Below are 72,089 nucleotides of genomic sequence, written 5' to 3'. Positions count from 1 at the left end.
GCTTTATCATTTTCAAGAGCCAGCATAAAATTAAAACTATCATAACTTATAAATCAAGCTTGCAATTCTTAGTACCAATAATGGCCACCAGAGGGAGCTATAGGATTACTTTTAAATAATTATTGGAGAAACGAGTATGATTTAAATAATTTATAGAAATCTTTCAAATAAAATAATATGTATTTTAGGAATTTTACTGATAAAATTACCCTCACTTAATTAGAATAACAAGCTGAAGTATTGTGAACTGTATATTAAGAATAATTCTTAATAGGCTTTATGGACAGATACGTTTTAAGTGTCTCTTGAAGGTTCAGCACCACATCCTCTTTTACCACTGTTTAAAGAATTAATCTTACAGAACAGGTGTGAATGAATTTTGGATAGCTTGAATGGTTTTGTCGTGGTGATTTTTTGAAATAATAGTAAAAAAGGAACCAGTAAAAAAAAGTGCAGCTTCTAAACACTTCAAAAAAATGTACACATAGAAGACAAGTCATTCTGAGGAAATATGCATAGTTTCATGACTATACAACATTATATGGATGACAGAAAATTAAAAAACATACATCTGATGTCACTCTGTCCCTCTGTCACTGTGTGTGTGTGTTTTAAGTGAATTAGGTGTGAAACTATCAGTGAGCATTTAGTCTCCAGCGCCAACATTTTACAGAACTGCCACTTTCCTGGAGTCTCAGAATTACAATGTGTCAGGTTCTGAGAGATCTAAGATTCCAAAAAAATATTTAATTAGAATACCATGAAGTATTGTGAAATACTATATATTAAGACTTTATATATAGGCTTAATGAACAGATTAGACGGACTCGTGAAGGAACAGCACCACCTCCTCTTGTTTGATGGTTTGAGGAATATATCTTCCAGAATCCGGGATTAAGATTTAGGAGCTCATTTTTATTCCACCTCCTTTCCTGAAAGTCTGTCTTGCAGAATTGACTAAAAATTAATCTTCACATTAATTCCTAATTCTTTTGCAATTCTTTTGTCAGTTCTTCTTGACCTGTTTTTCTCTTCCAGCTTTCCTGGACTATTGTATAGCACTCATAAATGATTAAATAAAAAATAATGGTAGTTATTAAGATTGATATGGTTTGGAATTGGTAAAATGTGCTTGGAAAAAAATCACAATAAAACAATGTTTTAATGTTTAAGTTTGGAATATTAACTGACATGAATGAATGCTATATAAATATTGTTCATGTTAACATAATGTTTATAAATGAAATCTTATTGTAAAGTGTTACTAAAGTTATATATATATATATATATTGTTCTGTGAATGTGATTTTAAAGTCTAGATGATTCGGATTAACCCTTTAACTGCCATATCAAGTTCAAGTTCAAGTTCAAGTTCAATTTATTTGTATAGCGCATTTACAACAGCCTCCTGGCTGACCAAAGTGCTTTAACATAAGAGCAAGAATATTACACATACATAAAAATAGACCAGACAAAAAATTTAAAACCACCCATTTCAAAATGTAGCATAACACAGTAGTCAGTACACTAAGGAAAATAAAAAAGTTTTTAGCAAAGATTTAAAAATAGACAAGGAAGGGGCCAGTCTGATCTCTAAAGGCAGGGTATTCCAGAGTCGTGGCCCAGCCACTGCAAATGCACGCTCCCCTCTACGCTCCCCTCTATCCTTTAAAACCTCACTGCCAGAGGGATATTGTGAATGCATGTGCCCGCTGGGCACAGTTTACCTGATGCCACCGGGGTGGTGATGGCATTGGTGGCTTGAGCCCGCCATCGCTGCTTGCAGCTATATTTATTATTATTTTTCTTCAAGGTTTCGGGGGCTTTTGGGGCCCTTAACATGCTTAAAAAGTCTTGAAAATTGGCACACACATTGGAACCTGCGGCCATTAGGGCCGGGCAGAGACTGATACACGGGCGTGGCACAGGGGCTCTACAGCGCCCCCTGGAATACTGAGGGCCATATATCATACATACTTGCACGTAGACACACGAAACTCGGTACACATGTAGATCTCATCAAACCAAACAACTTTTGTACTGCATGTCATAGGCTCCGCCCAACAGGAAGTTGGATATTTAGGGTTTAGTATTCATATTTTTCGTCAAAGTTGTGGGGGCTTTTGGGGTCCTTAACATACTCAAAAACTCTTGAAAATTTGCGCACACTTTGTAATCTGTGGCCTTTAGGAGCCTGCAGAGGCTGGGACCCGGGCGTGGCACAGGGGCTCTATGGCGCCCCCTGGAACACAGTCATAAATGTTGATGTATAGCTCACACATACTTGCTCGTATTAATATGAAACTCAGTACACATATAGATCTCATCGTGCTGAACAACTTTCGTACTGCATGTCATTCGGCTCCGCCCAACAGGAAGTCAGCTATTTAGAGTTATGTAAAAAGCGCATGCTCTGGAATTTGAAATACTTGTCATAGGTTTTTTTGCCGATTGCCACCAAATTCGGTCAACATGATCTCAAGACATTGGGGATGAAAAATTGCCAGGGGATTTTTGATATCTCGAACGGTTTGCTCGTGGCGAGGTGTTGAAATTATGGCGAGAAATGAGAAACAGGAAGTGTCTAATACCATCCACATACATTTCCTGATTTTAATCAAACTGCATCAGATTATTCGTTGTATGATGTCGATCGCATATATGTGACTATTAGGAGTCAAAGTTATAGCGCCACCAACTGGCAGCAGGAAGTGTGTCATTTTCAAAATGATTTGAATTCAGCATCTTATTTTTACTCGATTTGCTTCAAACTTCATCAGAATAATGTTAAAACACAGCCGATATAAATCTGCTGGGGGGATATTGATATCTAAAAATATTGTTGCCGTGGCAACATGTTAAACTGGAATACTTCTCAGGTGATTTTGAGGCATATAACATGCTTAGAATTTCATCAAACTCAGAACACATATCAGTATTTATGATAACTAGACACTGGCAAAAGTTCATAAGAGGGCGTGGAAGAGGCACTCTATAGCGCCACCTTTTGTCAAAAGTGGCGGGGTTAGTTTTAGCTACAGACACCAAACTCGGTACAAAAATTTTTCTTATCAAGACGGACAACTTTCTAATTCACAGTCATCAGCTACGATCAACAGGAAGTCAGCTATTTTGATTTGAATGTGGATTTTTTTTTACATTTAGCTGTGAATTAATGCATACTGCTCAGAGGAGAGTAACACTATACACACCAAACTTTGTCTACATGATGCCAAAACATTTTAAACAACTTAAATTGCCAATGGATTTTGGATAGCTTAAACGGTTTTGTCGTTGTGATTTTTTTAAATGACAGTAAAAATGGAATTATTAATTTTCCTGCATTTTTAAATTCCAAACACTTCAAAACCTTTTTTCGTACAGAAAAAAAGTCATTCTGAGTAAATATGGATAGTTTCACGACTTTACAACACTGTATGGATAACAGAAAATTAAAATACTGTCAGACATCTCATCTCACTCTGTCCCTCTGTTTGAGTATATGTGCTTCAGACTTCCATTGTCTGAGAGAAATAGCGCCCCTACAGGTTCAATTCCCGGACTTTTACTTTCACTTTTAAATCGGTTAAAAATACAAATAAATACTTAGATTTAATTCACACTGACAAGCTAAACCAACATATCTGATTATTACCGGTTCAGGGCTCATGGATAAATTATTTCTGGCCAGAGATACGTGAGAAATAGGAGAGATGAATCACCGCTGTGATCACAAGCGTCTGGAGTAAAGAGCTCAGAGAAAACGAATTTATTCCTGTTTTAAAGCTTTTAAAAATAAATTATTACAGCGATATCACACAATCAACCAATTAGAACACACCAAGAGCTAAATTCAGATGTTTTTGAACTGTTTGTGTGAAAATGAAATATTTGTGGCTGCCTATCTGAAATCACCGCCTCCGATCAGCGCGTACAGTGTCGAGCTCAAAACAAACGAATTTATTCTTGTTTAAGAGCTTTTTTAAATAAAATATTACCACAAATGCACACAATAAACCCATTGTAACACTACAAGAGCTAAATGCAGGTGTTTGTGACCCGTTTAAGTGTGAAAGACTATTTGAAAGCGCGACTGGCAGAATAACATATATCTCTCGAGCTGCAGGTTTCTGTCTTTCGTCGTATGAACGAACACATCACGGACAAGATTATTTCAAAATACATAATAGCTTGGCGACTATAAACGAAAACAGCCACGTGAACATAAACTGTTGAGAAATAAATCTAAAATGGATCTACTGGATTTGAATATTAAGTGACCGCATATACCAGCTGCTTCTGTCTTCAATTTTAATCTATATAAAAAATGAAACTCATTCATCTTGGCTGCTTTTTTTAATGTGTGTACATATTTATTTATTTATTTATTTATTTATTTATTTATTTATTATTTTGCTCTAACAAGAATTAATCTATATTGAATTAAATCAATTACATTTTATTTTACATTTGATTTGTCCATTTCTGCATCTAAACGCCTAAAAACCTAAAACATGCTCTATTATACTATTGTTAGCAATTTCTTTATCGTCCAATTTATCTGGTGTACACTTTTATTTTCATAATAAACTTGTTTGTTAGATTATACACAGTTACAGTGGTCTATAATAAATATTGACAGGTTTTATTCAAGCTGTTTAGAATGATTGCAGTAGGCAAATTTTTTGAAATGTAAATAAAATAAAAAAAATTTAAATAAATAAATAAATAAAAAACATTGGAAAAGAATAACTGTTGTACATTTTTATACATTTTGTATAATTTCATAGTTTATGCATTATAGTTATAAAAACAAATACATTTAGCCACTCACATAAAATCTTATAGGCCTTATCCTTTTCTGACAGTTTTAGGGATTTTTAAAAATCCTAAAAAACCTTATTTGTGCTGCAAATAATAATTTCAAACTCAAACAGTAAATATTCAGTTCATGCTTTATAAAGCCTTGTCCCAATATTAATAGTCAGTAGTAAGCAGTTTATAAATACAGCTATAAAAAGCTTGTTCTTGGTTTATAAGCACATTTATTAAAAAGGAGAGTAAAGGGTCAGTTATCTTCCTATGAAAAAAAAAAAAAAAAAAAAAAAAAAAACAACAACACAGATTGATACAGAACTCAGAAATTTTATTGTGGATTTATGATAAAATCAGCCTGTAAATGAATTCATACTCCTCCAAGAAGACACAAGTTCACAGCAAACTTTTTTAACATGAAGCTAATATACTGAAGATGTTAAATTGCGAATGGGTTTAGGATAGCTTAAATGGTGTGGCCATAGCGATTTATTAAAGTAACATAAAAAAATACAATCGTTATTTTAGTATATCTTTAAAATTTTTCATTCCAACTCTTCATAATTTTTTATATACGTAGAAGTCATCATTTGAAGGAAGCACAGTAAGTTTCATAGCTTTATCATTTTCAAGAGCCAGCATAAAATTAAAACTATCATAACTTATAAATCAAGCTTGCAATTCTTAGTTCCAATAATGACCACCAGATGGAGCTATAGGATTACTTTTAAATAATTATTGTAAAACAAGTATGATTTAAATCATTTATAGAAATCTTTCAAAGAAAAATAATATGTATTTTATGTATTTTACTGATAAAATGACCCTCACTTAATTAGAATAACAAGCTGAAGTATTGTGAACTGTATATTAAGAATAATTCTTTATAAGCTTTATGGACAGATACGTTTTGAGTGACTCTTGAAGGTTCAGCACCACATCCTCTTTTACCACTGTTTAAAGAATTTATCTTACAGAACAGGTGTGAATGAATTTTGGATAGCTTGAATGATTTTGCGTGGTGATTTTTTGAAATAACAGTAAAAAAGTAACCAGTAAATGTCTTTTATTTTTTTAAAGTGCAGCTTCTAAACACTTCAAAAAAATGTACACATAGCAGACAAGTCATTCTGAGGAAATATGCATAGTTTCATGACTATACAACATTATATGGATGATAGAAAATTAAAAAACTATCATACATCTGATGTCACTCTGTCCCTCTGTCACTGTGGTTAATGTGTGTGTGTGTGTGTGTGTGTTTGTGTGTGTGTTAAGTGAATTAGGTGTGAAACTATCAGGGAGCATTTAGTCTCCAGCGCCAACATTTTACAGAACTGACACTTTCCTTGAGTCTCAGAATTACAATGTGTCAGGTTCTGAGAGATCTAAGATTCCAAAAAATTATTTAATTAGAATACTATGAAGTATTGTGAAATACTATATATTAAGACTTTATATATAGGCTTAATTAACAGATTAGAGTGACTCGTGAAGGACCAGCACCACCTCCTCTTGTCCGATGGTTTGAGGAATATATCTTCCAGAATCCGGGATTAAGATTTAGGAGCTCATTTTTATTCCACCTCCTTTCCTGAAAGTCTGTCTTGCAGAATTGACAAAAAATTAATCTTCACATTAATTCCTAATTATTTTGCAATTCTTTTTGTCAGTTCTTCTTGACCTGTTTTTCTCTTCCAGCTTTCCTGGACTATTGTATAGCACTCATAAATGATTAAATAAAAAATAATGGTAGTTATTAAGATTGATATGGTTTGGAGTTGGTAAAATGTGCTTGGAAAAAAATCACAATAAAACAATGTTTTAATGTTTAATTTGGAATATTAACTGACATGAATGAATGTTATATAAATATTGTTCATGTTAACATAATGTTTATAAATGAAATCTTATTGTAAAGTGTTACTAAAGTTATATATATATATATATATATATATATATATATTGTTCTGTGAATGTGATTTTAAAGTCTAGATGATTCGGATTAACCCTTTAACTGCCATATCATTTAAAACTTCACTGCCAGAGGGATATTGTGAATGCATGTGCCCGCTGGGCACAGTTTACCTGATGCCACCGGGGTGGCGATGGCATTGGTGGCTTGAGCCCGCCATCGCTGCTTGCAGCTATATTTATTATTATTCTTATTCTTCCGCTTCTCCAAAATGAATCGCATTTTTGAGGGCTTAAACATGCTCAAAAAGTCATGAAACTTTGCACACGCGTAAAACCAGGTGAAAATTTTTGTCTGATATAGGATTCAGAAGAGGGTGTGTCAAAATGGCTCGACAGCGCCACCTATACGAAGAAAATCAACAGCCTTCGAGCTATGTTTCACGTACATGCACGAAAATTGGCACACATATGTAACACACCAATACCTACAAAAAAGACTCTTGGAGCAAAATTCTAAAACCAACAGGAAGTCGGTTATTTGTAATATTATGAGCAAATTTTGTGTAATTTTGGTCATTTCCATATGTTGTATTTTAACGAACTCCTCCTAGAGATTTCTTCAAATCAACACCAAATTTGGTATGCCTAATCTAAAGGCCTTTGCGATGTTAAATTGCGAAGATCTTGAGTTTTCGTTGAAGGGCGTGTCTGTGGCGGCCTGGCGAATTTCGATGATTCGCCATGAAAAATGAAGTTGCTATAACTCAGACATACAATGTCCAATCTGCCCCAAACTTCACATGTTTGATGATACTCCGACCCTGAACAGATTGACATGCCCATATTCAGTTTTAGTCATAGCGCCACCTATTGGCAACAGGAAGTGACATATTTTACACTGTGATAGACTATTTCTAGAAATTTTATGACATCAATGTATTTGTTGTGGTCAATCTAATCTAAAGGCCTGTGCGATGTTCAGTTGTGAAGATCTTGAGTTTTCGTTAAAAGGCGTGTCCATGGCGCCGTGACGAAGTTCGATGTCTCGCCATGGGAATAAAAGATGTTATAACTCAGGCATAAAGTGTCGGATCTTGCCCAAACTTCACATGTGTGATAAGGGTCCTGGCCTGAACAGATATGAAGGCCAAAATTCCACCGGGTGTGGCAGAATGGCTCGATAGCGCCACCTATACACTTTCAACGGAGTGTGCCTCGAGCTATGTTTCACGTACATGTACAAAAATTGGTACACACATGTAACTCACCAATATCTACAAAAAAGTCTCTTGGTACGAAATCGGAATCCCAACAGGAAGTCGGTTATTTTGAATTTTCCCTGCAAAATTGGTGTTGTTTTTGCCATTTTCAGGGGTTGTACTTTAACGAACTCCTCCTAGAGATTTATTCAGATCAACACCAAACGTGGTCAGTGTAATCTAAAGCCATTTGCGATGTTAAATTGCGAAGGACTTGAGGTTTCGTTAAAGGGCGTGTCCATGGCGGCCTGACAAATTTCGATGTTTCGCCATGAAAAAGGAAGTTGCTGTAACTCAGACATACAATGTCCAATCTGCCCCAAACTTCACATGTTGGATAAGACTCTTGACCTGAACAGATCTACATGCCCATATTCAGTTATAGTCATAGCGCCACCTATTGGCAACAGGAAGTGACATATTTTACACTGTGACAGACTACTCCTAGAAATGTTATGACATCAATGTCTTTTTTATGGTCAGTCTAATCTAAAGACCTGTGTGATGTTTAGCTGTGAAGATCTTGAGTTTTTGTTAAAAGGCGTGTCCATGGCGCCGTGATGAAGTTCAATGTCTCGCCATGGGAATAAAAGATGTTATAACTCAGGCATAAAATGTCCGATCTTGCCCAAACTTCACATGTGTGATAAGGGTCCTGGCCTAAGCAGATCTTAAGGCCAATATTCCATAGAGTGTGGCAAAATGGCTCGATAGCGCCACCTATACACTTTCAACGGAGTGCGTATACACTTTAAACGGAGTGCGCCTCGAGCTATGTTTCACGTACATGTACAAAAAACGGTACACACATGTAACACACCAATATCTACGAAAAAGTCTCTTGGTACGAAATCCGAATCCCAAAAGGAAGTCAGTTATTTAGAATTTTCTCTGCAAAATTAGTGTTGTTTTGGCCATTTTCAGGGGTTGGACTTTAACAAACTCCTCCTAGAGATTTATTCAGATCAACACCAAACTTGGTCAGTGTAATCTAAAGCCTTTTGCGATCTCAAATTGCGAAGATCTTGAGGTTTCGTTAAAGGGCGTGTCCATGGCGGCCTGACAAATTTCGATGTTTTGACATGAAATAGGATGTTGTTGTAACTGAGGCATAAAATGTCTAATCCTCCCCAAACCTCACATGTTCCATAAAAGTCCTGCCCTGAACACATCTGAAGGCCAATATTCCATTATAATGATAGCGCCACCTGCTGGCAACAGGAAGATTGGCACATATATGGAATAAACATTGATATATTCTACTTATATTTATGAGTTTAAACGCATATTTCTCACCGTTCACCTATTAACTAAAGCCACTCGCTGCCGGTGAGCCCGGGTGCGAGGGCCCGTTCATCGCTGCTTGCAGCTTTAATTAGGGCCCGAGCACCGATGGTGTGAGGACCCTCTTGGAATTGCTCCGTTTATTATTATTATTAGGGCTCAAGCCTGGAGGGCGAGAGCCCTATTGTTTTCCTTAGGATTATTTTTTTTTTTTTTTTTTTTTTTTTTTATTCTTCTAATTTTTTTCTAAGGTTTCGGGGGCTTTTGGGGTCCTTAACATGCTCAAAAACTCTTGAAAATTGGCACACACCTTGGAACCTGCGGCCATTAGGGCCGGGCAGAGTCTGAAACACGGGCGTGGCACAGGGGCTCTACAGCGCCCCCTGTAGTACCGAGGGCCATATATCATGCATACTTGCACGTATACATATGAAACTTGGTACATATATATAACTCATCAAACCAAACAACTTTCACACTGCATGTCATAAGCTCCGCCCAACAGGAAGTTGGCTATTTAGGGTTTTATGAAAAACACATGCTCTGGAATTTGATATACTCCTCTGAGGAACTCCACCCGTTCACCACCAAACTCGGTGAACACGATCTCAAGACATTGGGGATGCTAAATTGCGAAGAGATTATTGATATCTCGAACGGTTTGCCCGTGGCGAGGCGTTGAAATTATGGCGAGAAATGAGAAACAGGAAATGTATAATAACATCCACATACATTTGCCGAATTTGATTAAACTTAATTGGTTTGTTCGTTGTATGATACCGATCGTATATATGTGACTTTTAGGAGTCAAAGTTATAGCGCCACCAACTGGCAGCAGGAAGTGAATCATTTTCAGAACGCTTTGAATTCAGCATCTTATTTTTACTTGATTTGCTTCAAACTTCATCAGAATAATGACAAAACATGGCCGAAGACAATCTGTCGTGGGGATATTTATATCTAATATAGTGTTGCCATGGCAACGTGTCAAACTTGAATGTTCTGTTCTGGTGATTTTTAGGCAGATAACTAGCTCAGATTTACATGAAACTCGAAACAGATATCAGTATTAAAGATAGCTAGACCATGGCAAAAGCTTTTAAAAGGGCGTGGAAGAGGCACTCTATAGCGCCACCTTTTGTCAAAAGTGGGGGGATTAGTTTTAGCTACAGACACCAAACTTGGTACATAAATTGTTCTTATCAAGACGGACAACTTTCTAATTCGCAGTCATAAGCTACGACCAACAGGAAGTTGGCTATTTTGACTTGAATATGGAGTTTTGGGAATTTTCTTTTGTGAATTAATGCATACTCCTCCCAGGGGAAGTACACTATACACACCAAACTTTGTCTACATTAAGAAAAACCATTGAGGAACTTAAATTGCGAACGGATTTTGGTTAGCTTGAACGGTTTTGTCGTGGTGAATTTTTGAAATGACAGTAAAAAGGGAAACATTAATTGTCTTGTATGTTTAAATTGCAGCTTCAAAGCATTTTTTCATACAAAGATCAAATCATTCTGAGGAAATATGCATAGTTTCACGACTTTACAACACTGTATGGATAAAAGAAAATTAAAAAACTGTCAGACTTCTCAACTTACATGATCTCACTCTGGCCACCCTGTCTGTGTGAGGGAAGGGAGGGGGAGAGGGAGGGGGAGTGTGAGTGTGAGGGGGTTGGTGACTGTGACAGTGTGTGTGGACTGTAGGGAGGGGCTGTCTGGCAGAGAGAGAGAGAGAGAGAGAGAGAGAGACCTAATCATCCCTTTAATAATCAGAAGAAAAAAAAAATCTGTATTTTAAATTGTTATTGTTTTTGTTGTTGCTAATGGTGGTGTTTTTTCCTTTCATTACAGGTTAAGAAATCTCTTAGGCCTATCCTTTTCTGACAGTTTTAGGGATTTAAAAACATCCTAAGAACCCTAATTTGTGCTGCAAATAATAATTTCAAACTCATTTGATACTGACCTATGACAACCTGTGACGTGACATGACATTTATTAATCTCATGGATGTAACAGTAAAACTCTTCAACTGACAGATAAAGCTGCAATGCAAGCAAAACTATTTCACAAATGCTTATAGGTCATTAAAATCATTACAAAACACTAATACATTATTTAAGGATTTGGTAACACTGTAAAATAATGTCTAATTTGTTAACATTAGTATATGCAATGGTAACACTTTATAATAATTGCACTCATTAGCTAAGCATTAGTAAATAGTTCATGATTATAAAGCCTTTTCCCTTAATAATAGTCATTATTAAGCAGTAATACATCTATAAATAAATTGTTCTTGGTTTAAAAGCACATATATTACAAAGGAGATTAAAGTCTCAGTTGTCTTATAAAATAAATAAATAAACACAACCCAGTTTGATTCAGAATTCAGAAATATTTATTTCAAGGTGCAATAAAAGGAAACTGTACACTTGAATAGCTTTTATGCGATTCTTGAAGGATTAGCATCACCTCCTCTTGTAAGATGGTTTGAGGAATATATCTTCGAGATTGTACCGCCGCTCCCTATATGCATAGTATGCAGTCTTCGTAGGGCACCAACTCCCAGAGGGGGCACCATCCCAGTTGCTCAAAAAAACAAAAAAAAACATGCGCCATTCTCCCATCCGCGCTCGCGACCGCTCACACCTCATGTTTGCGGCTGAATGTTCGTAATTGATGGATGGACATCTATGCCTGGGTATAGGACATCAGCAATCCGGCACAGAGAAAAGAAAACTAAAGAAAATAAAACAGGCATAAAGTTGTCTTGACATTTGGACTTTCTAGAGTCTCAAATTTAGGGCCGGTCTCTAAAGTTACATGTGATATTGTTATACACTTTTCTAACGTCAGTAGCATTTGAAGAGAATGACTTACAGTCATAAAAACAACTGTAATTGTTCATCTAGGTGACAGCTATAATGCACAATTAAATTGAATGTTTGATATTTATTACAACAAACTGTAAGTCATATGTAAATTATGCTACTTTTTCACATGGGCTCAAATGCAAATTTGAAGCTCAATAGCATTTGAGAAGAAAGACTTGCAGTCATAAAACAATTGTAATGTGTTCATATAGTTGTCAGCTACAATGCACACCTTATACATTTTTTATAAATATTAAAATAAAGTGTTACTAAAGTTATATATATTGTTCTGTGTATGTGATTTCAAAGTCTAGATTGGTCGGATTAACCCTTTAACTGCCGCATCCCTTAAAACTTGATTGTCAGAGGGTTACTGTAAATGCTTATGCCCGCTGGGCACAGTTATCCTGATGCCACCGGGGTGGCGTTGCACTGATGGCTTGAGCCCGACATCGCTGCTTGCAGCTATATTTATTATTATTCTTCTTCTCTAAGATGAATCGCATTTTTGAGGGCCTAAACATGCTCGAAAAGTCATGAAACTTTGCACACACCTCAGAACTGGCGAAAATTTACGTCTGATATGGGTTTCAGAAGTGGGTGTGGCAAAATGGCTCAACAGCGCCACCTATACACGTTCAACGGTGTGCGCCTCGAGCTACGTTTCATGTACATGTATGAAAATCGGTATACACATGTAACTCTCCAATACCTACAAAAAAGTCTCTTGGAGCAAAATCCGAAACCCAACAGGAAGTCGGTTATTTCTAATATTATGAGCAAATTTTGTGTCATTTTTGTCATTTCCATGCGTTGTATTTTAACGAACTCCTCCTAGAGATTAATTCAGATCAACACCAAATTTGGTATGCCTAATCTAAAGGCCTTTGCGATGTTAAATTGCGAAGCTTTTGAGTTTTCGTTGAAGGGCCTGTGTGTGGCGGCCTGGCGAATTTCGATGATTCGCCATGAAACAGGAAGTTGCTATAACTCAGACATACAATGACCAATCTGCCCCAAACTTCACATGTTTGATGAGACTCCTGTCCTGAACAGTTTGACATGACCATATTCAGTTATAGTCATAGCGCCACCTATTGGCAACAGGAAGTGACATATTTTACGCTGCGACAAACTACTCCTAGAAATTTTTGACATCAATGTCTTTTTTGTCGTCAGTCTAATCTAAAGGCCTGTACGATGTTAAATTGAGAAGATCTTGAGTTTTCGTTAAAGGGCGTGTCCATGGCGCCATGTCAAAGTTCGATGTCTCGCCATGGGAGTAGAAGTTGTTGTAACTCAGTCATAAAATATCAGATCTTGCCCAAACTTCAAATGTTTGATAAGAGTACTGACCTGAACACATCTGTAGGCTAATATTCCATTGGGTGTGGCAAAATGGCTCGATAGCGCCACCTATAAATTTTGAATGGAGTGCGCCTCGAGCTACATGTCATATACATGTACGAAAATCGGTAAACATATGTAACACACCAATAGCTACAAAAAAGTCTCTTGGTACGAAACCCGAATCCCAACAGGAAGTCGGTTATTTTTAATTTTCCCTGCAAAATTGGTGTTGTTTTTGTCATTTTCAGGGGTTGTATTTTAACGAACTCCTCCTAGAGATTTATTCAGATCAACACCAAACTTGGTCAGTGTAATCTAAAGCCCTTTGCCATGTTAAATTGCGAAGGAATTGAGGTTTCGTTAAAGGGCGTGTCCATGGCGGCCTGACAAATTTCGATGATTCGCCATGAAAAATGATGGTGCTATAACTCACACATACAATGTCCAATCCGCCCCAAACTTCACATTTTTGATAAGACTCTACACCTGAACAGATCTACATGCCAATATTCAGTTATAGTCATAGCGCCACCTATTGGCAACTGGAAGTGACATATTTTACACTGTGACAAACTACTCCTAGAAATTTTATGACATCAATGTCTTTTTTGTGGTCAGTCTAATCTAAAGACCTGTGTGATGTTCAGTTGTGAAGATCTTGAGTTTTTGTTAAAAGGCATGTCCATGTCGCCATGACGAAGTTCGATGTCTCGCCATGGGAATAAAAGATGTTATTACTCAGGCATAAAATGTCCGATCTTGCCCAAACTTCACATGTGTGATAAGGGTCCTGGCTTGAACACATCTGAAGGCCAATATTCCATTATAACGATAGCGCCACCTGCTGGCAACAGGAAGATTGGCACACATATGGAATAAACTTTGATATATTGCACTTATATTTATGAGTTTAAATGCATATTTCTCAATGTTCACCTTTTTACTAAAGCCACACGATGGCGGTGAGCCCGGGTGCGAGGGCCCGTTCATCGCTGCTTGCAGCTTTAATTATTATTATTATTCTTCTTCTCTAAGATGAATCGCATTTTTGAGGGCCTAAACATGCTCGAAAAGTCATGAAACTTTGCACACACCTCAGAACTGGCGAAAATTTACGTCTGATATGGGTTTCAGAAGTGGGTGTGGCAAAATGGCTCAACAGCGCCACCTATACACGTTCAACGGTGTGCGCCTCGAGCTACGTTTCATGTACATGTATGAAAATCGGTATACACATGTAACTCTCCAATACCTACAAAAAAGTCTCTTGGAGCAAAATCCGAAACCCAACAGGAAGTCAGTTATTACTAATATTATGAGCAAATTTTGTGTCATTTTTGTCATTTCCATGCGTTGTATTTTAACGAACTCCTCCTAGAGATTAATTCAGATCAACACCAAATTTGGTATGCCTAATCTAAAGGCCTTTGCGATGTTAAATTGCGAAGCTTTTGAGTTTTCGTTAAAGGGCCTGTGTGTGGCGGCCTGGCGAATTTCGATGATTCGCCATGAAACAGGAAGTTGCTATAACTCAGACATACAATGACCAATCTGCCCCAAACTTCACATGTTTGATGAGACTCCTGTCCTGAACAGTTTGACATGACCATATTCAGTTATAGTCATAGCGCCACCTATTGGCAACAGGAAGTGACATATTTTACGCTGCGACAAACTACTCCTAGAAATTTTTGACATCAATGTCTTTTTTGTCGTCAGTCTAATCTAAAGGCCTGTACGATGTTAAATTGAGAAGATCTTGAGTTTTCGTTAAAGGGCGTGTCCATGGCGCCATGTCAAAGTTCGATGTCTCGCCATGGGAGTAGAAGTTGTTGTAACTCAGTCATAAAATATCAGATCTTGCCCAAACTTCAAATGTTTGATAAGAGTACTGACCTGAACACATCTGGAGGCTAATATTCCATTGGGTGTGGCAAAATGGCTCGATAGCGCCACCTATACATATTCAATGGAGTGCGCCTCGAGCTACATGTCATATACATGTACGAAAATCGGTAAACATATGTAACACACCAATAGCTACAAAAAAGTCTCTTGGTACGAAACCCGAATCCCAACAGGAAGTCGGTTATTTTTAATTTTCCCTGCAAAATTGGTGTTGTTTTTGTCATTTTCAGGGGTTGTATTTTAACGAACTCCTCCTAGAGATTTATTCAGATCAACACCAAACTTGGTCAGTGTAATCTAAAGCCCTTTGCCATGTTAAATTGCGAAGGAATTGAGGTTTCGTTAAAGGGCGTGTCCATGGCGGCCTGACAAATTTCGATGATTCGCCATGAAAAATGATGGTGCTATAACTCACACATACAATGTCCAATCCGCCCCAAACTTCACATTTTTGATAAGACTCTTCACCTGAACAGATCTACATGCCAATATTCAGTTATAGTCATAGCGCCACCTATTGGCAACTGGAAGTGACATATTTTACACTGTGACAAACTACTCCTAGAAATTTTATGACATCAATGTCTTTTTTGTGGTCAGTCTAATCTAAAGACCTGTGTGATGTTTACTTGTGAAGATCTTGAGTTTTTGTTAAAAGGCATGTCCATGTCGCCATGACGAAGTTTGATGTCTCGCCATGGGAATAAAAGATGTTATAACTCAGGCATAAAATGTCAGATCTTGCCCAAACTTCACATGTGTGATAAGGGTCCTGGCTTGAACACATCTGAAGGCCAATATTCCATTATAACGATAGCGCCACCTGCTGGCAACAGGAAGATTGGCACACATATGGAATAAACTTTGATATATTGCACTTATATTTATGAGTTTAAATGCATATTTCTCAACGTACACCTTTTTACTAAAGCCACACGATGGCGGTGAGCCCGGGTGCGAGGGCCCGTTCATCGCTGCTTGCAGCTTTAATTATTATTATTCTTCTTCTTCTTCTTCTTCTCCCGAATGAATCGCATTTTTGAGGGCTTTAACATGCTCAAAAAGTCATGAAACTTTGCACACTCGTCAAACCTGGTGAAAATTTTCGTCTGATATAGGATTCAGAAGAGGGTGTGGCAAAATGGCTCGACAGCGCCACCTATACCAAGAAAATCAACAGCCTTCCAGCTATGTTTCACGTACATGCACGAAAATTGGCACACATATGTAACACACCAATACCTACAAAAAAGACTCTTGGAGCGAAATTCTAAACCCAACAGGAAGTCGGTTATTTTTAATATTATGAGCATATTTTGTGTAATTTTGGTCATTTCCATGTGTTGTATTTTAACGAACTCCTCCTAGAGAGTTCTTCAAATCAACACCAAATTTGGTATGCCTAATCTAAAGGCCTTTGCGATGTTAAATTGCGAAGATCCTGACTTTTCGTTGAAGGGCGTGTCCGTGGCGGCCTGGCGAATTTCGATGATTCGCCATGAAAAATGAAGTTGCTATAACTCACACATACAATGAACAATCTGCCCCAAACTTCACATGTTTGATGAGACTCCGAACCTGAACAGATTGACATGCCCATATTCAGTTATAGTCATAGCGCCACCTATTGGCAACAGGAAGTGACATATTTTACGCTGCGACGAACTACTCCTAGAAATTTTATGACATCAATGTCTTTTTTGTGGTCAGTCTAATCTAAAGGCCTGTGCGATGTTCAGTTGTGAAGATCTTGAGTTTTCGTTAAAAGGCTTGTTCATGGCGCCGCGACGAAGTTCGATGTCTCGCCATGCGAATAAAAGATGTTATAACTCAGGCATAAGATGTCCGGTCTTCCCCAAACTTCACATGTGTGATAAGAGTCCTGGCCTGAACAGATCTTCAGGCCAATATTCCACCGGGTGTGGCAGAATGGCTCTATAGCGCCACCTATACACTTTCAACGGAGTGCGCCTCGAGCTATGTTTCACGTACATTTACAAAAATTGGTACACACATGTAACACTCCAATACCTACAAAAAAGTCTCTTGGTACGAAATCCGGATCCCAACAGGAAGTCGGTTATTTTGAATTTTCCCTTCAAAATTGCTGTTGTTTTTGCCATTTTCAGGGGTTGTACTTTAACGAACTCCTCCTAGAGATTTATTCAGATCAATACCAAACTTGGTCAGTGTAATCTAAAGCCCTTTGCAATAATAAATTGCGAAGGACTTGAGGTTTCGTTAAAGGGCGGGTCCATGGCGGCCTGACAAATTTCGATGTTTCGCCATGAAAAAGGAAGTTGCTGTAACTCAGACATACAATGTCCAATCTGCCCCAAACTTCAAATGTTGGATAAGACTCTTGACCTGAACAGATCTACATGCCAATATTCAGTTATAGTCATAGCGCCACCTATTGGCAACAGGAAGTTAAATATTTTACACTGCGACAAACTACTCCTAGAAATGTTATGACATCAATGTCTTTTTTGTGGTCAGTCTAATCTAAAGACCTGTGTGATGTTTAGTTGTGAAGATCTTGAATTTTTGTTAAAAGGCGTGTCCATGGCGCCGTGATGAAGTTCAATGTCTCGCCACGGGAATAAAAGATGTTATAACTCAGGCATAAAATGTCCGTTCTTGCCCAAACTTCACATGTGTGATAAGGGTCCTTGCCTAAACAGATCTGAAGGCCAATATTCCATCGAGCGTGGCAAAATGGCTCGATAGCGCCACCTATACACTTTCAACGGAGTGCGTATACACTTTAAACGGAGTGCGCCTCGAGCTATGTTTCACGTACATGTACAAAAATCGGTACACACATGTAACACACCAATATCTACGAAAAAGTCTCTTGGTACAAAATCCGAATCCCAACAGGAAGTCAGTTATTTAGAATTTTCTCTGCAAAATTAGTGTTGTTTTGGCCATTTTCAGGGGTTGGACTTTAACAAACTCCTCCTAGAAATTTATTCAGATCAACACCAAACTTGGTCAGTGTAATCTAAAGCCTTTTGCGATCTCAAATTGCGAAGATCTTGAGGTTTCGTTAAAGGGCGTGTCCATGGCGGCCTGACAAATTTCGATGTTTCGACATGAAACAGGATGTTGTTGTAACTCAGGCATAAAATGTCCAATCCTCCCCAAACCTCACATGTTCGATAAAAGTCCTGCCCTGAACACATCTGAAGGCCAATATTCCATTATAATGATAGCGCCACCTGCTGGCAACAGGAAGATTGGCACATATATGGAATAATCATTGATATATTCTACTTATATTTATGAGTTTAAACGCATATTTCTCACCGTTCACCTATTAACTAAAGCCACTCGCTGCCGGTGAGCCCGGGTGCGAGGGCCCGTTCATCGCTGCTTGCAGCTTTAATTATTATTATTATTCTTCTTCTCCAAAATGAATCGCATTTTTGAGGGCCTAAACATGCTCGAAAAGTCATGAAACTTTGCACACACCTCAGAACTGGCGAAAATTTACGTCTGATATGGGTTTCAGAAGTGGGTGTGGCAAAATGGCTCAACAGCGCCACCTATACACGTTCAACGGTGTGCGCCTCGAGCTACGTTTCATGTACATGTATGAAAATCGGTATACACATGTAACTCTCCAATACCTACAAAAAAGTCTCTTGGAGCAAAATCCGAAACCCAACAGGAAGTCGGTTATTACTAATATTATGAGCAAATTTTGTGTCATTTTTGTCATTTCCATGCGTTGTATTTTAACGAACTCCTCCTAGAGATTCATTCAGATCAACACCAAATTTGGTATGCCTAATCTGAAGGCCTTTGCGATGTTAAATTGCGAAGCTTTTGAGTTTTCGTTACTGGGCGTGTCCTTGGCGGCCTGGCGAATTTCGATGATTCGCCATGAAACAGGAAGTTGCTATAACTCAGACATACAATGACCAATCTGCCCCAAACTTCACATGTTTGATGAGACTCCTGACCTGAACAGATTGACATGCCCATATTCAGTTATAGTCATAGCGCCACCTATTGGCAACAGGAAGTGAAATATTTTACACTGCGATGAACTACTCCTAGAAATTTTATGACATCAATGTATTTTTTGTGGTCAGTCTAATCTAAAGCCCTGTGCGATGTTAAGTTGTGAAGATCTTGAGTTTTCGTTAAAAGGCGTGTCCATGGCGCCGTCACGAAGTTCGATGTCTCGCCATAGGAATAAAAGATGTTATAACTCAGGCATAAAATGTCCGATCTACCCCAAACTTCACATGTGTGATAAGAGTCCTGGCCTGAACACATCTGAAGGCCAAAATTCCATCAGGTGTGGCAAAATGGCTCGATAGCGCCACCTATACACTTTCAACAGAGTGCGCCTCGAGCTATGTTTCACGTACATGTACAAAAATCGGTATACACATGTAACACACCAATACCTACAAAAAAGTCTCTTGGTACGAAATCCGAATCCCAACAGGAAGTCGGTTATTTAGAATTTTCTCTGCAAAATTGGCGTTGTTTTGGTCATTTTCAGGGGTTGTACTTTAACGAACTCCTCCTAGAGATTTATTCAGATCAACACCAAACCTGGTCAGTGTAATCTTAAGCTCTTTGCGATGTTAAATTGCGAAGATCTTTAGATTTCGTTAAAGGGCGTGTCCATGGTGGCCTGACAAATTTCGATGTTTCGCCATGAAAAAGGAAGTTGCTGTAACTCAGACATACAATGTCCAATCTGCCCCAAACTTCACATGTTAGATAAAACTTCTGCCCTTAACAGATCTACATGCCCACATTCAGTTATAGTCATAGCGCCACCTATTGGCAACAGGAAGTGACATGTTTTACGCTGCGACAAACTACTCCTATAATTTTTTTGAGATTAACATATATTTTGTGGTCAGTCTAATCTAAAGGCCTGTGCAATGTTAACTTTTGGAGATCTTGAGTTTTTGTTAAAGGGCGTTTCCATGGCGCCATGACAAAATTTGATGTCTTGCCACAGCAAGAGAAGTTGTTGTAACTCAAGCATAAAATGTTCAATCTTCCCCAAACTTCACATGTTCGATAAGAGTCCTGGCCTGAACACATCTGAAGGCCAATATTCCATTATAATGATAGCGCCACCTGCTGGCAACGGTAAGATTGGCACATATATTTAGGACATTAAATGCATATTTCTCAACGTTCACCTTTTTACTAAAGCAACACGATGGCGGTGAGCCCGGGTGCGAGGGCCCGTTCATCGCTGCTTGCAGCTTTAATTATTATTATTAGGGCCCGAGCACCGATGGTGTGAGGACCCTCTTGGAATTGCTCCGTTTATTATTATTATTATTATTATTATTATTATTATTATTATTCTTCTTCTCCAAAATGAATCGCATTTTTGAGGGCCTAAACATGCTCGAAAAGTCATGAAACTTTGCACACACCTCAGAACTGGCGAAAATTTACGTCTGATATGGGTTTCAGAAGTGGGTGTGGCAAAATGGCTCAACAGCGCCACCTATACACGTTCAACGGTGTGCGCCTCGAGCTACGTTTCATGTACATGTATGAAAATTGGTATACACATGTAACTCTCCAATACCTACAAAAAAGTCTCTTGGAGCAAAATCCGAAACCCAAAAGAAAGTCGATTATTACTAATATTATGAGCAAATTTTGTGTCATTTTTGTCATTTCCATGCGTTGTATTTTAACGAACTCCTCCTAGAGATTCATTCAGATCAACACCAAATTTGGTATGCCTAATCTGAAGGCCTTTGCGATGTTAAATTGCGAAGCTTTTGAGTTTTCATTAATGGGCGTGTCCGTGGTGGCCTGGCCAATTTCGATGATTCGCCATGAAACAGGAAGTTGCTATAACTCAGACATACAATGACCAATCTGCCCCAAACTTCACATGTTTGATGAGACTCCTGACCTGAACAGATTGACATGCCCATATTCAGTTATAGTCATAGCGCCACCTATTGGCAACAGGAAGTGACATATTTTACACTGCGATGAACTACTCCTAGATATTTTATGAAATCAATGTATTTTTTGTGGTCAGTCTAATCTAAAGGCCTGTGCGATGTTAAGTTGTGAAGATCTTGAGTTTTCGTTAAAAGGCGTGTCCATGGCACCGTCACGAAGTTCGATGTCTCGCCATGGGAATAAAATATGTTATAACTCAGGCATAAAATGTCCGATCTTCCCCAAACTGCACATGTGTGATAAGAGTCCTGGCCTGAACACATCTGAAGGCCAAAATTCCAACAGGTGTGGCAAAATGGCTCGATAGCGCCACCTATACACTTTCAACAGAGTGCGCCTCGAGCTATGTTTCACGTACATGTACAAAAATCGGTATACACATGTAACACACCAATACCTACAAAAAAGTCTCTTGGTACGAAATCCGAATCCCAACAGGAAGTTGGTTATTTAGAATTTTCTCTGCAAAATTGGCGTTGTTTTTGCCATTTTCAGGGGTTGTACTTTAACGAACTCCTCCTAGAGATTTATTCAGATCAACACCAAACCTGGTCAGTGTAATCTTAAGCCATTTGCGATGTTAAATTGCGAAGATCTTTAGATTTCGTTAAAGGGCGTGTCCATGGCGGCCTGACAAATTTCGATGTTTCGCCATGAAAAAGGAAGTTGCTGTAACTCAGACATACAATGTCCAATCTGCCCCAAACTTCACATGTTAGATAAAACTTCTGCCCTTAACAGATCTCCATGCCCACATTCAGTTATAGTCATAGCGCCACCTATTGGCAACAGGAAGTGACATGTTTTACGCTGCGACAAACTACTCCTATAATTTTTTTGAGATTAACATATATTTTGTGGTCAGTGTAATCTAAAGGCCTGTGCAATGTTAACTTTTGGAGATCTTGAGTTTTTGTTAAAGGGCGTTTCCATGGCGCCATGACAAAATTTGATGTCTTGCCACAGCAAGATAAGTTGTTGTAACTCAAGCATAAAATGTTCAATCTTCCCCAAACTCCACATGTTTGATAAGAGTCCTGGCCTGAACACATCTGAAGGCCAATATTCCATTATAATGATAGCGCCACCTGCTGGCAACGGTAAGATTGGCACATATATGGGATATACTTTGATATATTCCACTTATATTTAGGACATTAAATGCATATTTCTCAACGTTCGCCTTTTTACTAAAGCCACACGATGGCGGTGAGCCCGGGTGCGAGGGCCCGTTCATCGCTGCTTGCAGCTTTAATTATTATTATTATTCTTCTTCTCCAAAATGAATCGCATTTTTGAGGGCCTAAACATGCTCGAAAAGTCATGAAACTTTGCACACACGTCAGAACTGGCGAAAATTTACGTCTGATATGGGTTTCAGAAGTGGGTGTGGCAAAATGGCTCAACAGCGCCACCTATACACGTTCAACGGTGTGCGCCTCGAGCTACGTTTCATGTACATGTATGAAAATCGGTATACACATGTAACTCTCCAATACCTACAAAAAAGTCTCTTGGAGCAAAATCCGAAACCCAACAGGAAGTCGGTTATTACTAATATTATGAGCAAATTTTGTGTCATTTTTGTCATTTCCATGCGTTGTATTTTAACGAACTCCTCCTAGAGATTCATTCAGATCAACACCAAATTTGGTATGCCTAATCTGAAGGCCTTTGCGATGTTAAATTGCGAAGCTTTTGAGTTTTCGTTAATGGGCGTGTCCTTGGCGGCCTGGCGAATTTCGATGATTCGCCATGAAACAGGAAGTTGCTATAACTCAGACATACAATGACCAATCTGCCCCAAACTTCACATGTTTGATGAGACTCCTGGCCTGAACAGATTGACATGCCCATATTCAGTTATAGTCATAGCGCAACCTGTTGGCAACAGGAAGTGACATATTTTACACTGCGATGAACTACTCCTAGAAATTTTATGACATCAATGTCTTTTTTGTGGTCAGTCTAATCTAAAGGCCTGTGCGATGTTAAGTTGTGAAGATCTTGAGTTTTCGTTAAAAGGCGTGTCCATGGCGCCGTCACGAAGTTCGATGTCTCGCCATGGGAATAAAAGATGTTATAACTCAGGCATAAAATGTCCGATCTTCCCCAAACTTCACATGTGTGATAAGAGTCCTGGCCTGAACACATCTGAAGGCCAAAATTCCATCAGGTGTGGCAAAATGGCTCGATAGCGCCACCTATACACTTTCAACAGAGTGCGCCTCGAGCTATGTTTCACGTACATGTACAAAAATCAGTATACACATGTAACACACCAATACCTACAAAAAAGTCTCTTGGTACGAAATCCGAATCCCAACAGGAAGTCGGTTATTTAGAATTTTCTCTGCAATATTGGCGTTATTTTTGCCATTTTCAGGGGTTGTACTTTAACGAACTCCTCCTAGAGATTTATTCAGATCAACACCAAACCTGGTCAGTGTAATCTTAAGCCCTTTGCGATGTTAAATTGCGAAGATCTTTAAATTTCGTTAAAGGGCGTGTCCATGGCGGCCTGACAAATTTCGATGTTTCGCCATGTAAAAGGAAGTTGCTGTAACTCAGACATACAATGTCCAATCTGCCCCAAACTTCACATGTTAGATAAAACTTCTGCCCTTAACAGATCTACATGCCCGCATTCAGTTATAGTCATAGCGCCACCTATTGGCAACAGGAAGTGACATGTTTTACGCTGCGACAAACTACTCCTATAATTTTTTTGGGATTAACATATATTTTGTGGTCAGTCTAATCTAAAGTCCTGTGCAATGTTAACTTTTGGAGATCTTGAGTTTTTGTTAAAGGGCGTTTCCATGGCGCCATAACAAAATTTGATGTCTTGCCACAGCAAGAGTTGTTGTAACTCAGGCATAAAATGTTCAATCTTCCCCAAACTTCACATGTTTGATAAGAGTCCTGGCCTGAACACATCTGAAGGCCAAAATTCCATTATAATGATAGCGCCACCTGCTGGCAACGGTAAGATTGGCACATATATGGGATATACTTTGATATATTCCACTTATATTTAGGACATTAAATGCATATTCCTCAACGTTCACCTTTTTACTAAAGCCACACGATGGCGGTGAGCCCGGGTGCGAGGGCCCGTTCATCGCTGCTTGCAGCTTTAATTAGGGCCCGAGCACCGATGGTGTGAGGACCCTCTTGGAATTGCTCCGTTTATTATTATTATTATTATTATTATTATTATTATTATTATTATTCTTCTTCTCCAAAATGAATCGCATTTTTGAGGGCCTAAACATGCTCGAAAAGTCATGAAACTTTGCACACACCTCAGAACGGGCGAAAATTTACGTCTGATATGGGTTTCAGAAGTGGGTGTGGCAAAATGGCTCAACAGCGCCACCTATACACGTTCAACGGTGTGCGCCTCGAGCTACGTTTCATGTACATGTATGAAAATCGGTATACACATGTAACTCTCCAATACCTACAAAAAAGTATCTTGGAGCAAAATCCGAAACCCAACAGGAAGTCGGTTATTTCTAATAATATGAGGAAATTTTGTGTCATTTTTGTCATTTCCATGCGTTGTATTTTAACGAACTCCTCCTAGAGATTCATTCAGATCAACACCAAATTTGGTATGCCTAATCTGAAGGCCTTTGCGATGTTAAATTGCGAAGCTTTTGAGTTTTCGTTAATGGGCGTGTCCGTGGCGGCCTGGCGAATTTTGATGATTCGCCATGAAACACGAAGTTGCTATAACTCAGACATACAATGGCCAATCTGCCCCAAACTTCACATGTTTGATGAGACTCCTGACCTGAACAGATTGACATGCCCATATTCAGTTATAGTCATAGCGCCACCTATTGGCAACAGGAAGTGACATATTTTATGCTGCGACAAACTACTCCTAGAAATTTTATGACATCAATGTCTTTTTTGTGGTCAGTCTAATCTAAAGGCCTGTGCGATGTTCAGTTGTGAAGATCTTGAGTTTTCGTTAAAAGGCTTGTTCATGGCGCCGCGACGAAGTTCGATGTCTCGCCATGCGAATAAAAGATGTTATAACTCAGGCATAAGATGTCCGATCTTCCCCAAACTTCACATGTGTGATAAGAGTCCTGGCCTGAACAGATCTTCAGGCCAATATTCCACCGGGTGTGGCAGAATGGCTCTATAGCGCCACCTATACACTTTCAACGGAGTGCGCCTCGAGCTATGTTTCACGTACATGTACAAAAATTGATACACACATGTAACACTCCAATACCTACAAAAAAGTCTCTTGGTACGAAATCCGGATCCCAACAGGAAGTCGGTTATTTTGAATTTTCCCTTCAAAATTGCTGTTGTTTTTGCCATTTTCAGGGGTTGTACTTTAACGAACTCCTCCTAGAGATTTATTCAGATCAACACCAAATTTGGTATGCCTAATCTGAAGGCCTTTGCGATGTTAAATTGCAAAGCTTTTGAGTTTTCGTTAATGGGCGTGTCCGTGGCGGCCTGGCGAATTTCGATGATTCGCCATGAAACAGTAAGTTGCTATAACTCAGACAAACAATGACCAATCTGCCCCAAATTTCACATGTTTGATGAGACTCCTGACCTGAACAGATTGACATGCCCATACTCAGTTATAGTCATAGCGCCACCTATTGGCAACAGGAAGTGACATATTTTACACTGCGACGAACTACTCCTAGAAATTTTATGACATCAGTGTATTTTTTGTGGTCAGTCTAATCTAAAGGCCTGTGAGATGTTAAGTTGTGAAGATCTTGAGTTTTCGTTAAAAGGCGTGTCCATGGCGCCGTCACGAAGTTCGATGTCTCACCATGGGAATAAAATATGTTATAACTCAGGCATAAAATGTCCGATCTTCCCCAAACTGCACATGTGTGATAAGAGTCCTGGCCTGAACACATCTGAAGGCCAAAATTCCATCAGGTGTGGCAAAATGGCTCGATAGCGCCACCTATACACTTTCAACAGAGTGCGCCTCGAGCTATGTTTCACGTACATGTACAAAAATTGGTACACACATGTAACACACCAATACCTACAAAAAAGTCTCTTGGTACGAAATCCGAATCCCAACAGGAAGTCGGTTATTTAGAATTTTCTCTGCAAAATTGACGTTGTTTTTGCCATTTTCAGGGGTTGTACTTTAACGAACTCCTCCTAGAGATTTATTCAGATCAACACCAAACCTGTTCAGTGTAATCTTAAGCCCTTTGCGATGTTAAATTGCGGAGGTCTTTAGATTTCGTTAAAGGGCGTGTCCATGGCGGCCTGACAAATTTTGATGTTTCGCCATGAAAAAGGAAGTTGCTGTAACTCAGACATACAATGTCCAATCTGCCCCAAACTTCACATGTTAGATAAAACTTCTGCCCTTAACAGATCTACATGCCCACATTCAGTTATAGTCATAGCGCCACCCATTGGCAACAGGAAGTGACATATTTTACACTTTGACAGACTATTTCTAGAAATTTTATGACATCAATGTCTTTTTTGTGGTCAGTCTAATCTAAAGTCCTGTGTGATGTTTAGTTGTGAAGATCTTGAGTTTTTGTTAAAAGGCGTGTCCATGGCGCCGTGACGAAGTTCGATGTCTCGTCATGGGAATAAAAGATGTTATAACTCAGGCATAAAGTGTCCGATCTTGCCCAAACTTCACATGTGTGATAAGGGTCCTGGCCTGAACAGATCTGAAGGCCAATATTCCAGAGGGTGTGGCAAAATGGCTCGATAGCGCCACCTATAAACTTTCAACGGAGTGCATATGCACATTCAATGGAGTGCTCCTCGAGCTATTTTTCACGTAGATGTACAAAAATCAGTACACACATGTACCACACCAATATCTACAAAAAAGCCTCTTGGTACGAAATCCGAATCCCAACAGGAAGTCGGTTATTTAGAATTTTCTCTGCAAAATTGGCACTGTTTTTGCCATTTTCAGGGGTTGTACTTTAACGAACTCCTCCTAGAGATTTATTCAGATCTACAGCAAACTTGGTCAGTTAAATTTAAAGGCCTTTACGATGTTAAATTGCGAAGATCTTGAGGTTTCATTAAAGGGCGTGTCCATGGCGGCCTGACAAATTTCGATGTTTCGCCATGAAAAAGGAAGTTGCTGTAACTCAGTCATACAATGTCCAATCTGCCCCAAACTTCACATGTTAGATAAAACTTCTGCCCTTAACAGATCTACATGCCCACATTCAGTTATAGTCATAGCGCCACCTATTGGCAACAGGAAGTGACATGTTTTACGCTGCGACAAACTACTCCTATAATTTTTTTGAGATTAACATATATTTTGTGGTCAGTCTAATCTAAAGGCCTGTGCAATGTTAACTTTTGGAGATCTTGAGTTTTTGTTAAAGGGCGTTTCCATGGCGCCATGACAAAATTTGATATCTTGCCACAGCAAGAGAAGTTATTGTAACTCAAGCATAAAATGTTCAATCTTCCGCAAACTTCACATGTTTGATAAGAGTCCTGGCCTGAACACATCTGAAGGCCAATATTCCATTATAATGATAGCGCCACCTGCTGGCAACGGTAAGATTGGCACATATATGGGATATACTTTGATATATTCCACTTATATTTAGGACATTAAATGCATATTTCTCAACGTTCACCTTTTTACTAAAGCCACACGATGGCGGTGAGCCCGGGTGCGAGGGCCCGTTCATCGCTGCTTGCAGCTTTAATTATTATTATTATTCTTCTTCTCCAAAATGAATCGCATTTTTGAGGGCCTAAACATGCTCGAAAAGTCATGAAACTTTGCACACACCTCAGAACTGGCGAAAATTTACGTCTGATATGGGTTTCAGAAGTGGGTGTGGCAAAATGGCTCAACAGCGCCACCTATACACGTTCAACGGTGTGCGCCTCAAGCTACGTTTCATGTACATGTATGAAAATCGGTATACTCATGTAACTCTCCAATACCTACAAAAAAGTCTCTTGGAGCAAAATCCGAAACCCAACAGGAAGTCGGTTATTACTAATATTATGAGCAAATTTTGTGTCATTTTTGTCATTTCCATGCGTTGTATTTTAACGAACTCCTCCTAGAGATTCATTCAGATCAACACCAAATTTGGTATGCCTAATCTGAAGGCCTTTGCGATGTTAAATTGCGAAGCTTTTGAGTTTTCGTTAATGGGCGTGTCCGTGGCGGCCTGGCGAATTTCGATGATTCGCCATGAAACAGGAAGTTGCTATAACTCAGACATACAATGACCAATCTGCCCCAAACTTCACATGTTTGATGAGACTCCGGACCTGAACAGATTGACATGCCCATATTCAGTTATAGTCATAGCGCCACCTATTGGCAACAGGAAGTGACATATTTTACACTGCAATGAACTACTCCTATACATTTTATGACATCAATGTTTTTTTTGTGGTCAGTCTAATCTAAAGGCCTGTGCGATGTTAAGTTGTGAAGATCTTGAGTTTTCGTTAAAAGGCATGTCCATGGCGCCGTCACGAAGTTCGATGTCTCGCCATGGGAATAAAAGATGTTATAACTCAGGCATAAAATGTCCGATCTTCCCCAAACTGCACATGTGTGATAAGAGTCCTGGCCTGAACACATCTGAAGGCCAAAATACCATCAGGTGTGGCAAAATGGCTCGATAGCGCCACCTATACACTTTCAACAGAGTGCGCCTCGAGCTATGTTTCACGTACATGTACAAAAATCGGTATACATATGTAACACACCAATACCTACAAAAAAGTCACTTGGTACGAAATCCGAATCCCAACAGGAAGTCGGTTATTTAGAATTTTCTCTGCAAAATTGGCGTTGTTTTTGCCATTTTCAGGGGTTGTACTTTAACGAACTCCTCCTAGAGATTTAGTCAGATCAACACCAAACCTGGTCAGTGTAATCTTAAGCCCTTTGCGATGTTAAATTGCGAAGATCTTTAGATTTCGTTAAAGGGCGTGTCCATGGCGGCCTGACAAATTTCGATGTTTCGCCATGAAAAAGGAAGTTGCTGTAACTCAGACATACAATGTCCAATCTGCCCCAAACTTCACATGTTAGATAAAACTTCTGCCCTTAACAGATCTACATGCCCACATTCAGTTATAGTCATAGCGCCACCTATTGGCAACAGGAAGTGACATGTTTTACGCTGCGACAAACTACTCCTATAATTTTTTTGAGATTAACATATATTTTGTGGTCAGTCTAATCTAAAGGCCTGTGCAATGTTAACTTTTGGAGATCTTGAGTTTTTGTTAAAGGGCGTTTCCATGGCGCCATGACAAAATTTGATATCTTGCCACAGCAAGAGAAGTTATTGTAACTCAAGCATAAAATGTTCAATCTTCCCCAAACTTCACATGTTCGATAAGAGTCCTGGCCTGAACACATCTGAAGGCCAATATTCCATTATAATGATAGCGCCACCTGCTGGCAACGGTAAGATTGGCACATATATGGGATATACTTTGATATATTCCACTTATATTTAGGACATTAAATGCATATTTCTCAACGTTCACCTTTTTACTAAAGCAACACGATGGCGGTGAGCCCGGGTGCGAGGGCCCGTTCATCGCTGCTTGCAGCTTTAATTCTTCTTATTATTATTTTTTTTATTTTTTATTAAACCTTCCGGGGGTTTTTAGGGGCCTTAACATGCTCAAAAACTCTTGAAAATTGGCACACACATTGGAATCTGCGGCCATCAGGATGCTGCAGAGGCTGGGACCCGGGCGTGGCACAGGGACTCTACAGCGCCCCCTGGAACACCTTCAGAAATCTTGAACCATAGCTCACACACACTTGCATGTATTTATATGAAACTCGGTACACTTATAGATCTCATTGAGCCGAACAACTTTCACACTTTATGTCTTAGGCTCCGCCCAACAGGAAGTCAGCTATTCAGGGCTGTTTAAAAAAAGCATGCTCTGGAATTTGAAATACTCCTCTGAGGTTTTCAACCCGTTCGTCACGAAACTCGGTGAACATGATCTCAAGACATTGGGGATGAAAAATTGCGAGGGGATTTTTGATATCTCGAACGGTTTGCCCGTGGTGAGGCGTTGAAATTATGGCGAGAAATGAGAAACAGGAAATGTCTAATAACGTCCAAATACATTTCCTGAATTTGATCAAACTTCATTGGTTTGTTCGTTGTATGATACAGATCGTATATATGTGACTATTAAGAGTCAATGTTATAGCGCCACCAACTGGCAGCAGGAAGTGAGTCATTTTCAAAATGTTTTGAATTCAGCATCTTATTTTTACTCAATTTCCTTAAAACTTCATCAGAATAATGACAAAACATGGCCGATGTAAATCTGTTGTGGGGATATTGATATCTAATATGGCGTTGCCATGGCAACGTGTCAAACTTGAATGTTCTGTTATGATGAGTTTGAGGCAGACAACAACCTCAGATTTACATGAATCTCAAAACACATATCAGTATTAGTGATAGCTAGACAATGGCAATAGCTTTTAAAAGGGCGTGAAGGAGGCACGCTATAGCGCCACCTTTTGTCAAAAGTGGGGGGGTTAGTTTTAGCTACAGACACAAAACTTGGTACATAAATTGTTCTAATCAAGACGGACAACTTTCTAATTCACAGTCATAAGCTACGATCAACAGGAAGTCGGCTATTTTGATTTGAATGTGTATTTTTGAGATTTTACAGTTGTGAATTAATGCATACTCCTCACAGGGGAAGTACACTATACACACCAAACTTTGTCTACATGAAGAAAAACCATTGAGGAACTTAAATTGCGAACGGATTTTGGTTAGCTTGAACGGTTTTGTCGTGGTGAATTTTTGAAATGACAGTAAAAAGTGAAACATTAATTGTCTTGTATGTTTAAATTGCAGCTTCCAAACACTTCAAAGCATTTTTTTATTCAAAGATCAAATCATTCTGAGGAAATATGCATAGTTTCACGACTTTACAACACTGTATGGATAAAAGAAAATTAAAAAACTGTCAGACTTCTCAACTGACATGATCTCACTCTGTCCACCCTGTCTGTGTGAGGGAAGGGAGGGGGAGAGGGAGGGGGAGTGTGAGGGGGTTGGTGACTGTGACAGTGTGTGTGGACTGTAGGGAGGGGCTGTCTGGCAGAGAGAGAGAGAGAGAGACCTAATCATCCCTTTAATAATCAGGAAAAATATCTGTATTTTAAATTGTTATTGTTTTTGTTGTTGCTAATGGTGGTGTTTTTTTCCTTTCATTACAGGTTAAGAAATCTCTTAGGCCTTATCCTTTTCTGACAGTTTTAGGGATTTAAAAACATCCTAAGAACCCTAATTTGTGCTGCAAATAATTATTTCAAACTCATTTGATACTGACCTATGACAACATGTGACGTGACATTTATTAATCTCATGGATGTAACAGTAAAACTCTTCAACTGACAGATAAAGCTGCAATGCAAGCAAAACTATTTCACAAATGCTTATAGGTCATTAAAATCATTACAAAACACTAATACATTATTTAAGGATTTGGTAACACTGTAAAATAATGTCTAATTTGTTAACATTAGTATATGCAATGGTAACACTTTATAATAATTGCACTCATTAGCTAAGCTTTAGTAAATAGTTCATGATTATAAAGCCTTTTCCCTTAATAATAGTCATTATTAAGCAGTAATACATCTATAAATAAATTGTTCTTGGTTTAAAAGCACATATATTACAAAGGAGATTAAAGTCTCAGTTGTCTTATAAAATAAATAAATAAACACAACCCAGTTTGATTCAGAATTCAGAAATATTTATTTCAAGATGCAATAAAAGGAAACTGTACACTTGAATAGCTTTTATGCGATTCTTGAAGGATTAGCATCACCTCCTCTTGTAAGATCGTTTGAGGAATATATCTTCCAGATAGTACCGCCGCTCCCTATATGCATAGTATGCAGTCTTCGTAGGGCACCAACTCCAAGAGGGGGCACCATCCCAGTTGCTCAACAAAAAAAACAAAAAAAAAAACATGCGCCATTCTCCCATCCGCGCTCGCGACCGCTCACACCTCATGTTTGCGGCTGAATGTTCGTAATTGATGGATGGACATCTATGCCTGGGTATAGGACATCAGCAATCCGGAACAGAGAAAAGAAAACTAAAGAAAATAAAACAGGCATAAAGTTGTCTTGACATTGGACTTTCTAGAGTCTCAAATTTAGGGCCGGTCTCTAAAGTTACATGTGATATTGTTATACACTTTTCTAACGTCAGTAGCATTTGACGAGAATGACTTACAGTCATAAAAACAACTGTAATTGTTCATCTAGGTGACAGCTATAATGCACAATTAAATTGAATGTTTGATATTTATTACAACAAACTGTAAGTCATATGCAGAGATGTATAAAGTACTAGAGACCCATACTTGAGTAAAAGTACAAGTGCTCTATCAAAAAAGTGACTTGAGTAGAAGTAGAAGTGCTCTTTAAGCACCACACTTAAGTAGAAGTACTAAAGTATTCAACATTTTTTGTACTTAAGTATTGCAAGTAGTCTATTTTAAAATGTACTACTCAAGTACTGAAAGTAAAAGTAGAAGTATTGTGTTATGTAGCTATTAAAGAAAATAGTCAAAAGTTTGAACATATTGTTTTTACTATTTCAAATGATTAACCTAAAGGACAATAACAATTCCTTTGACTAACTTCTTGTAAATAAAAAACGGTTAGTAGGGTCAGTTAGCCCAATTTGCAAAATGATGTCATTGATAACTTACCCTCATGTTGTTTCAAACCCATAAGACATCAGAGGGTCATTTAGAATTTTTTGAAGCATCCAAAATACATTTTGGTCCAAAAATAGCAAAAACTACGACTTTATTCAGCATTGTCTTCTCTTCCATGTCTGTTGTAAGAGTTAAAAACAAAGCAGTTTGTGATATCTGGTTCGCGAACGAATCATTCGATGTAACCGGATCTTTTTGAAACAGTCCACCAAATCGAACTGAATCGTTTTAAACAGTTCGCGTCTCCAATACGCATTAATCCACAGATTAATTAAGCTTAACTTGTTTAATGTGTCTGACACTCCCTCTGAGTTAAAACAAACCAATATCCCGGAGTAATTCATTGACTCAAACAGTACACTGACTGAACTGCTGTGAAGAGAGAACTGAAGATGAACACCGAGCCGAGCCAGATAATGACTCGTTCACGAGTCAAGAACCGTTTCTGTCAGACGCGTCCGATTCGTGAACCGAGGAGCTGATGATACTGCGCATGTGTGATTTAGCGTGAAGCAAACCGACACACAGAGCGTCTGAACTGAACTGATTCTTTTGGTGATTGATTCTAAACTGATTCTGTGTTAATGTTATGAGCCCATGTGCAGTCAACGCCAATGACGCCATTGCATCGAGCGCAAAAGAATCAGTGAACTGTTTTCTTCAACTGGTTTATTGAATCGGAACTGTCAGAAAGAACTAACGTTACTGGTCATCCGAGAACCGATGCAACCGGCTCTTGACTCGTTAACGAGTCATTATCTGGCTCGGCTCGGTGTTCATCTTTCTCTTCACAGCAGTTCAGTCAGCACGCGCAGTATCGCTTGATTCGCTCAATGATGTGGCAGCTTCATCAAACCTGCCATCTACAGTTCTGGCAGTGGTTTGTAATGGAATGATTCGTAACATTATTATAATTGTAACGAGTAACGATGCAGCACATAAAAAAAATATCGGAGTAAAAGTATTAAACTCAGCGAAAATATGTACCGAAGTAAAAGTGGAAGTAGGAGAAAAAAATAATACTCTAGTAAAGTACAGATACCGCCTTTTAGTACTTAAGTACAGTAGTGAAGTAGTTCTACTTCGTTACTATACATCTCTGGTCATATGTAAATTATGCTACTTTTTCACATGGGCTCAAATGCAAATTTGAAGCTCAATAGCATTTGAGAAGAAAGACTTGCAGTCATAAAACAATTGTAATGTGTTCATATAGGTGTCAGCTACAATGCACACCTTATACATTTTTTATAAATATTAAAATAAAGTGTTACTAAAGTTATATATATTGTTCTGTGTATGTGATTTCAAAGTCTAGATTGGTCGGATTAACCCTTTAACTGCCGCATCCCTTAAAACTTGATTGTCAGAGGGTTACTGTAAATGCTTATGCCCGCTGGGCACAGTTATCCTGATGCCACCGGGGTGGCGTTGCACTGATTGCTTGAGCCCGACATCGCTGCTTGCAGCTATATTTATTATTATTATTTTTATTTTTTATTAAACCTTCCGGGGTGTTTTGGGGGCCTTAACATGCTCAAAAACTCTTGAAAATTGGCACACACATTGGAATCTGCGGCCATCAGGACGCCGCAGAGGCTGGGACCCGGGCGTGGCACAGGGGCTCTACAGCGCCCCCTGGAAGACAGTCAGAATTCTTGAACCATAGCTCACACACACTTGCATGTATTTATATCAAACTCGGTACACTTATAGATCTCATTGAGCCGAACAACTTTCACACTTTATGTCATAGGCTCCGCCCAACAGGAAGTCAGCTATTCAGGGCTGTTTAAAAAAAGCATGCTCTGGAATTTGAAATACTCCTCTGAGGTTTTCAACCCGTTCGCCACGAAACTCGGTGAACATGATCTCAAGACATTGAGGATGAAAAATTGCGAGGGGATTTTTGATATCTCGAACGGTTTGCCCGTGGCGAGGCATGGAACTTATGGCGAGAAATGAGAAACAGGAAATGTCTAATAACATCCACATACATTTCCTGAATTTGATCAAACTTCATGGGTTTGTTCGTTGTATGATACCGATTGTATATATGTGGCTATTAAGAGTCAACGTTATAGCGCCACCAACTGGCAGCAGGAAGTGTGTCATTTTCCAAATGCTTTGAATTCAGCATCTTATTTTTACTCGATTTACTTAAAACTTCATCAGAATAATGACAAAACACGGCCGATGTAAATCTGTTGTGGGGATATTGATATCTGATATAGTGTTGCCATGGCAACGTGTCAAACTTGAATGTTCTGTTATGGTGAGTTTGAGGCAGACAACAAGCTCAGATTTACATGAAACTCAAAACACATATCAGTATTCTTGATAGCTAGACAATGGCAAAAGCTTTTAAAAGGGAGTGAAGGAGGCACTCTATAGCGCCACCTTTTGTCAAAAGTGGGGGGGTTAGTTTCAGCTACAGACACCAAACTTGGTACATAAATTGTTCTTTTCAAGACGGACAACTTTCTAATTCACAGTCATCAGCTACGATCAACAGGAAGTCGGCTATTTTGATTTGAATGTGTATTTTTGAGATTTTACAGTTGTGAATTAATGAATACTCCTCACAGGGGAAGTACACTATACACACCAAACGTTGTCTACATGAAGAAAAAACATTGAGGAACTTAAATTGCGAACAGATTTTGGTTAGCTTGAACGGTTTTGTCGTGGTGATTTTTTGAAATGACAGTAAAAAGTGAAACATTAATCGTCTTGTATTTTTTAAATTGCAGCTTCCAAACCTTTAAAAAACATTTTTAATTTAGAAAACCAGTGATTCTGAGGAAATATGCATAGTTTCATGACTTTACAGCACTGTATGATTAAAAGAAAATTAAAAAACTGTCAGACATCTGATCTCACTCTGTCACTCTGTGTGCTGACTCTGTGTGTGTGAGTGTGAGTGGGGGAGGGGTGTGAGCTGAGTGGCAGACAGACAGAGAGAGAGAGAGAGAGAGAGAGAGAGACTTAAACATCTCTTTAATCACCAGAAAAAAAACTGTATTTTAAATAGTTATTTTTTTGTTGTTGTTGCTAATTGTGCTGTTATCATTACATCTTAAGAAATATCTTAGGCCTTATCCTTTTCTGACAGTTTCAGGGATTAAAAAAAATCCTAAAAAACCTTATTTGTGCTGCAAATAATAATTTCAAACTCATTTGATACTGACCTCTGTCACCCTGTGACATGACATTTATTTGAATTTACATAATCTCAAGGATGTAACAGTAAAACTGTTCAGCTCACAGATGAAGACTAAGCTTTAATGCAAGCAGAACTATTTCACAAATGCTTATAGGTTAATGAAATCATAACAAAACACTTTTAAATTATTTAAGGATTTGGTAACACTTTAAAATAATGTCTCAATTGTTAACATTAGTAAATGCATTGGTAACACTTCATAATAGCTGCAATTCTTAGCTAAGCATTAGTAAATAGTCAGTTCATGCTTTATATAGCCTTCTCCCAAAATTAATATTTTAGTAAGCATTTTATAAATACAGCTATAATTAAATTGTTCATGGTTTATATGCACATTTATTTTGAGGAGATTAAAGGCTGTAATCTCCCTAAAAAAATGTAAAATAAAAAATAAAATAAAATAAACAAACACAGAACTCATAAATATTTATTTCAAGATGCAATAAAAGAAAACTGTACACTTGAATTTATATATATATATAAATATATATATATATATATATATATATATATATATATATATATATATATATATATATATATATATATATATATATATATATATATATATATATATATATATATATATATATATATATATATATACACACACACAATTGCATAAGTTTATATTTAAAAATGTTTAGCAAGTGTACAGCTAATAATAATAATAATGCATTTTATTTAGTTTTAGCTACAGACACCAAACTCGGTACTTAAATTGTTCTTATCAAGACGGACAACTTTCTAATTCACAGTCATAAGCTACGATCAACAGGAAGTCAGCTATTTTGATTTGAATGTGTATTTTTGAGATTTTACAGTTGTGAATTAATGCATACTCCTCACATGGGAAGTACACTATACACACCAAACTTTGACTACATGAAGAAACAACATCGAGGAACTTAAATTGCGAACGGATTTTGGTTAGCTTGAACGGTTTTGACGTGGTGATTTTTTGAAATGACAGTAAGAAGGGAAACATTAATTGTATTGTATGTCTAAATTGCAGCTTCCAAACACTTCAAGGCATGTTTTCATACAGAGATCAAATCATTATGAGGAAATATGCATAGTTTCATGACTTTACAACACTGTATGGATAAAAGAAAAGAAAAAACTGTCAGACTTCTCAACTGACATGATCTCACTCTGGCCACTCCGTCTGTGTGAGGAAAGGGAGGGGGAGAGGGAGGGGGAGTGTGAGTGTGAGGGGGTTGGTGACTGTGAATCTTTGGTGACTGACAGTGTGTGTGGATTGTAGGGAGGGGCTGTCTGGCAGAGAGAGATAGAGAGAGAGAGAGAGAGAGAGACCTAATCATTCCTTTAATAATCAGGAAAAAAAATCTATATTTTAAATTGTTATTGTTTTTGTTGTTGCTAATGGTGGTGTTTTTTTCCTTTCATTACAGGTTAAGAAATCTCTTAGGCCTTATCCTTTTCTGACAGTTTTTGGGATTTAAAAACATCCTAAGAAGCCTTATTTGTGCTGCAAATTATAATTTCAAACTCATTTGATACTGACCTATGACAACCTGTGACATGACATGACATTTATTAATCTCATGGATGTAACAGTAAAACTCTTCAACTGACAGATTAAGCTGCAATGCAAGCAAAACTATTTCACAAATGCTTATAGGTCATTAAAATCATTACAAAACACTAATAAATTATTAAAGGGTTTGGTAACACTGTATAATAATGTCTAATTTGTTAACATTAGTAAATGCATTGGTAACACTTTATAATAACTGCACTCATTAGCTAAGCATTAGTAAATAGTTCATGATTATAAAGCCTTTTCCCTTAATAATAGTCATTATTAAGCAGGAATACATCTCTAATTACATTGTTCTTGGTTTAAAAGCACATATATTACAAAGGAGATTAAAGTTTCAGTTGTCTTATAAAATAAATCAATAAACACAACCCAGTTTGATTCAGAATTCAGAAATATTTATTTCAAGATGCAATAAAAGGAAACTGTACACTTGAAAAGGTTTTGAGCGATTCTTGAAGGACTAGCATCACCTTCACTTGTACGATGGTTTGAGGAATATATCTTCCAGATAGTACCGCCGCTCCCTATATGCAGAGTATGCAGTCTTCGTAGAGCACCAACTCCCAGAGGGGGCACCAGTTGCTCAAAAAAAACAAAACAAATATGCGCCATTCTCCCATCCGCGTTCGCGACCACTCAATAGCATTTGAGAAGAAAGACTTGTAGTCACAAAACAATTGTAATGTGTTCATATAGGTGTCAGCTACAATGCACACCTTATACATTTTTTATACATTTTAAAATAAAGTGTTACTAAAGTTATATATATTGTTCTGTGTATGTGATTTCAAAGTCTAGATTGGTCGGATTAACCCTTTAACTGCCACATCCCTTAAAACTTGATTGTCAGAGGGTTACTGTAAATGCTTATGCCCGCTGGGCACAGTTTTCCCGATGCCACCAGGGTGGCGTTGCACTGATGGCTTGAGCCCGACATCGCTGCTTGCAGCTATATTCTTCTTCTTATTAGGGCTCAAGCCCGAAGGGGCGAAGAGCCCTATTGTTCTTCTAAGGATTATTCTTGTTATTAGGGCCCGAGCACCGATGGTGTGAGGACCCTCTTGGAATTGCTCCGTTTATTATTATTATTATTAGGGCCCGAGCACCGATGGTGTGAGGACCCTCTTGGAATTGCTCCGTTTATTATTATTATTATTATTATTATTATACTTCTCCAAAATGAATCGCATTTTTGAGGGCCTAAACATACTCAAAAAGTCATGAAACTTTGCACACACCTCAGAACTGGCGAAAATTTACATCTGATATGGGTTTCAGAAGTGGGTGTGGCAAAATGGCTCGACAGCGCCACCTATACACGTTCAACGGTGTGCGCCTCGAGCTATGTTTCACGTACATGTATGAAAATCGGTACACATGTGTAACTCTCCAGTATCTACAAAAAAGTCTCTTAGAGCAAAATTCTAAACCCAACAGGAAGTCGGTTATTTTTAATATTATGAGCAAATTTTGTGTCATTTTTGCCATTTCCATGCGTTGTATTTTAACGAACTCCTCCTAGAGACTTATTCAGATCAACACCAAGTTTGGTATGCCTAATCTAAAGGCCTTTGCGATGTTAAATTGCGAAGCTTTTGAGTTTTCGTTAATGGGCGTGTCCGTGGCGGCCTGGCGAATTTCGATGTTTCGCCATGAAACAGGAAGTTGCTATAACTCACACATACAATGACCAATCTGCCCCAAACTTCACATGTTTGATGAGTCTCCTGACCTGAACAGATTGACATGCCCATATTCAGTTATAGTCATAGCGCCACCTATTGGCAACAGGAAGTGACATATTTTACACTGCGATGAACTACTCCTAGAAATTTTATGACATCAATGTATTTTTTGTGGTCAGTCTAATCTAAAGGCCTGTGCGATGTTAAGTTTTGAAGATCTTGAGTTTTCGTTAAAAGGCGTGTCCATGGCGCCGTCACAAAGTTCGATGTCTCGCCATGGGAATAAAAGATGTTATAACTCAGGCATAAAATGTCCGATCTTCCCCAAACTTCACATGTGTGATAAGAGTCCTGGCCTGAACACATCTGAAGGCCAAAATTCCATCAGGTGTGGCAAAATGGCTCGATAGCGCCACCTATACATTTTCAACAGAGTGCGCCTCGAGCTATGTTTCACGTACATGTACAAACATCGGTATACACATGTAACACACCAATACCTACAAAAAAGTCTCTTGGTACGAAATCCGAATCCCAACAGGAAGTCGGTTTTTTTTAATTTTCTTTGCAAAATTGGCGTTGTTTTTGCCATTTTCAGGGGTTGTACTTTAACGAACTCCTCCTAGAGATTTATTCAGATCAACACCAAATCTGGTCAGTGTAATCTTAAGCCCTTTGCGATGTTAAATTGTGAAGATCTTTAGATTTCGTTAAAGGGCGTGTCCATGGTGGCCTGACAAATTTCGATGTTTCGCCATGAAAAAGGAAGTTGCTGTAACTCAGACATACAATGTCCAGTCTGCCCCAAACTTCACATGTTAGATAAGACTTCTGCCCTTAACAGATCTACATGCCCACTTTCAGTTATAGTCATAGCGCCACCTATTGGCAACAGGAAGTGACATGTTTTACGCTGTGACAAACTACTCCTAGAAATTTTTTGACATCAATGTCTTTTTTGTGGTCAGTCTAATCTAAAGGCCTGTGCGATGTTAACTTTTGGAGATCTTGAGTTTTTGTTAAAGGGCGTTTCCATGGCGCCATGACAAAATTTGATGTCTTGCCACGGCAAGAGAAGTTGTTGTAACTCAAGCATAAAATGTTCAATCTTCCCCAAACTTCACATGTTTGATAAGAGTCCTGGCCTGAACACATCTGAAGGCCAATATTCCATTATAATGATAGCGCCACCTGCTGGCAACAGTAAGATTGGCACATATATGGGATATACTTTGATATATTCCACTTATATTTAGGACATTAAATGCATATTTCTCAACGTTCACCTTTTTACTAAAGCCACACGATGGCGGTGAGCCCGGGTGCGAGGGCCCGTTCATCGCTGCTTGCAGCTTTAATTAGGGCCCGAGCACCGATGGTGTGAGGACCCTCTTGGAATTGCTCCGTTTATTATTATTATTATTATTATTATTATTATTATTATTCTTCTTCTCCAAAATGAATCGCATTTTTGAGGGCCTAAACATGCTCGAAAAGTCATGAAACTTTGCACACACCTCAGAACTGGCGAAAATTTACGTCTGATATGGGTTTCAGAAGTGGGTGTGGCAAAATGGCTCAACAGCGCCACCTATACACGTTCAATGGTGTGCGCCTCGAGCTACGTTTCATGTACATCTATGAAAATCGGTATACACATGTAACTCTCCAATACCTACAAAAAAGTCTCTTGGAGCAAAATCCGAAACCCAACAGGAAGTCGGTTATTACTAATATTATGAGCAAATTTTGTGTCATTTTTGTCATTTCCATGCGTTGTATTTTAACGAACTCCTCCTAGAGATTCATTCAGATCAACACCAAATTTGGTATGCCTAATCTGAAGGCCTTTGCGATGTTAAATTGCGAAGCTTTTGAGTTTTCGTTAATGGGCGTGTCCGTGGCGGCCTGGCGAATTTCGATGATTCGCCATGAAAAATGAAGTTGCTATAACTCAGACATACAATGACCAATCTGCCCCAAACTTCACATGTTTGATGAGACTCCTGACCTGAACAGATTGACATGCCCATATTCAGTTATAGTCATAGCGCCACCTACTGGCAACAGGAAGTGGCATATTTTACACTGCGATGAACTACTCCTAGAAATTTTATGACATCAATGTATTTTTTGTGGTCAGTCTAATCTAAAGGCCTGTGCGATGTTTAGTTGTGAAGATCTTGAGTTTTCGTTAAAAGGCGTGTCCATGGCGCCATCACGAAGTTCGATGTCTCGCCATGGGAATAAAAGATGTTATAACTCAGGCATAAAATGTCCGATCTTCCCCAAACTGCACATGTGTGATAAGAGTCCTGGCCTGAACACATCTGAAGGCCAAAATTCCATCAGGTGTGGCAAAATGGCTCGATAGCGCCACCTATACACTTTCAACAGAGTGCGCCTCGAGCTATGTTTCATGTACATGTACAAAAATCGGTATACACATGTAACACACCAATACCTACAAAAAAGTCTCTTGGTACGAAATCCGAATCCCAACAGGAAGTCGATTATTTAGAATTTTCTCTGCAAAATTGGCGTTGTTTTTGCCATTTTCAGGGGTTGTACTTTAACGAACTCCTCCTAAAGATTTATTCAGATCAACACCAAACCTGGTCAGTGTAATCTTAAGCCCTTTGCGATGTTAAATTGCGAAGATCTTTAGATTTCGTTAAAGGGCGTGTCCATGACGGCCTGACAAATTTCGATGTTTCGCCATGAAAAAGGAAGTTGCTGTAACTCAGACATACAATGTCCAATCTGCCCCAAACTTCACATGTTAGATAAAACTTCTGCCCTTAACAGATCTACATGCCCACATTCAGTTATAGTCATAGCGCCACCTATTGGCAACAGGAAGTGACATGTTTTACACTGCGACAAACTACTCCTATAATTTTTTTGAGATTAACATATATTTTGTGGTCAATCTAATCTAAAGGCCTGTGCAATGTTAACTTTTGGAGATCTTGAGTTTTTGTTAAAGGCCGTTTCCATGGCGCCATGACAAAATTTGATGTCTTGCCACAGCAAGAGAAGTTGTTGTAACTCAAGCATAAAATGTTCAATCTTCCCCAAACTTCACATGTTTGATAAGAGTCCTGGCCTGAACACCTCTGAAGGCCAATATTCCATCATAATGATAGCGCCACCTGCTGGCAATGGTAAGATTGGCACATATATGGGATATACTTTGATATATTCAACTTATATTTAGGACATTAAATGCATATTTCTCAACGTTCACCTTTTTACTAAAGCCACACGATGGCGGTGAGCCCGGGTGCGAGGGCCCGTTCATCGCTGCTTGCAGCTTTAATTATTATTATTATTAGGGCCCGAGCACCGATGGTGTGAGGACCCTATTGGAATTGCTCCGTTTATTATTATTATTATTCCGCTTCTCCAAAATGAATCGCATTTTTGAGGGCCTAAACATGCTCAAAAAGTCACCAAATTTTGCACACGCCTCCGAACTGGCGAAAATTTACGTCTGATATGGGTTTCAGAAGTGGGCGTGGTAAAATGGCTCGACAGCGCCACCTATGCACGTTCAGCGGTGTGCGCCTCGAGCTACATTTCACATACATGTATGAAAATCGGTACACACATATAACACATCAATACCTACAAAAAAGACTCTTGGAGCAAAATTCTAAACCCAACAGGAAGTCGGTTATTTTTAATATTATTAGCAAATTTTGTGTCATTTTTGCCATTTCCATGCATTGTATTTTAACGAACTCCTCCTAGAGATTTCTTCAAATCAACTCCAAATTTGGTATGCCTAATCTAAAGGCCTTTGCGATGTTAAATTGCGAAGATTTTGAGTTTTCGTTGAAGGGCGTGTCCGTGGCGGCCTGGCGAATTTCGATGACTCGCCATGAAAAATGAAGTTGCTATAACTCAGACATACAATGTCCAATCCGCCTCAAACTTCACATGGTTGATAAGACTCTGGATCAGAATAGATTGACATGCCCATATGCAGTTATAGTCATAGCGCCACCTATTGGCAACAGGAAGTGTCATATTTTATGCTGCGAAGAACTACTCCTAGAAATTGTATGACATCAATGTATTTTTTGTGGTCAGTCTAATCTAAAGGCCTGTGCGATGTTAAGTTGTGAAGATCTTGAGTTTTCGTTAAAAGGCGTGTCCATGGCGCCATCACGAAGTTCGATGTCTCGCCATGGGAATAAAAGATGTTATAACTCAGGCATAAAATGTCCGATCTTCCCCAAACTGCACATGTGTGATAAGAGTCCTGGCCTGAACACATCTGAAGGCCAAAATTCCATCAGGTGTGGCAAAATGGCTCGATAGCGCCACCTATACACTTTCAACAGAGTGCGCCTCGAGCTATGTTTCACGTACATGTACAAAAATCGGTATACACATGTAACACAGCAATACCTACAAAAAAGTCTCTTGGCACAAAATCCGAATCCCAACAGGAAGTCGGTTATTTAGAATTTTCTCTGCAAAATTGGCGTTGTTTTTGCCATTTTCAGGGGTTGTACTTTAACGAACTCCTCCTAGAGATTTATTCAAATCAACAACAAACTTGGTCAGTGTAATCTTAAGCCCTTTGCGATGTTAAATTGCGAAGATCTTTAGATTTCGTTAAAGGGCGTGTCCATGGCGGCCTGACAAATTTCGATGTTTCGCCATGAAAAAGGAAGTTGCTGTAACTCAGACATACAATGTCCAATCTGCCCCAAACTTCACATGTTAGATAAAACTTCTGCCCTTAACAGATCTACATGCCCACATTCAGTTATAATCATAGCGCCACCTATTGGCAACAGGAAGTGACATGTTTTACGCTGCGACAAACTACTCCTATAATTTTTTTGAGATTAACATATATGTTGTGGTCAGTCTAATCTAAAGGCCTGTGCAATGTTAACTTTTGGAGATCTTGAGTTTTTGTTAAAGGGCGTTTCCATGGCGCCATGACAAAATTTGATGTCTTGCCACAGCAAGAGAAGTTGTTGTAACTCAAGCATAAAATGTTCAATCTTTCCCATACTTCACATGTTTGATAAGAGTCCTGGCCTGAACACATCTGAAGGCCAATATTCCATTATAATGATAGCGCCACCTGCTGGCAACGGTAAGATTGGCACATATATGGGATATACTTTGATATATTCCACTTATATTTTTGACATTAAATGCATTCTCTCACCGTTCACCTTTTTACTAAAGCAACTCGCTGGTGGTGAGCCCGGGTGCGAGGGCCCGTTCATCGCTGCTTGCAGCTTTAATTAGGGCCCGAGCACCGATGGTGTGAGGACCCTATTGGAATTGCTCCGTTTATTATTATTATTATTCCGCTTCTCCAAAATGAATCGCATTTTTGAGGGCCTAAACATGCTCAAAAAGTCACCAAATTTTGCACACGCCTCCGAACTGGCGAAAATTTACGTCTGATATGGGTTTCAGAAGTGGGCGTGGTAAAATGGCTCGACAGCGCCACCTATGCACGTTCAGCGGTGTGCGCCTCGAGCTACATTTCACGTACATGTATGAAAATCGGTACACACATATAACACATCAATACCTACAAAAAAGACTCTTGGAGCAAAATTCTAAACCCAACAGGAAGTCGGTTATTTTTAATATTATTAGCAAATTTTGTGTCATTTTTGCCATTTCCATGCATTGTATTTTAACGAACTCCTCCTCGAGAGTTCTTCAAATCAACTCCAAATTTGGTATGCCTAATCTAAAGGCCTTTGCGATGTTAAATTGCGAAGATTTTGAGTTTTCGTTGAAGGGCGTGTCCGTGGCGGCCTGGCGAATTTCGATGACTCGCCATGAAAAATGAAGTTGCTATAACTCAGACATACAATGTCCAATCCGCCTCAAACTTCACATGGTTGATAAGACTCTGGAACAGAATAGATTGACATGCCCATATGCAGTTATAGTCATAGCGCCACCTATTGGCAACAGGAAGTGTCATATTTTATGCTGCGAAGAACTACTCCTAGAAATTTTATGACATCAATGTATTTTTTGTGGTCAGTCTAATCTAAAGGCCTGTGCGATGTTAAGTTGTGAAGATCTTGAGTTTTCGTTAAAAGGCGTGTCCATGGCGCCGTCACGAAGTTCGATGTCTCGCCATGGGAATAAAAGATGTTATAACTCAGGCATAAAATGTCCGATCTTCCCCAAACTGCACATGTGTGATAAGAGTCCTGGCCTGAACACATCTGAAGGCCAAAATTCCATCAGGTGTGGCAAAATGGCTCGATAGCGCCACCTATACACTTTCAACAGAGTGCGCCTCGAGCTATGTTTCACGTACATGTACAAAAATCGGTATACACATGTAACACAGCAATACCTACAAAAAAGTCTCTTGGCACAAAATCCGAATCCCAACAGGAAGTCGGTTATTTAGAATTTTCTCTGCAAAATTGGCGTTGTTTTTGCCATTTTCAGGGGTTGTACTTTAACGAACTCCTCCTAGAGATTTATTCAAATCAACAACAAACTTGGTCAGTGTAATCTTAAGCCCTTTGCGATGTTAAATTGCGAAGATCTTTAGATTTCGTTAAAGGGCGTGTCCATGGCGGCCTGACAAATTTCGATGTTTCGCCATGAAAAAGGAAGTTGCTGTAACTCAGACATACAATGTCCAATCTGCCCCAAACTTCACATGTTAGATAAAACTTCTGCCCTTAACAGATCTACATGCCCACATTCAGTTATAATCATAGCGCCACCTATTGGCAACAGGAAGTGACATGTTTTACGCTGCGACAAACTACTCCTATAATTTTTTTGAGATTAACATATATTTTGTGGTCAGTCTAATCTAAAGGCCTGTGCAATGTTAACTTTTGGAGATCTTGAGTTTTTGTTAAAGGGCGTTTCCATGGCGCCATGACAAAATTTGATGTCTTGCCACAGCAAGAGAAGTTGTTGTAACTCAAGCATAAAATGTTCAATCTTTCCCAAACTTCACATGTTTGATAAGAGTCCTGGCCTGAACACATCTGAAGGCCAATATTCCATTATAATGATAGCACGTTAAGATGCAACGGTAAGATTGGCACATATATGGGATATACTTTGATATATTCCACTTATATTTTTGACATTAAATGCATTCTCTCACCGTTCACCTTTTTACTAAAGCAACTCGCTGGTGGTGAGCCCGGGTGCGAGGGCCCGTTCATCGCTGCTTGCAGCTTTAATTATTATTATTATTCTTCTTCTCCAAAATGAATCGCATTTTTGAGGGCCTAAACATGCTCGAAAAGTCATGAAACTTTGCACACACCTCAGAACTGGCGAAAATTTACGTCTGATATGGGTTTCAGAAGTGGGTGTGGCAAAATGGCTCAACAGCGCCACCTATACACGTTCAACGGTGTGCGCCTCGAGCTACGTTTCATGTACATGTATGAAAATCGGTATACACATGTAACTCTCCAATACCTACAAAAAAGTCTCTTGGAGCAAAATCCGAAACCCAACAGGAAGTCGGTTATTACTAATATTATGAGCAAATTTTGTGTCATTTTTGTCATTTCCATGCGTTGTATTTTAACGAACTCCTCCTAGAGATTCATTCAGATCAACACCAAATTTGGTATGCCTAATCTGAAGGCCTTTGCGATGTTAAATTGCGAAGCTTTTGAGTTTTCGTTAATGGGCGTGTCCGTGGTGGCCTGGCGAATTTCGATGATTCGCCATGAAACAGGAAGTTGCTATAACTCAGACATACAATGACCAATCTGCCCCAAACTTCACATGTTTGATGAGACTCCTGACCTGAACAGATTGACATGCCCATATTCAGTTATAGTCATAGCGCCACCTATTGGCAACAGGAAGTGACATATTTTACACTGCGATGAACTACTCCTAGAAATTTTATGACATCAATGTATTTTTTGTGGTCAGTCTAATCTAAAGGCCTGTGCGATGTTAAGTTGTGAAGATCTTGAGTTTTCGTTAAAAGGCGTGTCCATGGCGCTGTCACGAAGTTCGATGTCTCGCCATGGGAATAAAAGATGTTATAACTCAGGCATAAAATGTCCGATCTTCCCCAAACTTCACATGTGTGATAAGAGTCCTGGCCTGAACACATCTGAAGGCCAAAATTCCATCAGGTGTGGCAAAATGGCTCGATAGCGCCACCTATACACTTTCAACAGAGTGCGCCTCGAGCTATGTTTCACGTACATGTACAAAAATCGGTATACACATGTAACACACCAATACCTACAAAAAAGTCTCTTGGTACGAAATCCGAATCTCAACAGGAAGTCGGTTATTTAGAATTTTCTCTGCAAAACTGGCGTTGTTTTTGCCATTTTCAGGGGTTGTACTTTAACGAACTCCTCCTAGAGATTTATTCAGATCAACACCAAACCTGGTCAGTGTAATCTTAAGCCCTTTGCGATGTTAAATTGCGAAGATCTTTAGATTTCGTTAAAGGGCGTGTCCATGGTGGCCTGACAAATTTCGATGTTTCGCCATGAAAAAGGAAGTTGCTGTAACTCAGACATACAATGTCCAATCTGCCCCAAACTTCACATGTTAGATAAAACTTCTGCCCTTAACAGTTTTACATGCCCACATTCAGTTATAGTCATAGCGCCACCTATTGGCAACAGGAAGTGACATGTTTTACGCTGCGACAAACTACTCCTATTATTTTTTTGAGATTAACATATATTTTGTGGTCAGTCTAATCTAAATGCCTGTGCAATGTTAACTTTTGGAGATCTTGAGTTTTTGTTAAAGGGCGTTTCCATGGCGCCATGACAAAATTTGATGTCTTGCCACAGCAAGAGAAGTTGTTGTAACTCAAGTATAAAATGTTCAGTCTTCCCCAAACTTCACGTTTGATAAGAGTCCTGGCCTGAACACATCTGAAGGCCAATATTCCATTATAATGATAGCGCCACCTGCTGGCAACGGTAAGATTGGCACATATATGGGATATACTTTGATATATTCCACTTATATTTAGGACATTAAATGCATATTTCTCAACGTTCACCTTTTTACTAAAGCCACACGATGGCGGTGAGCCCGGGTGCGAGGGCCCGTTCATCGCTGCTTGCAGCTTTAATTATTATTATTATTATTTTTATTTTTTATTAAACCTTCCGGGGGTTTTTGGGGGCCTTAACATGCTCAAAAACTCTTGAAAATTGGCACACACATTGGAATCTGCGGCCATCAGGACGCCGCAGAGGCTGGGACCCGGGCGTGGCACAGGGGCTCTACAGCGCCCCCTGGAACACAGTCAGAAATCTTGAACCATAGCTCACACACACTTGCATGTATTTATATGAAACTCAGTAGACTTATAGATCTCATTGAGCTGAACAACTTTCACACTTTATGTCATAGGCTCCGCCCAACAGGAAATCAGCTATTCAGGGCTGTTTAAAAAAAGCATGCTCTGGAATTTGAAATACTCCTCTGAGGTTTTCAACCCGTTCGCCACGAAACTCGGTGAACATGATCTCAAGACATTGAGGATGAAAAATTGCGAGGGGATTTTTGATATCTCGAACGGTTTGCCCGTGGCGAGGCGTGGAACTTATGGCGAGAAATGAGAAACAGGAAATGTCTAATAACATCCACATACATTTCCTGAATTTGATCAAACTTCATGGGTTTGTTCGTTGTATGATACCGATTGTATATATGTGACTATTAAGAGTCAACGTTATAGCGCCACCAACTGGCAGCAGGAAGTGTGTCATTTTCCAAATGCTTTGAATTCAGCATCTTATTTTTACTCGATTTGCTTAAAACTTCATCAGAATAATGACAAAACACGGCCGATGAAAATCTGTTGTGGGGATATTGATATCTGATATAGTGTTGCCATGGCAACGTGTCAAACTTGAATATTCTGTTATGGTGATTTTGAGGCAGATAACAACCTCAGATTTACATGAAACTCAAAACACATATCAGTATTAGTGATAGCTAGACAATGGCAAAAGCTTTTAAAAGGGCGTGAATGAGGCACTCTATAGCGCCACCTTTTGTCAAAAGTGGGGGGGTTAGTTTTAGCTACAGACACCAAACTTGGTACATAAATTGTTCTTATCAAGACGGACAACTTTCTAATTCACAGTTATCAGCTACGACCAACAGGAAGTCGGCTATTTTGATTTTAATGTGTATTTTTTGAGATTTTACAGTTGTGAATTAATGAATACTCCTCACAGGGGAAGTACACTATACACACCAAACTTTGTCTACATGAAGAAAAAACATCGAGGAACTTAAATTGCGAACAGATTTTGGTTAGCTTGAACGGTTTTGTCGTGGTGATTTTTTGAAATGACAGTAAAAAAGGGAAACATTAATTGTCTTGTATTTTTAAATTGCAGCTTCCAAACACTTCAAAGCATTTTTTCATACAGATATCAAATCATTCTGAGGAAATATGCATAGTTTCACGACTTTACAACACTGTATGGGTAAAAGAAAATGTGAAAACTGTCAGACTTCTCAACTGACATGATCTCACTCTGGCCACTCTGTCTGTGTGAGGAAAGGGAGGGGGAGAGGGAGGGGGAGTGTGAGGGGGTTGGTGACTGTGAATTTTTGGTGACTGACAGTGTGTGTGGACTGTAGGGAGGGGCTGTCTGGCAGAGAGAGAGAGAGAGAGAGAGAGACCTAATCATCCCTTTAATAATCAGGAAAAAAATATCTGTATTTTAAATTGTTATTGTTTTTGTTGTTGCTAATGGTGGCGTTTTTTTCCTTTCATTACAGGTTAAGAAATCTCTTAGGCCTTATCCTTTTCTGGCAGTTTTAGGGATTTAAAAACATCCTAAGAATCCTTATTTATGCTGCAAATAATAATTTAAAACTCATTTGATACTGACCTATGACAAACTGTGACGTGACATGACATTTATTAATCTCATGGATGTAACAGTAAAACTCTTAAACTGACAGATAAAGCTGCAATGCAAGCAAAACTATTTCACAAATGCTTATAGGTTATTAAAATCATTACAAAACACTAATAAATTATTTAAGGATTTGGTAACACTGTAAAATAATGTCTAATTTGTTAACATTAGTAAATGCATTGGTAACACTTTATAATAATGGCACTCATTAGCTAAGCATTAGTAAATAGTTCATGATTATAAAGCCTTTTCGCTTAATAATAGTCATTATAAAGCAGTAATAAATCTATAAATAAATTGTTCTTGGTTTAAAAGCACATATATTACAAAGGAGATTAAAGTCTCAGTTGTCTCATAAAATAAATAAATAAATAAACACAACCCAGTTTGATTCAGAATTCAGAAATATTTATTTCAAGATGCAATAAAAGGAAACTGTACACTTAAATAGCTTTTGAGCGATTCTTGAAGGACTAGCATCACCACTTCTTGTACGATGGTTTGAGGAATATATCTTCCAGATAGTACCGCCGCTCCCTATATGCAGAGTATGCAGTATTCGCAGGGCACCAAATCCCAGAAGGGGCACCATCCCAGTTGCTCAAAAAAAAAAAAAAAAAAGAAAAAAAACATGCGCCATTCTCCCATCCGCGCTCGTGACAGATCACACCACATGTTTGCGGCTGAATGTTTGTAATTGATGGATGGACATCTATGCCTGGGTATAGGACATCAGCAATCCGGCACAGAGAAAAGAAAACTAAAGAAAGAAAAAAAAAAACAGGCATAAAGCTGTCTTGACATTGGACATTCGAGAGTCTCAAATTTAGGGACGGTCTCTAAAGTTACATGTGATATTGTTATACACTTTTCTAACGTCAGTAGCATTTGAAGAAAATGACTTTCAAAAACAACTGTAATTGTTCATCTAGGTGACAGCTATAATGCACAATTAATTTGAATGTTTGATATTTATTACAACAAACTGTAAGTCATATGTAAATTATGCTACTATTTCACATGGGCTCAAATGCAAATTTGAAGCTCAATAGCATTTGAGAAGAAAGACTTGCAGTCACAAAACAATTGTAATGTGTTCATATAGGTGATGGCTATAATGCACACCTTATAAATTTTTTATAAATATAAAAATAATGTGTTACTAAAGTTATATATATTGTTCTGTGTATGTGATTTCAAAGTCTAGATTGGTCGGATTAACCCTTTAACTGCCACATCCCTTAAAATTGTATTGTCAGAGGGTTACTGTAAATGCTTATGCCCGCTGGGCACAGTTTTCCTGATGCCACCGGGGTAGCGTTGCATTGATGGCTTGAGCCCGACATCGCTGCTTGCAGCTATATTTATTATTATTTTTTTTATTTTTTATTAAACCTTCCGGGGGTTTTTGGAGGCCTTAACATGCTCAAAAACTCTTGAAAATTGGCACACACATTGGAATCTGCGGCCATCAGGACGCCACAGAGACTGGGCCCCGGGCGTGGCACAGGGACTCTACAGCGCCCCCTGGAACACAGTCAGAAATCTTGAACCATAGCTCACACACACTTTCATGTATTTATATGAAACTCAGTACACTTATAGATCTCATTGAGCCGAGCAACTTTCGCACTCTATGTCATAGGCTCCGCCCAACAGGAAGTCAGCTATTTAGGGCTGTTTATAAAAAGCATGCTCTGGAATTTGATATACTTGTCATAGGTCTTTTACTTGATTGCCACCAAACTCGGTCAACATGATCTCAAGACATTGGGGATGGAAAATTGCGAGGGGATTTTTGATATCTCGAACGGTTTGCCCGTGGCGAGGCGTTGAAATTATGGCGAGATATGAGAAACAGGAAATGTCTAATAACATCCACATACATTTCCTGAATTTGATCAAACTTCATTGGTTTGTTCGTTGTATGATACTGATCGTATATATGTGACTATTAAGAGTCAACATTATAGCGCCACCAACTGGCAGCAGGAAGTGTGCCATTTTCCAAATGCTTTGAATTCAGCATCTTATTTTTACTCTATTTACTTAAAACTTCATCAGAATAATGACAAAACACGGCCGATGTAAATCTGTTGTGGGGATATTGATATCTGATATAGTGTTGCCATGGCAACGTGTCAAACTTGAATGTTCTGTTATGGTGAGTTTGAGGCAGACAACAAGCTCAGATTTACATAAAACTCAAAACACATATCAGTATTAGTGATAGCTAGACAATGGCAAAAGCTTTTAAAAGGGCGTGAAGGAGGCACTCTATAGCGCCACCTTTTGTCAAAAGTGGGGGGGTTAGTTTTAGCTACAGACACCAAACTTGGTACATAAATTGTTCTTTTCAAGACGGACAACTTTCTAATTCACAGTCATCAGCTACGACCAACAGGAAGTCGGCTATTTTGATTTGAATATTTAAATTGAGCTCTGATTTAATGCATACTCCTCACAGGGGAAGTACACTATACACACCAAACTTTGTCTACATGAAGAAAAACCATTGAGGAACTTAAATTGCGAACGGATTTTGGTTAGCTTGAACGGTTTTGTCGTGGTGAATTTTTGAAATGACAGTAAAAAGGGAAACATTAATTGCCTTGTATGTTTAAATTGCAGCTTCCAAACACTTCAAAGCATTTTTTTATACAAAGATCAAATCATTTTGAGGAAATATGCATAGTTTCACGACTTTACAACACTGTATGGATAAAAGAAAATTAAAAAACTGTCAGACTTCTCAACTGACATGATCTCACTCTGGCCACCCTGTCTGTGTGAGGGAAGGGAGGGGGAGAGGGAGGGGGAGTGTGAGGGGGTTGGTGACTGTGACAGTGTGTGTGGACTGTAGGGAGGGGCTGTCTGGCAGAGAGAGAGACAGAGAGACCTAATCATCCCTTTAATAATCAGGAAAAAAAAAATCTGTATTTTAAATTGTTATTGTTTTTGTTGTTGCTAATGGTGGTGTTTTTTCCTTTCATTACAGGTTAAGAAATCTCTTAGGCCTTATCCTTTTCTGACAGTTTTAGGGATTTAAAAACATCCTAAGAACCCTAATTTGTGCTGCAAATAATAATTTCAAACTCATTTGATACTGACCTATGACAACCTGTGACGTGACATGACATTTATTAATCTCATGGATGTAACAGTAAAACTCTTCAACTGACAGATAAAGCTGTAATGCAAGCAAAACTATTTCACAAATGCTTATAGGTCATTAAAATCATTACAAAACACTAATACATTATTTAAGGATTTGGTAACACTGTAAAATAATGTCTAATTTGTTAACATTATGCAGTATAACATAGTATGCAGTCTTCGTAGGGCACCAACTCCCAGAGGGGGCACCATCCCAGTTGCTCAAAAAAAAAAAAAAAAAAAAAAAAAACATGCGTCATTCTCCCATCCGCGCTCGCGACCGCTCACACCTCATGTTTGCGGCTGAATGTTCGTAATTGATGGATGGACATCTATGCCTGGGTATAGGACATCAGCAATCCGGCACAGAGAAAAGAAAACTAAAGAAAATAAAACAGGCATAAAGTTGTCTTGACATTGGACTTTCTAGAGTCTCAAATTTAGGGAAGGTCTCTAAAGTTACATGTGATATTGTTATACACTTTTCTAACGTCAGTAGCATTTGAAGAGAATGACTTACAGTCATAAAAACAACTGTAATTGTTCATCTAGGTGACAGCTATAATGCACAATTAAATTGAATGTTTGATATTTATTACAACAAACTGTAAGTCATATGTAAATTATGCAACTTTTTCACATGGGCTCAAATGCAAATTTGAAGCTCAATAGCATTTGAGAAGAAAGACTTGCAGTCACAAAGCAATTGTAATGTGTTCATATAGGTGTCAGCTACAATGCACACCTTATACATTTTTTATAAATATTAAAATAAAGTGTTACTAAAGTTATATATATTGTTCTGTGTATGTGATTTCAAAGTCTAGATTGGTCGGATTAACCCTTTAACTGCCGCATCCCTTAAAACTGATTGTCAGAGGGTTACTGTAAATGCTTATGCCCGCTGGGCACAGTTATCCTGATGCCACCGGGGTGGCGTTGCACTGATGGCTTGAGCCCGACATCGCTGCTTGCAGCTATATTTATTATTATTATTATTATTTTTTTTTTTTTTTCCAACGTCTCGGGGGCTTTTGGGGCCCTTAACGTGCTTAAAAAGTCTTGAAAATTGGCACACAGATTGGAACCTGCGGCCATTAGGGCCGGGCAGAGACTGATACACGGGCGTGGCACAGGGGCTCTACAGCGCCCCCTGGAATATGGAGGGCCATATATCATACACTCTTGCTCGTAGACGTATGAAACTCGGTACACATATAAATCTCATCAATCCAAACAACTTTTGTATTGCATATCATAGGCTCCGCCCAACAGGAAGTTGGCTATTTAGGGTTTAGTATTCAAATTTTTCGTCAAAGTTGTGGGTGCTTTTGGGGTCCTTAACATACTCAAAAACTCTTGAAAATTTGCGCACACTTTGGAATCTGTGGCCTTTAGGAGCCTGCAGAAGCTGGGACCCGGGCGTGGCACAGGGGCTCTACGGCGCCCCCTGGAACACAGTCAGAAATGTTGATGTATAGCTCACACATACTTGCACATATTCATATGAAACTCAGTACACATATAGATCTCATTGTGCCGAAAAACTTGCGTATTGCATGTCATAGGCTCCACCCAACAGGAAGTCAGCTATTTAGAGTTATGTAAAAAGCGCATGCTCTGGAATTTGAAATACTTGTCATAGGTTTTTTTCTCGATTGCCGCCAAACTCGGTCAACATGATCTCAAGACACTGGGGATGAAAAATTGCCAGGGGATTTTTGATATCTCGAACGGTTTGCTCGTGGCGAGGCGTTGAAATTATGGCGAGAAATGAGAAACAGGAAGTGTCTAATATCGTCCACATACATTTCCTGATTTTAATCAAACTTCATCAGATTATTCGTTGTATGATGTCGATCACATATATGTGACTATTAGGAGTCAAAGTTATAGCGCCACCAACTGGCAGAAGGAAGTGTGTCATTTTCAAAATGATTTGAATTCAGCATCTTATTATTACTCGATTTGCTTCAAACTTCATCAGAATAATGTTAAAACACAGCCGATATAAATCTGCAAGGGGGATATTGATATCTAAAAAATTGTTGCCGTGGCAACATGTCAAACTGGAATACTTCTCAGGTGATTTTGAGGCAAATAACATACTTAGAATTTCACAAAACTCTGAACACACATCAGTATTTCTGATAGGAACTTAAATTGTGAATGGATTTTGGATAGCTTGAATGGTTTTGCCGTGGTGATTTTTTTAAATGACCTTACAAAGGGAATCATTATTGTATTTTTAAGTTGCAGCTTCCAAAGACGTCAAATAATTTTTTCATACAGATGAAAAAGTCATTCTGAGGAAATATGCATAGTTTCACGACTTTACAACACTGTATGGATAACAGAAAATTAAAAAACTGTCAGACATCTCATCTCACTCTGTCCCTCTGTTTGAGTGTGTGTGCTTAGACTTCCATTGTCTGAGAGAAATAGCGCCCCTACAGGTTCAATTCCCGAACTTTTACTTTCACTTTTAAATCCGTTAAAAATACAAATAAATACTTAGATTTAATTCACACTGACAAGCTAAACCAACATATCTGATTATTACCGGTTCAGGGCTCATGGATAAATTATTTCTGGCCAGAGATACGTGAGAAATAGGAGAGATGAATCACCGCTGTGACCACGAGCGTCTGGAGTAAAGAGCTCAGAGAAAACGAATTTATTCCTGTTTTAAAGCTTTTAAAAATAAATTATTACAGCGATATCACACTATCAACCAATTAGAACACACCAAGAGCTAAATTCAGATGTTTTTGAACTGTTTGTGTGAAAATGAATTATTTGCGGCTGCCTATCTGAAACCACCGCCTCCGATCAGCGCGTACAGTGTCGAGCTCAAAACAAACGAATTTATTCTTGTTTAAGAGCTTTTTTAAATAAAATATTACCACAAATGCACACAATAAACCTATTGTAACACTACAAGAGCTAAATGCAGGTGTTTGTGACCCGTTTAAGTGTGCAAGACTATTTGAAAGCGCGACTGGCAGAATAACATATCTCTCGAGCTGCAGGTTTCTGTCTTTCGTCGTACGAACGAACACATAACGGACAAGATTATTTCAAAATACATAATAGCTTGGCGAATATAAACGAAAACAGCCACGTGAACATAAACTGGATCTACTGGATTTGAATATTAAAGTGACCACATTTACCACTTGCTTCTGTCTTCAATTTTAATCTATATAAAAAAGGAAACTCATTCGACTTGGCTGCTTTTTTAATGTGTGCGTATTTATTTATTTACCTTTTTATACATTTTGTATAATTTCATAGTTTGTGTATTACAATTATAAAAACAAAAATAAATTTAGCCACTCACATAGAAATAGCTTAGGCCTTAACCTTTTTCTGACAGTTTTAGGGATTTTTAAAAATCCTAAAAAAAACTTATTTGTGCTGCAAATAATAATTTCAAACTCATTTGATACTGACCTATGACATCCTGTGACATTATATTTATTTGAATTTACATAATCTCATAGATGTAACAGTAAATCTGTTCAGCTCACAGATCAATACTAAGCTGTAATGCAAGCAGAACTTTCACAAATGCTTATGAGTCATTTAAGGATTTGATAACACTGTAAAATAATGTCTAATTTGTTAACATTAGCAAATTCATTGATAACACTTTATAATAACTGCACTCATTAGTAAATAGTCAGTTCATGCTTTATAAAGCCTTGTCCCAATATTAATAGTCAGTAGTAAGCAGTTTATAAATACAGCTATAAATAGCTTGTCCTTGGTTTATAAGCACATTTATTAAAAAGGAGAGTAAAGGGTCAGTTATCTTCCTATGAAAAATAAAAGATAAAAATAAACAAACAACAACAACAACACAGATTGATACAGAACTCAGAAATTTTATTGTGGATTTATGATAAAATCAGCCTGTAAATGAATTCATACTCCTCCTCATACTACTCCATACTCCTTTTTCAACATGATGCCAATATACTGAGATGTTAAATTGTGAATGGGTTTAGGATAGCTTAAATGGTGTTGCCATAGAGATTTATTAAAGTAACATAAAAAATACAATAGTTATTTTACTATATCTTTAAATTTTTTCATTCTAACTCTTCATAATTTTTTATATAAGTAGAAGTCCTCATTTGAAGGAAGCACAGTAAGTTTCATAGCTTTATCATTTTCAAGAGCCAGCATAAAATTAAAACTATCATAACTTATAAATCAAGCTTGCAATTCTTAGTACCTATAATGGCCACCAGAGGGAGCTATAGGATTACTTTTAAATAATTATTGGAGAAACGAGTATGATTTAAATAATTTATAGAAATCTTTCAAATAAAATAATATGTATTTTAGGAATTTTACTGATAAAATGACCCTCACTTAATTAGAATAACAAGCTGAAGTATTGTGAACTGTATATTAAGAATAATTCTTAATAGGCTTTATGGACAGATACGTTTTAAGTGACTCTTGAAGGTTCAGCACCACATCCTCTTTTACCACTGTTTAAAGAATTAATCTTACAGAACAGGTGTGAATGAATTTTGGATAGCTTGAATGGTTTTGTTGTGGTGATTTTTTGAAAAAATAGTAAAAAAGGAACCAGTAAAAAAAAGTGCAGCTTCTAAACACCTCAAAAAAATGTACACATAGAAGACAAGTCATTCTGAGGAAATATGCATAGTTTCATGACTATACAACACTATATGAATGACAGAAAATTAAAAAACATACATCTGATGTCACTCTGTCCCTCTGTCACTGTGTGTGTGTGTTTGTGTGTGTTTTAAGTGAATTAGGTGTGAAACTATCAGTGAGCATTTAGTCTCCAGCGCCAACATTTTACAGAACTGCCACTTTCCTGGAGTCTCAGAATTACAATGTGTCAGGTTCTGAGAGATCTAAGATTCCAAAAAAATATTTAATTAGAATACCATGAAGTATTGTGAAATACTATATATTAAGTCTTTATATATAGGCTTTATGCACAGATTAGAGTGACTCGTGAAGGACCAGCACCACCTCCTCTTGTTTGATGGTTTGAGGAATATATCTTCCAGAATCCGGGATTAAGATTTAGGAGCTCATTTTTATTCCACCTCCTTTCCTGAAAGTCTGTCTTGCAGAATTGACTAAAAATTAATCTTCACATTAATTCCTAATTCTTTTGCAATTCTTTTGTCAGTTCTTCTTGACCTGTTTTTCTCTTCCAGCTTTCCTGGACTATTGTATAGCACTCATAAATGATTAAATAAAAAATAATGGTAGTTATTAAGATTGATATGGTTTGGAATTGGTAAAATGTGCTTGGAAGAAAATCACAATAAAACAATGTTTTAATGTTTAAGTTTGGAATATTAACTGACATGAATGAATGCTATATAAATATTGTACATGTTAACATAATGTTTATAAATGAAATCTTATTGTAAAGTGTTACTAAAGTTATATATATATATATATATATATATTGTTCTGTGAATGTGATTTTAAAGTCTAGATGATTCGGATTAACCCTTTAACTGCCATATCAAGTTCAAGTTCAAGTTCAATTTATTTGTATAGCGCATTTACAACAGCCTCCTGGCTGACCAAAGTGCTTTAACATAAGAGCAAGAATATTAGACATACATAAAAATAGACCAGACAAAAAATTTAAAACCACCCATTTCAAAATGTAGCATAACACAGTAGTCAGTACACTAAGGAAAATAAAAAAGTTTTTAGCAAAGATTTAAAAATAGACAAGGAAGGGGCCAGTCTGATCTCTAAAGGCAGGGTATTCCAGAGTCGTGACCCAGCCACTGCAAATGCACGCTCCCCTCTACGCTCCCCTCTATCCTTTAAAACCTCACTGCCAGAGGGATATTGTGAATGCATGTGCCCGCTGGGCACAGTTTACCTGATGCCACCGGGGTGGTGATGGCATTGGTGGCTTGAGCCCGCCATCGCTGCTTGCAGCTATATTTATTATTATTATTATTATTATTATTATTATTATTATTATTAGGGCTCAAGCCCAAAGGGCGAGAGGCCTATTGTTTTCCTTAGGATTATTTTTTATTATTATTATTATTATTATTATTATTATTATTATTATTATTATTATTTTTTTCCAACGTCTCGGGGGCTTTTGGGGCCCTTAACATGCTTAAAAAGTCTTGAAAATTGGCACACAGATTGGAACCTGCGGCCATTAGGGCCGGGCAGAGACTGATACACGGGCGTGGCACAGGGGCTCTACAGCGCCCCCTGGAATATGGAGGGCCATATATCATACATTCTTGCTCGTAGACGTATGAAACTCGGTACACATATAAATCTCATCAATCCAAACAACTTTTGTATTGCATATCATGGGCTCCGCCCAACAGGAAGTTGGCTATTTAGGGTTTAGTATTCAAATTTTTCGTCAAAGTTGTGGGGGCTTTTGGGGTCCTTAACATACTCAAAAACTCTTGAAAATTTGCGCACACTTTGGAATCTGTGGCCTTTAGGAGCCTGCAGAGGCTGGGACCCGGGCGTGGCACAGGGGCTCTACGGCGCCCCCTGGAACACAGTCAGAAATGTTGATGTATAGCTCACACATACTTGCACATATTCATATGAAACTCAGTACACATATAGATCTCATCGTGCCGAACAACTTTCGTATTGCATGTCATAGGCTCCACCCAACAGGAAGTCAGCTATTTAGAGTTATGTAAAAAGCGCATGCTCTGGAATTTGAAATACTTGTCATAGGTTTTTTTCTCGATTGCCGCCAAACTCGGTCAACATGATCTCAAGACACTGGGGATGAAAAATTGCCAGGGGATTTTTGATATCTCGAACGGTTTGCTCGTGGCGAGGCGTTGAAATTATGGCGAGAAATGAGAAACAGGAAGTGTCTAATACCATCCACATACATTTCCTGATTTTAATCAAACTTCATCAGATTATTCGTTGTATGATGTCGATCGCATATATGTGACTATTAGGAGTCAAAGTTATAGCGCCACCAACTGGCAGAAGGAAGTGTGTCATTTTCAAAATGATTTGAATTCAGCATCTTATTATTACTCGATTTGCTTCAAACTTCATCAGAATAATGTTAAAACACAGCTGATATAAATCTGCAAGGGGGATATTGATATCTAAAAAATTGTTGCCGTGGCAACATGTCAAACTGGAATACTTCTCAGGTGATTTTGAGGCAAATAACATACTTAGAATTTCACAAAACTCTGAACACACATCAGTATTTCTGATAGGAACTTAAATTGTGAATGGATTTTGGATAGCTTGAATGGTTTTGCCGTGGTGATTTTTTTAAATGACCTTACAAAGGGAATCATTATTGTATTTTTAAATTGCAGCTTCCAAACACGTCAAATAATTTTTTCATACAGATGAAAAAGTCATTCTGAGGAAATATGCATAGTTTCACGACTTTACAACACTGTATGGATAACAGAAAATTAAAAAACTGTCAGACATCTCATCTCACTCTGTCCCTCTGTTTGAGTATATGTGCTTCAGACTTCCATTGTCTGAGAGAAATAGCGCCCCTACAGGTTCAATTCCCGGACTTTTACTTTCACTTTTAAATCGGTTAAAAATACAAACAAATACTTAGATTTAATTCACACTGACAAGCTAAACCAACATATCTGATTATTACCGGTTCAGGGCTCATGGATAAATTATTTCTGGCCAGAGATACGTGAGAAATAGGAGAGATGAATCACCGCTGTGATCACGAGCGTCTGGAGTAAAGAGCTCAGAGAAAACGAATTTATTCCTGTTTTAAAGCTTTTAAAAATAAATTATTACAGCGATATCACACAATCAACCAATTAGAACACACCAAGAGCTAAATTAAGATGTTTTTGAACTGTTTGTGTGAAAATGAAATATTTGCAGCTGCCTATCTGAAATCACGCCTCCGATCAGCGCGTACAGTGTCCAGCTCAAAACAAACGAATTTATTCTTGTTTAAGAGCTTTTTTAAATAAAATATTACCACAAATGCACACAATAAACCCATTGTAACACAACAAGAGCTAAATGCAGGTGTTTGTGACCTGTTTAAGTGTGCAAGACTATTTGAAAGCGCGACTGGCAGAATAACATATCTCTCGAGCTGCAGGATTCTGGCTTTCGTCGTACGAACGAACACATAACGGACAAGATTATTTCAAAACACATAATAGCTTGGCGAATATAAACGAAAACAGCCACGTGAACATAAACTGGATCTACTGGATTTGAATATTAAAGTGACCACATTTACCACTTGCTTCTGTCTTCAATTTTAATCTATATAAAAAAGGAAACTCATTCGACTTGGCTGCTTTTTTAATGTGTGCGTATTTATTTATTTATCTTTTTATACATTTTGTATAATTTCATAGTTTGTGTATTACAATTATAAAAACAAAAATAAAATTAGCCACTCACATAGAAATAGCTTAGGCCTTAACCTTTTTCTGACAGTTTTAGGGATTTTTAAAAATCCTAAAAAAACCTTATTTGTGCTGCAAATAATAATTTCAAACTCATTTGATACTGACCTATGACATCCTGTGACATTATATTTATTTTAATTTACATAATCTCATGGATGTAACAGTAAATCTGTTCAGCTCACAGATCAATACTAAGATGTAATGCAAGCAGAACTTTCACAAATGCTTATGAGTCATTTAAGGATTTGATAACACTGTAAAATAATGTCTAATTTGTTAACATTAGCAAATTCATTGATAACACTTTATAATAACTGCACTCATTAGTAAATAGTCAGTTCATGCTTTATAAAGCCTTGTCCCAATATTAATAGTCAGTAGTAAGCAGTTTATAAATACAGCTATAAATAGCTTGTCCTTGGTTTATAAGCACATTTATTAAAAAGGAGAGTAAAGGGTCAGTTATCTTCCTATGAAAAATAAAAGATAAAAATAAACAAACAACAACAACACAGATTGATACAGAACTCAGAAATTTTATTGTGGATTTATGATAAAATCAGCCTGTAAATGAATTCATACTCCTCCTCATACTACTCCATACTCCTTTTTCAACATGATGCCAATATACTGAGATGTTAAATTGTGAATGGGTTTAGGATAGCTTAAATGGTGTTGCCATAGAGATTTATTAAAGTAACATAAAAAATACAATAGTTATTTTACTATATCTTTAAAATTTTTCATTCTAACTCTTCATAATTTTTTATATAAGTAGAAGTCCTCATTTGAAGGAAGCACAGTAAGTTTCATAGCTTTATCATTTTCAAGAGCCAGCATAAAATTAAAACTATCATAACTTATAAATCAAGCTTGCAATTCTTAGTACCTATAATGGCCACCAGAGGGAGCTATAGGATTACTTTTAAATAATTATTGGAGAAACGAGTATGATTTAAATAATTTATAGAAATCTTTCAAATAAAATAATATGTATTTTAGGAATTTTACTGATAAAATGACCCTCACTTAATTAGAATAACAAGCTGAAGTATTGTGAACTGTATATTAAGAATAATTCTTAATAGGCTTTATGGACAGATACGTTTTAAGTGACTCTTGAAGGTTCAGCACCACATCCTCTTTTACCACTGTTTAAAGAATTAATCTTACAGAACAGGTGTGAATGAATTTTGGATAGCTTGAATGGTTTTGTCGTGGTGATTTTTTGAAATAATAGTAAAAAAGGAACCAGTAAAAAAAAGTGCAGCTTCTAAACACTTCAAAAAAATGTACACATAGAAGACAAGTCATTCTGAGGAAATATGCATAGTTTCATGACTATACAACATTATATGGATGGCAGAAAAATTAAAAAACATACATCTGATGTCACTCTGTCCCTCTGTCACTGTGTGTGTGTGTTTGTGTGTGTTTTAAGTGAATTAGGTGTGAAACTATCAGTGAGCATTTAGTCTCCAGCGCCAACATTTTACAGAACTGCCACTTTCCTGGAGTCTCAGAATTACAATGTGTCAGGTTCTGAGAGATCTAAGATTCCAAAAAAATATTTAATTAGAATACCATGAAGTATTGTGAAATACTATATATTAAGACTTTATATATATGCTTTATGAACAGATTAGAGTGACTCGTGAAGGACCAGCACCACCTTCTCTTGTCCGATGGTTTGAGGAATATATCTTCCAGAATCTGGGATTAAGATTTAGGAGCTCATTTTTATTCCACCTCCTTTCCTGAAAGTCTGTCTTGCAGAATTGACTAAAAATTAATCTTCACATTAATTCCTAATTCTTTTGCAATTCTTTTGTCAGTTCTTCTTGACCTGTTTTTCTCTTCCAGCTTTCCTGGACTATTGTATAGCACTCATAAATGATTAAATAAAAAATAATGGTAGTTATTAAGATTGATATGGTTTGGAATTGGTAAAATGTGCTTGGAAAAAAAATCACAATAAAACAATGTTTTAATGTTTAAGTTTGGAATATTAACTGACATGAATGAATGCTATATAAATATTGTTCATGTTAACATAATGTTTATAAATGAAATCTTATTGTAAAGTGTTACTAAAGTTATATATATATATATATATATATTGTTCTGTGAATGTGATTTTAAAGTCTAGATGATTCGGATTAACCCTTTAACTGCCATATCAAGTTCAAGTTCAAGTTCAATTTATTTGTATAGCGCATTTACAACAGCCTCCTGGCTGACCAAAGTGCTTTAACATAAGAGCAAGAATATTACACATACATAAAAATAGACCAGACAAAAAATTTAAAACCACCCATTTCAAAATGTAGCATAACACAGTAGTCAGTACACTAAGGAAAATAAAAAAGTTTTTAGCAAAGATTTAAAAATAGACAAGGAAGGGGCCAGTCTGATCTCTAAAGGCAGGGTATTCCAGAGTCGTGGCCCAGCCACTGCAAATGCACGCTCCCCTCTACGCTCCCCTCTATCCTTTAAAACCTCACTGCCAGAGGGATATTGTGAATGCATGTGCCCGCTGGGCACAGTTTACCTGATGCCACCGGGGTGGTGATGGCATTGGTGGCTTGAGCCCGCCATCGCTGCTTGCAGCTATATTTATTATTATTTTTTTCCAACGTCTCGGGGGCTTTTGGGGCCCTTAACGTGCTTAAAAAGTCTTGAAAATTGGCACACAGATTGGAACCTGCGGCCATTAGGGCCGGGCAGAGACTGATACACGGGCGTGGCACAGGGGCTCTACAGCGCCCCCTGGAATATGGAGGGCCATATATCATACATTCTTGCTCGTAGACGTATGAAACTCGGTACACATATAAATCTCATCAATCCAAACAACTTTTGTATTGCATATCATAGGCTCCGCCCAACAGGAAGTTGGCTATTTAGGGTTTAGTATTCAAATTTTTCGTCAAAGTTGTGGGGGCTTTTGGGGTCCTTAACATACTCAAAAACTCTTGAAAATTTGCGCACACTTTGGAATCTGTGGCCTTTAGGAGCCTGCAGAGGCTGGGACCCAGGCGTGGCACAGGGGCTCTACGGCGCCCCCTGGAACACAGTCAGAAATGTTGATGTATAGCTCACACATACTTGCACATTTTCATATGAAACTCAGTACACATATAGATCTCATCGTGCCGAACAACTTTCGTATTGCATGTCATAGGCTCCGCCCATCAGGAAGTCAGCTATTTAGAGTTATGTAAAAAGCGCATGCTCTGGAATTTGAAATACTTGTCATAGGTTTTTTTCTCGATTGCCGCCAAACTTGGTCAACATGATCTCAAGACACTGGGGATGAAAAATTGCCAGGGGATTTTTGATATCTCGAACGGTTTGCTCGTGGCGAGGCGTTGAAATTATGGCGAGAAATGAGAAACAGGAAGTGTCTAATACCGTCCACATACATTTCCTGATTTTAATCAAACTTCATCAGATTATTCGTTGTATGATGTCGATCGCATATATGTGACTATTAGGAGTCAAAGTTATAGCGCCACCAACTGACAGAAGGAAGTGTGTCATTTTCAAAATGATTTGAATTCAGCATCTTATTATTACTCGATTTGCTTCAAACTTCATCAGAATAATGTTAAAACACAGCCGATATAAATCTGCAAGGGGGATATTGATATCTAAAAAATTGTTGGCGTGGCAACATGTCAAACTGGAATACTTCTCAGGTGATTTTGAGGCAAATAACATACTTAGAATTTCACAAAACTCTGAACACACATCAGTATTTCTGATAGGAACTTAAATTGTGAATGGATTTTGGATAGCTTGAATGGTTTTGCCGTGGTGATTTTTTTAAATGACCTTACAAAGGGAATCATTATTGTATTTTTAAATTGCAGCTTCCAAACACGTCAAAGAATTTTTTCATACAGATGAAAAAGTCATTCTGAGGAAATATGCATAGTTTAACGACTTTACAACACTGTATGGATAACAGAAAATTAAAAAAACTGTCAGACATCTCATCTCACTCTGTCCCTCTGTTTGAGTATATGTGCTTCAGACTTCCATTGTCTGAGAGAAATAGCGCCCCTACAGGTTCAATTCCCGGACTTTTACTTTCACTTTTAAATCGGTTAAAAATACAAACAAATACTTAGATTTAATTCACACTGACAAGCTAAACCAACATATCTGATTATTACCTGTTCAGGGCTCATGGATAAATTATTTCTGGCCAGAGATACGTGAGAAATAGGAGAGATGAATCACCGCTGTGACCACGAGCGTCTGGAGTAAAGAGCTCAGAAAAAAACGAATTTATTCCTGTTTTAAAGCTTTTAAAAATAAATTATTACAGCGATATCACACAATCAACCAATTAGAACACACCAAGAGCTAAATTAAGATGTTTTTGAACTGTTTGTGTGAAAATGAAATATTTGCAGCTGCCTATCTGAAATCACCGCCTCCGATCAGCGCGTACAGTGTCCAGCTCAAAACAAACGAATTTATTCTTGTTTAAGAGCTTTTTTAAATAAAATATTACCACAAATGCACACAATAAACCTATTGTAACACTACAAGAGCTAAATGCAGGTGTTTGTGACCCGTTTAAGTGTGCAAGACTATTTGAAAGCGCGACTGGCAGAATAACATATCTCTTGAGCTGCAGGATTCTGCCTTTCGTCGTACGAACGAACACATAACGGACAAGATTATTTCAAAATACATAATAGCTTGGCGAATATAAACGAAAACAGCCACGTGAACATAAACTGGATCTACTGGATTTGAATATTAAAGTGACCACATTTACCACTTGCTTTTGTCTTCAATTTTAATCTATATAAAAAAGGAAACTCATTCGACTTGGCTGCTTTTTTAATGTGTGCGTATTTATTTATTTATCTTTTTATACATTTTGTATAATTTCATAGTTTGTGTATTACAATTATAAAAACAAAAATAAAATTAGCCACTCACATAGAAATAGCTTAGGCCTTAACCTTTTTCTGACAGTTTTAGGGATTTTTAAAAATCCTAAAAAAACCTTATTTGTGCTGCAAACAACTCATTTGATACTGACCTATGACATCCTGTGACATTATATTTATTTTAATTTACATAATCTCATGGATGTAACAGTAAATCTGTTCAGCTCACAGATCAATACTAAGATGTAATGCAAGCAGAACTTTCACAAATGCTTATGAGCCATTTAAGGATTTGATAACACTGTAAAATAATGTCTAATTTGTTAACATTAGCAAATTCATTGATAACACTTTATAATAACTGCACTCATTAGTAAATAGTCAGTTCATGCTTTATAAAGCCTTGTCCCAATATTAATAGTCAGTAGTAAGCAGTTTATAAATACAGCTATAAATAGCTTGTCCTTGGTTTATAAGCACATTTATTAAAAATGAGAGTAAGTTATCTTCCTATGAAAAATAAAAGATAAAAATAAACAAACAACAACACAGATTGATACAGAACTCAGAAATTTTATTGTGGATTTATGATAAAGCCTGTAAATGAATTCATACTCCTCCTCATACTACTCCATACTCCTTTTTCAACATGATGCCAATATACTGAGATGTTAAATTGTGAATGGGTTTAGGATAGCTTAAATGGTGTTGCCATAGAGATTTATTAAAGTAACATAAAAAAATACAATAGTTATTTTACTATATCTTTACAATTTTTCATTCTAAATCTTCATAATTTTTTATATAAGTAGAAGTCCTCATTTGAAGGAAGCACAGTAAGTTTCATAGCTTTATCACTTTCAAGAGCCAGCATAAAATTTAAACTATCATAACTTATAAATCAAGCTTGCAATTCTTAGTACCTATAATGGCCACCAGAGGGAGCTATAGGATTACTTTTAAATAATTATTGTAGAAACGAGTATGATTTAAATCATTTATAGAAATCTTTAAAAAAAAAAAGAATTGTATATATTTTACTGATAAAATGACCCTCACTTAATTAGAATAACAAGCTGAAGTATTTTGAACTGTATATTAAGAATAATTCTTTATAAGCTTTATGGACAGATACGTTTTGAGTGACTCTTGAAGGTTCAGCATCACATCCTCTTTTACCACTGTTTAAAGAATTAATCTTACAGAATAGGTGTGAATAAATTTTGGATAGCTTGAATGGTTTTGCCGTGATGTTTTTTGAAATAATAGTAAAAAAGGAACCAGTAAATGTCTTTTTATTTTTTTAAAGTGCAGCTTCTAAACACTTTAAAAAAAAAAAAATGTACACATAGAAGACCAGTCATTCTGAGGCATATTTCCTCAGAATGACTGGTCTCATGACCATAGTTTCATGACTATACAACACTATATGGATGATAGAAAATTAAAAAAAAACTATCATACATCTGATGTCACTCAGTCCCACTGTCACTGTGGGTAATGTGTGTGTGTGTGTGTGTGTGTGTGTGTTAAGTGAATTAGGTGTGAAACTATCAGGGTGCATTTTGTCTCCAGCGCCAACATTTTACAGAACTGCCACTTTCCTGGAGTCTCCAGAATTACTCGGTGTCAGACTCTGAGAGACTTAAGATTCCAAAAAATGATTTAATTAGAATACCATGAAGTATTGTGAAATACTATATATTAAGTCTTTATATATAGGCTTTATGAACAGATTAGAGTGACTCGTGAAGGACCAGCACCACCTCCTCTTGTTCGATGGTTTGAGGAATATATCTTCCAGAATCCAGGATTAAGATTTAGGAGCTCATTTTTATTCCACCTCCTTTCCTGAAAAGTCTGTCTTGCAGAATTGACTAAAAATTAATCTTCACATTAATTACTAATTATTTTGCAATTCTTTTTGTCAGTTCTTCTTGACCTGCTTTTTTCTTCTTCTTTTCTGACCTCATGACCCAGTCAGTATTTTTTGTACAATGGTCAAGTCTTAACTTATCCATTTCTGTATTGCATTTGTGTTTGATATTTCTCATGGGTATTTCATAATTTTCGACCTTACAGTTTGAGTTAAAAGTCTATTTTAGCGCATTTCATCTGTAAAAGAAAACATGCCTAATAATTCTGCACACATGAATATAAGGAGTTTTTCTCTTCCAGCTTTCCTGGACTATTGTATAGCACTCATAAATGATTAAATAAAAAATAATGGTAGTTATTAAGATTTATATGGTTTGGAATTGGTAAAATGTACTTGGAAAAAAATCACAATAAAACAATGTTTTCATGTTTAAGTTTGGAATATTAACTGACATGAATGAATGCTATATAAATATTGTTCATGTTAACATAATGTTTATAAATGAAATCTTATTGTACAGTGTTACTAATATATATATTGTTCTGTGAATGTGATTTTAAAGTCTAGATGATTCGGATTAACCCTTTAACTGCCGTATCCTTTAAAACCTCACTGCCAGAGGGATATTGTGAATGCATGTGCCCGCTGGGCACAGTTTACCTGATGCCACCGGGGTGGCGATGGCATTGGTGGCTTGAGCCCGCCATCGCTGCTTGCAGCTATATTTTAACATTTATTTCCCACCAGGTAGTAATGTCACCTTTTTTCAAAAGATTTTTCAGATGATATCCTCTGAAACACAAGGTATATTGATCTGTGGAGGTGATTTGAATGTACATTTACAGCCTGAGCTTGACTCTTCAAACAAAAAAGTTATTTTTTCTGAATCCATCCATCGGAAAATTAACACATTGATCAATGATATTGGCATAATTGATGTATGGAGAGATCTATACCCGAATACTAAGGATTATACACATTTTTCTCCTCCACATAATGTCTACACCAGGACAGACTATTACCTCATGTTTAATAGAGATAGGACTGTGATATTGGAACGATAGATATTAGTGATCATGCCCCAATCTACCGAACAGTAAAACTAGATCATAAACCTAACGATACTTTGTGGAAACTTAATTCGAATCTTCTTAATGATCCTTCTTTTAAAACAGGTCTTAAAAACGAGATTGATTCTTCTTTAGAAACTAATGATAATACTGTGGGATGCTGCAAAGGCAGTATTAAGAGGTAAGATTATAGCACTAGCCTCACTTAAAAAGAAAACTCCACAACACGAGTTAAACAAATTACAGCATCGATTACATTTATTAGAAAAAGAACATAAGGACAAGCAAACCCCCAAAATACTAGAACAAATAAAGAAAACAAGAAACAAAATTAATATGCTGTATACTCAAGAAATAGAGAAAAAAAATTGTTTTCTAAGCAAAAAGATTATGAAAATGGATCTAAATTTATGAAAATATTGGCATGGAAATTAAAAAAAAAACAACAAGCAGATCAAACTATAAACAAAGTCAAGGATCCTATTACCAGTACAATACAAACCAAACAAGAAAATATTCACGATACTTTTGAGAGGTATTATAAAATATTATATTCTAAAATGCCAGAAGATAGAAACCAGGAGATTGATTGTTTTCTAGATGCATTGGAGTTACCTACCCTTACTGATGAGCAAAATAAAACACTGATAGCAGAAATAACAGCAAATGAAGTAAAAGGGGCTATTACTAAACTAAAATCTAATATCTATAACTGCATCCTTCCAGGATGGAGGAGCGATTGCATTCTTTAAAACCCAATTAAAAGTGCGGAGCAGAATAGGTATTAATTCCTTTTGCAATACTTTATACCACTCTCCAGTAAATCCGTCCGGTCCTGGAGATTTATTAGATTTTAGTTTGATTTTCATTTATTTTTCTTGATATAATTCATAACTTGCAGTGTACGCCTAATATTACCTGTGTCTGATTGATCTTGATTTATTAGTTTAGGCAAGAATTCTTCCATCCTTCTGGACATAATTGATGTGAAAAGTCTATAATCAATATTCAATATTGATAAAGGTCTATACGATCCACATTCCAGCTTATCTTTGCCTTCTTTTATTCCAAAAGACTTTTCACATCAATTTCATAGTTCTGGCCCTCTTTCTGGATATAAATTAAATATTGATAAAACAGAAATAATTTCATAGAATTATAATCCCCCTGTAAAAAATACGTATTTATTAAAATGGCATACAAAGTCATTTAAATATTTAGGTATCCATTTGACGAAAAACATAGAAAAACTACAAAGAAAGGATTTTGATCCACTAACTGTAAAAATCAGAGAAGATTTAGCCAGATGGAATCTAATTCCCTTTTTTAGTTTTAGCTCAATGATTGAAGCAATTAAAAAGAATGTATTACCAAAATATCTTTACCTATTCCAATGCCTACCTGTAGAAATAACCGGAAAACACTTCATAGAGTGGGATAAATTGCTTTCACGTTTTATTTGGCAAGGGAAAAAGCCCAGAGTACGCTTTAAAACATTGCAGCTCCCAAAAGATAAAGGAGGGTGAGCTCTTCCCTCATTAAAAGATTATTATACAGCAGCACAAATTAGGACAGTGGTGAATTGGTGTGACCCACATTATAATGCTCCTTGGAAGGATATGGAAAACTATACTACCAACAATATCCCTGTACAAGCAATATTAGCAGATAATAATTTAAGACAATATATAGATACGCTAGAAGACCCATGGACAAAGCTTACTTTAAATGTTTGGGCATCTGTGATAAAAGAATTTAAATGATTGGAATATACTTCCATTCTTAAATGGATTGCTTATGATTCAGACTTCACTCCGAATCAGTCGGATAATAGATTCAAGCTGTGGACAAATAAGGGAATAACTTCTTCTTGCACAATCATTGAGAAAGGTGTAATCCTAAGCTTTCAAGTATTGAAGGAAAAGATCTCATTAGAAAATCAGGATTTTTACAGATATCCTCAGGCTCGAAGTTATTATGATAAAAAAATAAAAGGGAAATTTAAAGATAATCTTAATCCACTAATAGAATTGCTTAAAAAAGCATATACATCAGGTAT

At 37.6% G+C, this 72,089-nt stretch overlaps 1 long non-coding RNA gene across 2 annotated transcripts; it reads right to left on the bottom strand.

The window, feature by feature from the left end:
* Nucleotides 1-26,025: 26,025 nt before the first annotated feature.
* Nucleotides 26,026-49,704, bottom strand: LOC127943121 (uncharacterized). 2 transcript variants are annotated; one of them, XR_008149561.1, is made up of 4 exons: nt 48,273-49,704; nt 40,523-42,486; nt 29,053-29,518; nt 26,026-26,350 (listed from the first exon to the last, which is right to left on the bottom strand). It is a non-coding gene; the product is annotated as an uncharacterized LOC127943121 (long non-coding RNA). The 2 variants fall into 2 exon arrangements; XR_008149560.1 differs by having other exon boundaries at nt 29,053-29,922; nt 40,927-42,486.
* Nucleotides 49,705-72,089: the final 22,385 nt, after the last annotated feature.

Source organism: Carassius gibelio, chromosome A22 (assembly GCF_023724105.1).
Source record: "Carassius gibelio isolate Cgi1373 ecotype wild population from Czech Republic chromosome A22, carGib1.2-hapl.c, whole genome shotgun sequence".
NCBI classification, from domain to species: domain Eukaryota; kingdom Metazoa; phylum Chordata; class Actinopteri; order Cypriniformes; family Cyprinidae; genus Carassius; species Carassius gibelio.
Note: the sequence above shows the minus strand (reverse complement) of the source record. Positions and strands in the feature narration are given on the sequence as shown.